The sequence below is a fragment of the Hyaena hyaena genome, unplaced genomic scaffold (genome assembly GCF_003009895.1).
Source record: "Hyaena hyaena isolate Hyena2069 unplaced genomic scaffold, ASM300989v1 scaffold_134, whole genome shotgun sequence".
Lineage (NCBI taxonomy): Eukaryota > Metazoa > Chordata > Mammalia > Carnivora > Hyaenidae > Hyaena > Hyaena hyaena.
The window spans coordinates 1,122,112-1,193,135 of record NW_024080766.1 but is presented as its reverse complement, the minus strand read 5'-3'; the positions used below and the strand labels follow the sequence as shown (position 1 = coordinate 1,193,135).

At 55.4% G+C, this 71,024-nt stretch overlaps 1 long non-coding RNA gene across 1 annotated transcript; it reads right to left on the bottom strand.

Moving 5' to 3' along the window:
• Window positions 1-44,238: 44,238 nt before the first annotated feature.
• LOC120235629 lies at window positions 44,239-66,412 on the bottom strand. The gene is made up of 3 exons (XR_005529468.1): window positions 66,298-66,412; window positions 48,884-49,000; window positions 44,239-44,780 (listed from the first exon to the last, which is right to left on the bottom strand). It is a non-coding gene; the product is annotated as an uncharacterized LOC120235629 (long non-coding RNA).
• Between the last annotated feature and the right edge of the window lie 4,612 nt (window positions 66,413-71,024).

Below are 71,024 nucleotides of genomic sequence, written 5' to 3'. Positions count from 1 at the left end.
CTGAATGTAAAACCTAATACTATAAAATCATAAGAAAACATAGGAAATACATGTGACTTTGGGTTATGCAGATTTACTAGATAATATACCAAAACCATGATCCATGAAAGAAAACCTTTATAAATTAGATTTTACCAAAGTTAGTATCTTCAGAATATTATCATCAAAGTTAATATCTTTTGCTTTTCAAAAGATACTGTTAAGTAAGTGAAGACAAACCAAAAACTAGGAGAAAGTATTTATAAAACACATTTCAGATAAAGGAATAGGTCTAGAATATATAAAGAAATCTCAGAACTCAATAACAAGGAAACAGCCAACCCAATTAAAAGTGGCCAAAAGATTTGAAGAGCTGTTTCACAAAGGAACACATACTGATGGAAAATAAACACATAAAAATGTTTAACACTGGATTTTAGCAAAAAACAAATTACTACCATGACAAAATAACACTACATACTGAACAGAATGGTTGAGAAATGGGAAAAAACAAGTTCTGGTGAGATTGTGTAGCAACGTTAACTCTCACTGAAGATAACACAGCCACACTGAATGTGTCTTGGCCATTTGTTACAAAGTTAAATGATGCAATTACTTAGCAATCCCACTCGAGTATTTGTCCAAGAACAATGAAAACTTATGTTCACAGTAAAACCTTTATGTCAGTGCTTATGGTGGCTTTATTTACAATTAAAACAAAAAACCAACCCAACTGGAAACAGCCTACATGTGCTTCAGCTGGTGAATGATTCACCAAGCATACGTTCTTACAATGGAATTCCCAGCAACAAGAAAGCAAGAACTGATCCCAATGAAAGCATGACTGAATCTCAGATCCACCACGCTGACTGATAGAAGCCTGCATTCAAAAAGCTACATACTTCCTGATTCCAATTATGTGACATTATGGAAAAGTCACAGTTGTGGGCACAGGGGATAGGTCTGTCGCCGGGAGCGGGGGTGGGAAGCCAGGGCTGCCTACAGTGGGGCCTGAAAGAATGCTTTTGGGGGATGGAATCACTCTGTGTTGATTAGGTAGCAGTTTCATGACAATATATGCTTATAAAACTCAGAGAACTCTACTTCAGTAAGCCTTGCAAAAAAAAAAAAATATATATATATATATATATATACTAACTTGCTATCTGGAAATTCAAAAGTGGAATTTCCAGATAGCAAGTTAGTCAAATAAATAAAGATCCAGGAACCCAGTGTGCTCTGGGACAGTAGCCAGCATTGTAGTGTAAATAGCATTGCCTCCCTGGGGGAGGGTAGAGAAAAGACAGCAGTGGAAGAAATAACGGCCAAAAAGTTTCCATAGTTGATGAAAGCAATAAATCCACAAACCCAAGAAGCTTAACAAACCTTAATCAGGAGGAATATTAAAAACCATATAATCCTACATCATTATTGAATTGCTCAATATCAGATAAAAAGAAAAAATGCAGAGAAACAAGACTCATCTTCATAGAGGGACAAAAACAGCAGATTTCTTCTCACCAGAGACTCTGCAGCCTGAAAGACAGTAAAACCACTGAGGTGCTGCAAACAGCAATGTAGAAATCTATGTCTAGTGAAAATATCTTTGACAACAGAGGGTGAAGATCAACCAAAGCTGGGAGAGGTCAGGTGGAAACAGATCTACACAAAGCCATGAAGAGCTAGAAATAGTAACTATTTGGGTAAATATTAACGATACTTTTTCCTCATTTAAGAATCCTTTTGAAAGACTCATTTAAGGAAAAAAATGATAGCGAAGTATCATGGTGGCCATGGCATCTGCAGACTGAAGTATGAGAGCGCCCAGCACGGGACGGGGGCAGACTTTCATGGGTTTCTTGCACCATGTGTGAAATGACAAGTATTACTTGAAGGTGAACTGTGATGTTACAGTGTACACTGTAAGCATTAGACCAGCCACCAGGAAAATTAAAAATATATATTTGTAATAAGCCAATAAATGAGAAATATATGCAATATTAAAATATTCAATTAATTTAAAATAGGAAAACCAAAAGAGAAAAAAAGGAACAATGTATTGATGTGATAAATAGAAAATAAAAGATAAGATCATAAATTTAAATCCAGCTTTATCAGTAATCGCAGCATGATACATATGGGAGCATCCAAACAGCAGAGAACGTCAGACTGTATAAAAACGAAGACTCACATAGATGCAGTTTATAAGAAACTCATTTAAAACATAAGTGACAGAGAGGGTAAATGATAGAAAAGAATATCTCCAAACGATAATCAAAGGAAAGCTGGAGTGATATGCTAATCATGGTCAAAGTGGACTTGATTGCCAAATATTACCAAGTATAATGGTAGATGTGTTCTAATCAAAACCAGATAATGGGATTAAATGTCTATGCAATTCATGACAGAGCTTCAAAATACACAAAGCAAAAATTTATAGAATACAAGGAGAAACAGACAAAAACCATGATCGTAGATATCAATACTTCTCTTCCAATAATTGCTCAGAAAAGAAGAGAGAAAACATTAAGGGTGCAGAAAATTTGAACAACACTATCAACCAATTTAATCAAATTGATATTTATAAAACATCCCCCTTCACATCAGCAGAATACACATCTTTTCTAGGTTCACATGAGATGTGCACCAAAATTGACCATATTCTGGGCCATAAGATGAGTTTCAATGTATCTGAAAGGATTGAAGTCATTAAAAAAAGATGTTCTGACCACAATGGTATTAATCTAAGATTTAATAACAAAGATATCTGGGAAATAACATAAATAATTAGAAATTAAGCTGCTCAGTTCTAAATAAACCATGGATCAAAGAACTTGAAAGGGAAAGTAGAAAATACTTGAACTAGATGGGGACTAACTGACATAACATACCAACATGCGTGGAAAGGGTAAAGCCACACTTACAGGGACATTTATAGCACTGAATGCTTATATGAGAAAAGGCAAAGACTCCAAACAATGGTCTCGTCTTGCACCTGAAGCAACTAGAAAAAGGAGAGCAAAATCGAAACTATGAAACAGTAACAGCCGAAAGAAGGAAAGAACACAAGGCCTCCATCTTTGAAAGGAACAAGACACACAAATGTCTAGCTGGTCTGATCCAGAAAAAAAGGAAAAGATGCAAATACCAATACCAGAAATCTTAATTGTGACGGTGGTTCACAACTGTATACATTTGCTGAAACGCATCAAGCCAGTAAATTTTATGTAAATTGTGTCTCAGTAAAACCCAATTGAAAAAAATACACCGATTGCCCCGCTCCATCCTAAGCCCAAAGTCCCAAATCCAAGGCCCTGTGTTGGCGTCAAGCATCCACGATTTATAAGCTCTGCCAGAAAGGAAGTGTCTGGGGCTCCTCCATGGGTGAGAACCGCGGTCTGGCCTCAGCTGGTGCTCCTACAGGGTGGTCGTTCTACAGCACGGTGCGCTGGCTCCGTGGGCGAAGCAGAGGGGCGTTACTGTCTAGAAGTACTTGGAACTCGCTGCTCCATGCACGTCCCCTGACCTTGCGCATTGTCACTGGCCATACAATCCCTTTGACCTCCTCGGGGGTTTGCCCACGGCCCAACATGCACAGAAGTGTGGGGTTGACACTCAAGCCTCGGCCCGTGGGAGAAGGGCCACAGGGGAGTGACGCCCAGCCCACCGTCCTCACGGTGCCTCCCGTGCGGTTCATGCACAGTGATGAGCCTTACTTAACCCAGTCCTTAAAGTAGAACTTCACCATAGATGATGGATAAGTGGCAGAAATTAAGCTCGTAAGATGCTCCACACCATAAATCTGAAAGGAAATGACATTAATGCAAATGAGATACTACGTCATACTCACTGGCACGTCCAGAATTTAAAGTCCGGTAACAGCAGGTGCTGACAAGCAAGGTGACCGAAGAGTGGCTGCATCTCCGGGCACGGCTCCACTGCCCCACCCCCCTCGCTCCTGCTTGTAGGACTCATCCCGGGTGTACATGCTCACCCGTCCCCATCGCAGGCTCCGCTCTTGGGGGAACACACCCCAGTGATGTCTCAGGCAAAGCCACCAAAGTCCCAGCAGGGAGGCCGATGGAGGCCACAGCCTGCAGGCTGCGTCCACCTTTGTTTGGAAGAAGAAAAGTAGACAGACAGCCAGGATGCTCTTTCATCCTGAGAAGCGGACAGAGGTTCGCCGGCAGACGTGAAACCACACTGACAAGGTGGAATGGTTGAAACGGGGTGCGTGCGTGGCGGGGGCCAAAGCGACCAGGGGGCCTTAGCCTTGGGGAGAGGCCTCTGTTGAACCTTCAGCAGGGACGGGATCGATGCGGCGCCTCAGGAGAAGGAAAGCATGAGGACTTCAGTGGGTGGCCTGGGGACCACTGCGTCCCACCTGGGAAAGGGTCAGGTTACGACCACACTCCGTGTGCTGCAGCGCACTTTCCACCTGCCGCAAATAAGCAAGGTAAGGACGGAAGTTACGGAGAAGCGCAGGGAATTATTTGCATCAGTCTGTGGAGGCGAAGACCTCCTCCTAAGATCCAGACTCCAGAAGTCGGAAGAGGAGAAACACAGCGGGCTCGCTGTAGCAGGTGAAAGGCCGCAGCCCTGGCCCGTGCGGAGCCGGCCCCAAAAGCGGCCAGTTGGCCCCAGATGCCGGATGTCAGAAACAAACCACCTTCCCTGCACTGCTTCCCAACGCCAGCAGGCCCTGTGTGCTCCAGGAGCCAGATCGATCTCCAAACCCGGCTCCGCACGTAGCCTCTGGCTTCCGGTCACGGTGGGAGGAAAATCAGATCCCCTCCCTCCTGCCGTGGAGAGGACACCTCATCTCCTTGGCCCTCGGTCCCCTGTCCCCCAGGGGCCCCCAGCCGTGAGGCCTGAGCTTCCAAGTCCCAGAGACACGGTGACACCACTGGGATGGCTCCATCTGTGCTGGGGACTCTGGGGCCTGGGCCCGAAGTTCAGGCCCATAGTTTCTCCCAGGAAGGGGTGGACAGTCCCTCTCGCTGCTCTCTGCTTGGACCGCGACAGACTCCGGAACAAGGGGAGGTGTTCACCCAGCACATTCCACAAAACAGGGCACAGACCCACCAAAACCTAACGGTGAAGAGGACGAGCCCACGAGAGGGCAAACAAGCTAACGGAAAAACGGGCAGAAGACATGAACAGGGAGAGTCCAAGAACCGGCACTGAAATATGTTCGAGGTCACTACCGGTCAAGGAAGTGAGAATGACGTAAAGATGAGGCGCACGTCTGCCCATCAGAGCCGCAGACCTTAGGGAGAGAACGCCCTCTGGTGCGGAAAGCTGGTGGGGGCCACGGATCCCACATGCTGTGGGTGCTGCGTCCTCGGCAGGGACCGCGTGAGCCGCTTTTACATGGAGGATGCGCGCCCTTCCTGACCCTGCGCTGCAGCATCCTCAGTGCGACACCGGCACACAGAGACAGGCATTCATGAGGCTGCTCCGAGAGCAGCGCCCGCCACGGCAGAGCACCGGGACACGTGTGGCACCCGGCAGGGGACGTGGTCCAGCACGGCCTGCCGCGAGGCCAGGGAAAGACAAACGACTGGGCCACGAGCCACGGACACAAGCTGAGGCGTATCTCTGAATATGAAATATGGAAGAAAGTTCTACAACGGTGGTAAGGCCTGTTTTCGTTTACATGAACGTTAAACTCCACGTGTTTCCAAGTAAACATACTTAGCGACGGTGGAAGAAAACTTCTGGAGGCACACACGCCGCAGCAGCGGTCACGGGAGAATGGACGGGGTGGGGGCAGATGGCTGGCCCACTGCTTTGGTGCAGGTTTTGTGTTTTGAGGAGTTAGGCCCGTGTCTTACTTTGTAGCCGATCCCTAAGGGAAGAATCGAAAAGCCTGTGAAGAGAGCGCTCCTAGAGGAGTGAGAGCCACACAGAGACGGTGCCGGGGACTGAGCCCCGCCCACCTGCCCTCCTGCACCTGCTCCCCGGGGGCTCCGCGGTGTCCAGCACGAGGGCAGCATGGGGGGGGCCCCCTCGGAGCTGGCTCCCAGGCGCCCAGCCCTGCCCGCCCGGCCGGGCCTGCCGTGCGCTGCTCCCAACCCCACGGGACGGCTTCCCATCTGTGTCCCCCCTGCACCGTTCTCGCTGCCTCTCTCCCCAGGGGACCGCAGGGCCCACGACACACCGTCGCTCACGTGCAAGCATGGCTGCTTCAGTGCTGCGGTGTGGCTGACGTACAGCGGATTAGTGTCGCGTGTACAACGTGAAGCTCGTTCATACATTGTGGAGGTGCTCACAGCTGGCGTGGCGCCACACGTGGCTAGAGAATCGGTGTGTGTGGCGAGAAGTCGCACGACCTACTTTCTCTGTGTGACTTCCAAAGGTGAAATACGGCGTCGCTAACTGGTCCCCGGGACTCAGCTCGTTTATCACTGGATGTCTACACTGCTGGAGCCCCCGCCCCCCAGCCCGCGCTCTGTGTCTGGGGGCCAGGGTGTGTTCCATTCACACTGCACGTGTAGGAGATGATACCGTATTTGTCTTTCTGGGGCTCCCGTCTGTCTCCATCCACGTGGCTGCAAATGGCAAGATCTCCCTCTTTTCCGTGGCTGAGTGATGTCGCGTGTGCACACCACGTCTTCGCCCACTCACGGCTCCGTCACTTGGGCCGCTTCCATGTCCTGGCTGTTGTGACTGACTGCAGTGAACATGCGGTGCAGACGCCTTTTCCAATGAGAGTTTCCATTTTCTGTGGGTAAATGCCCCGCAGTGGCGTTGCTGCATCATACGACCGTTCTGTTTCATTTTGTGAGTATCGTCCAAGTTTTCCTACCCCATGTTTCTTTTTATTATTATTATTGTTTTATTTATTTCTGAGAGAGAGAGAGAGAGAGAGCGCTGTGAGCAGGGGAGGGTCAGAGCGAGAGGGAGACACAGAATCTGAAGCAGTTCCAGGCTCCGAGCTGTCAGCACAGAGCCCGACGCGGGGCTCAAACCCACAAACCGTGAGATCATGACCTGAGCTGAAGTCGGACAATTAACCGACTGAGCCCCCCAGCCGCCCCCCCAATGTTTCTTTCCTAAAGATGATTGGAGAAGACACGTGTGTTCTACCGCTGTTTCTTTACCCTTTGGTATGTTCGAGCTTCAGGGCCATCGGTTTCCCCAGATGCGGGTCTCTTGCTTGTCTTAGCCAGAGGAGGGCCAGCCCCCCACTGCCTGCTGTTGTCAGTAAAGTCTTACCGGGACACAGCCGTGTTCCTTCCTTCATGCATCATCTCTGGGTACTTTCACGCCACACGGGCAGAGTGTCAGAGCACCTAAAACGTTTGCTCTCTGACCCTTTACAGAAAACATCTGCCAACCCTTTTCTAGAACCCTCTCCGGCAAGTGCAGCCCCTGGCCACGGGAGCCCGTGTTGTATGTGAGTGTAGGAGATGGTCAGTTCAGTAAGCAGTGTGCAGAGAGGGTCTCAGGTGCCCTGGGGCTTTCATTTCAGTCCTAAAGACCTTGCATAACGTTTCCTCATTTTCTTAAGTTTATTTATTTATTCTGAGAGGAAGAGAGGGAGCATGCGCTAGCGGGGGAGGGGCAGAAGGAGAGAGAGAGACTCCCCGGCAGGCTCCGCACTGTCAGCCCAGAGAGCCCGATGCGGAGCTAGAACTCACGAACCCGTGAAACCGTGACCTGAGCTGAAATCAAGTCGATGCTTAACCGCCCGAGGCACTCAGGTGCCCCAAACTTCCTCATCTCAAAAAGTCAGCAAATAAAGAAGCGCATTTACAGAAAACGCCCCGACCGTCCCATCCCTTCCAGGGTTTGCTCTAAACCCGACTGGACGCACGTATTTTTAATTCAGATCACGCCAGGCATGCTGTTTGGGGACAACGCCCGCGCCGCCTGGACCCGTCCCTGAAGCCCCGCCTGACCCCCTTCCTGGGCTCATGCTGCGGTGGCTTTTTGTTGCTGTGGCTGAGTTTAAATCTTGAGATGATGTGCTTTCCCTAAATTTAAAATGTAAAGCCTTTAAGAGCTCATAGACCCAGTTTTCTCACGGTGGTAAAAGACTCTTATTTGGGAAGCGTGCGAAGGACACATCGGTCGTGTGTTTACAAAAACGCCCCTCGCCTCACGGAGCCCCTGCCTGTGTCACTGCTGTCCATCTGAGTGCCCGGGGCGGCGGGTGGGGGAGGGCAGCAGGCAGGTAACGTTTTCCTACCCCGTGTCGCGTGCCCGTCGGCTTTGGGAAGGACTCCAGACAGGTGCCGATGTGACATGGACATGAATTAACGTGTTTCCTTAATTGTGTGCCCAGCGCTCCTCACTGAAGGCCCAGGGCGCCTGCGGAAACCGCGGTGGGTTAGTGCCTGCGGCCGCTGCAGCAAATGACCAGACTCGGTGGCCTAAGGCCACTAACCCTTATTCTCCCACGCTATGCAGGGGGACTTCACCTTAAGACCCTTAGCTCAGCTACGTCTGCAGAGACCCCACTTCGAATAACGTCACACCCTTGGGTTTTTTTACTCACCACTATTTTATTTACCACTGAATTTAGCAAGGACACTATTTTATCCACTGTAAGTGGTGCAGAATATTTTTGAAGATAATTTTAACTCATCGCTAACAGATAACATATCCACGTTGCTCAAAATGCAAAGGAGTCCTGAAGATGCCGTGTTAGGTCTTGCCCCTGCACTGCAGACCCAGGCCTGTCCCCGAAGGCAGCGGGATCATCACTTAGGTCCTGTGAATGCCCAAGAAGGTTCCCTGCGGTTCCTGCCCCTCCCGCTCCGCACGCCCAGCCCAGGCCTGGGGACGCGCCTGCCGGGGCGCCCGCAGGCAGCCGGGGCCACCCCGCCTCCCTGTGCCTCTGCCCTGGATAATGGAAGCCTTGTTTCTGATTTCGGGCGTTTTCCCGCACCTGTAGGAATTTTTATTTCCCCTTTGCTTTTTTAATGAGTAAAGCGTTTTGACCATTTGAGCATTTGTAATGACAGTTGTGATTCCCACCTAGAGGTCGGACATTTTTTTTCCCTCCAAACTTACCTTTCTTCTTTATAAAGCAGGGGAAAGGGAGAAATGTACAGAACAAAGGGGGGCCGCTGTGCGTTGCGTGAGACTTGACTTTGGCTGTGTCAGTGCTCAGGAACAGAGTTGTCGGGAAGCCGGCCCGGCGGGCCTCAGGGGGTCCAGCCGAGCGGCCCCCGCGTGTGGGCTTCAGACACAGTTCCGCACCGTGAAGGATTCATTGTCTTTTTCAGAACGGGCTGCATGATCTTTCTCACCTAGTGACGCTTTACACTAAGCACAGTGTGAATCACCGCAGAAACCCAGCAGCTCATCTGCTGTCTCACGACGTCCGGAGCGTGGCTTTGCCCTGAGATTTCCGCCTCACGGCACAGCCGTCCCTCCAGGGCTTAACGGCACGTGCGCGCCCGCTGGAGAACGAAGCCATAGGCTTTTTTTTACTTACTGCTTTTACCAGTTTCATTACGTAATGTGTCGTTTGAGATAGAATAACGGCTGGAGTCCTCTGGTTCGTGAATCAAATGTTGTGATTCTTCATTTATTTACCCGCTCACCCAATATTTGTTAAGCTTTTATTCTGCATCACATACTATGCTAAACACATGGTATATATGTGGATTCATGCATTAAAACAGTCCTGCCTGATCACCGGAAAATGTGCAGTCAGCTCTGTGTTCTGTCCACTGCAGGAGACGTGGGCCGAAGTAGCGGCGGCTTCACCAGACGTGCAGTGCCTCGCCGCATGTGTGGAGGAAGGCCCGGGCGAGGCAACTCGGAGCCGCCGTCCGTGTCTGTCTCACCCCCACCCACAATTCCTGGTGCTTGGTCGCCATGCTCCCAGTAACCTCAGGGCACAGTACGGTGGCGGGGGCCCCAGCTATTACACCCCACATTCCAAGCATCAGGCACGGGGAGGGGGAGGGAGGAGGGTCTGCCGCTGGGGGAGGGGGAGGGAGGAGGGTCTGCCGCTGGGGGGATGGGAGGGAGGAGGGTCTGCCGCTGGGGGAGGGGGAGGAGGAGGGTCTGCTGCTGGGCGAGGGGGAGGGAGGAGGGTCTGCTGCTGGGAGGGGAGAGGAAGGGAACTGGTGCCCACCCTGTAGTTGCTCACAGGGCTCATGTCCGTGTCCAGACCGTGGGCTGCGGCCCCCTCTCTGCAAGGGAAGGAAGGGCCCCACACCCCGAACTCTCTGTAGACCCGCGTCCCACGGCCGCACCTGCTGGGATTCCAGCAGTGGGTTTGGTTTGATGTCCTGGACGTTTTCACTAGAAGGGCCTCGTGTGGCTCTCGGTTCTCAGTGTCTCAGAGTCCGATCTCACTCTGCGCCGCTTGTGTTTTGCGATGCAGGCTTCACTGCTGGCTTTGTGCAATATTTAGTGTGGTTATTGATGGAGTTCAGGGACATTTCTCTGGATCCTCTGCAGCAGGCGTTTTCTTTTTCTCTTTCCACGTGTGAGCTCCGGCTCAGCTCTGCTGAGAAACCAAATCGGCCTGGCTGTGGCTGCCTGGTGGCGGTCGGCCCGGAGGCGCCTTACAAACCCAACAGCGGCTGGCTTCTGCAGGGTCTCCGCTACAGGAAACACCAGGCTGTGGGCTCAGGGTCACCAGGAGGCTGGATCTGCCCCCCGCAATCCCTGCCTCCTTCCCCCGTTCTTCCGGCTTCTGGGCTCTTCTCCGGACCTTCCCTGACCTCCTCATTCTGTGAAAGGCCGCTTGCTGGACGACACTGTGGCGAGTTCACCTGAAAACCAGGACGGTGCGACCCACCGTCGGGTCCCAGCCGACGTCCGCCCCTCCCCTCCCCTCCCTTGTCCCCTCTCACCGACGGGTCCCTCCAGCTGCGGGACAAGCACCTCGCTGGATTCCCTGGGAATTGACGGCAGGGTTGGGAAGATGCAAACGTAGGAGCCACGGCTCCCGCCACGGTTCACGTGTCCCGGTGCGGAGGGGGAGAAGGGCCACCTGCGGGGGGCAGGGAGCAGGGCAGGGGCCAGGCTGGAGGGGCCCGCTGGCGGGGAGCTCACACCCCCTGCCACACCTGCTCACTTCATATTTTATCAGCAGGCTCCGCACCTGGCGCGGGGCTGGAACCCACGACCCCGAGGTCCAGAGTCGTTTGTTCTCCCGACCGCGCCAGCCAGGCACTGAGGTAACGTGAGAGACTCAGGAGCGGCCCTGGCGGGAGGAGGAGGAGGCACTCCCGCCCACCGCGCCCCGAACCTGGGCAGCGGGTTCCGGGGGGCNGGAGGGGGAGGAGGAGGGTCTGCTGCTGGGGGAGGGGGAGGGGGAGGGTCTGCTGCTGGGGGGAGGGGGAGGGGGAGGGTCTGCTCCTGGGCGAGGGGGAGGGAGGAGGGTCTGCTGCTGGGAGGGGAGAGGAAGGGAACTGGTGCCCACCCTGTAGTTGCTCACAGGGCTCATGTCCGTGTCCAGACCGTGGGCTGCGGCCCCCTCTCTGCAAGGGAAGGAAGGGCCCCACACCCCGAACTCTCTGTAGACCCGCGTCCCACGGCCGCACCTGCTGGGATTCCAGCAGTGGGTTTGGTTTGATGTCCTGGACGTTTTCACTAGAAGGGCCTCGTGTGGCTCTCGGTTCTCAGTGTCTCAGAGTCCGATCTCACTCTGCGCCGCTTGTGTTTTGCGATGCAGGCTTCACTGCTGGCTTTGTGCATTATTTAGTGTGGTTATTGATGGAGTTCAGGGACATTTCTCTGGATCCTCTGCAGCAGGCGTTTTCTTTTTCTCTTTCCACGTGTGAGCTCCGGCTCAGCTCTGCTGAGAAACCAAATCGGCCTGGCTGTGGCTGCCTGGTGGCGGTCGGCCCGGAGGCGCCTTACAAACCCAACAGCGGCTGGCTTCTGCAGGGTCTCCGCTACAGGAAACACCAGGCTGTGGGCTCAGGGTCACCAGGAGGCTGGATCTGCCCCCCGCAATCCCTGCCTCCTTCCCCCGTTCTTCCGGCTTCTGGGCTCTTCTCCGGACCTTCCCTGACCTCCTCATTCTGTGAAAGGCCGCTTGCTGGACGACACTGTGGCGAGTTCACCTGAAAACCAGGACGGTGCGACCCACCGTCGGGTCCCAGCCGACGTCCGCCCCTCCCCTCCCCTCCCTTGTCCCCTCTCACCGACGGGTCCCTCCAGCTGCGGGACAAGCACCTCGCTGGATTCCCTGGGAATTGACGGCAGGGTTGGGAAGATGCAAACGTAGGAGCCACGGCTCCCGCCACGGTTCACGTGTCCCGGTGCGGAGGGGGAGAAGGGCCACCTGCGGGGGGCAGGGAGCAGGGCAGGGGCCAGGCTGGAGGGGCCCGCTGGCGGGGAGCTCACACCCCCTGCCACACCTGCTCACTTCATATTTTATCAGCAGGCTCCGCACCTGGCGCGGGGCTGGAACCCACGACCCCGAGGTCCAGAGTCGTTTGTTCTCCCGACCGCGCCAGCCAGGCACTGAGGTAACGTGAGAGACTCAGGAGCGGCCCTGGCGGGAGGAGGAGGAGGCACTCCCGCCCACCGCGCCCCGAACCTGGGCAGCGGGTTCCGGGGGGCTGGTTCCAGGGGTGTTGGGTGGGCTGCTGGCTCTTGAGGTCTTTGTCACGGGGAAGCACTCAGCGCGCTCCAGCTTCTGGCTGCCGGCCCGTCGTGGACGCTGACCCAGACCTGTTCAGGACACTGAGACGCACCTCCAGTCTGTCCCCTTGCCTGGGAATAAAGCCCGAGGCCGATGGAGAGGCGACAGTGTCAGTGGTTGGAAAGGGGCCTCAGTGAGGCCCCCCTCAGTGGGGGCGCCGGTCAGTGGGGCTGCCCTCAGCACCCGCCCCTGCGCGTGCCCGGGAGCTGCAAAGGCTGTGGGTGTGCCCAGCTCACCTCTGTGCTGCTGAATCACCCCCAGGTGTAGGTCGCTGTCAAGGTCACAGCAGAGCAGACACGGCAGCCACTAGTCCACAGCTGCGGGAGGCTCCAGACGGCAGCGCGAGACGGAGCCACCGCCTGAGCCCAGGAGCCGGGGAGATTCCGGAGGAGAGGCGCCAGGTCGCCAGAGAGGCGGGCAGCCTAGTCCTGCGGCTCAGGGACGTTTGTCCCGCCCCTTCCTGAAATGGCCCCTCGGGGGGCAGGCGCCCCTGGAAGATGCAGACAGCAGGCCGCAGCCAGCGCCGGTGCCCACAGCAGAGCCCAGGGCCCCTCCTGGGGCAGAACCACGGTGCAGGATGACATGGGTGTAGCCAGCAAGGTAGGGCCGAGGGCTCTGCAGGGGAGAGAGCTCACAGGACGCGGCAGCTCGGCCGGCGACGGCCCCGGGCGCTGGGTCAGACGGCGGTCCGGATGCCGCTCGCAGGCCCATGGCGGACGTGATGAACACTTAAACCTGAAGACTTTGAGAAAAGTGGATGACCCTCCGTGGCATGGGTGGGCCTTACCCAACCAGTTGAAGGTTGTAAGAACAAAGACAGATTTCCCTGAGAAGAAGGAATTGGCCTCAGACTGCAGCACGGTCGCCGGCCTGAGCTCCCAGCCTGTGAACCAGACTCCGGACGGAGGCATCAACTCTTACGCGCCGCGCAGCCTGCCCGCCGGCTCTGCGGAGCTCCGACCTGCCCGGCTGCGTGACGGAACGCGGGCTCCCGGCTCCTTAAACCCGTCCTCTTGGTTCTCTTAGGAGAGCGCCGTCTGAGTCGCTGGGCTGCCACGGCCACGGCCACGGCCACAGACCGAGGCTCACACTCCACAGGAAGTTGTTCTCCCTGCCCTGCAGGCCGAGCGCGGGGCGGGGTTGGGGGGAGGGGCGCCGCGGTCAGGTGCTGATGGCGGGTGCTGATGGCGGGTGCTGATGGCGGGTGCTGCCGTCGCCAGCACAGCTGCGGGTTCTCTGGGGGCTCTCGCCTCGGGGGCCCTGGCGGCCTGTGAGACGGCGGTGCCCCGGAGGCCCCCGCGTGGAGAGGCCAGTTACAGGGCAGAACCCGCCGGGGAGCCCCGGGCCAGGCTCTGAGGGGAGGTGCCCTTGGCCCGACCTCGGCCACCGCGTGGAGGACCCCAAGAGGAGCGCCCTGCGGAGCCGGGCCGGCCGGGGCGCGTGACCAGGGAGAGCACCTGTTCCGTCCCGGATCCGCTCGCTGAAGCCACCCAGGCGGACGCACGTGGTGACGGGGCGGGCCGTGGCCTGATGTGACGGGTGCTCTCACCTGCAGAGACCCCCACGACCCCGCCCGCCCCGCCCCGGGGGAGGACAGGAGCCCGTGCGTCTGCCGGCGCGCTGATCCCCACGTCCAGCCTCCGGACCCCAGAGAAGCGGGCGTGGGGCTGTCACGCAGCTGAGCTGAGAGGCGGAGACCGGCTACCCCGGGTGGTGCGAGTGCACGCAGCACATCCCTGGGGTGCTGGCCAGCCCCTGGGCTCAGCGAGCGAGTGCCCCGGGCCGCGCCCGCCCGCCCGCCCCCGCCCGGCCCCCAGCAAACCCACCCCGGCCCTGTCCTCACACCAGATTTCAGGAAAGACGCGCTTTAAGGTTTGTCACAAAATTCACACGGATTTTGAGGCAAAAATCCTCCTCCTTTTCCTTGTAACACAACAAAGCGCATGTGAAGACGCCTGTCCAGGGCGGTGGAAGCGGGCAGCGCGGGCAGCGGCGGCTGGACGTGAGGGGCTCGGCCCTCCCGCGGCCTGATGGCTGCTTCGTTCCCTCCCCATTTAAGGGCGTCCCTGCTGCGGGTCCGCTGTGTGCGTGTGCAGCCTGGACCCAGCCAGACTCCCCAATCTCACTCTCTTTTTTAATAAACCAGCATAAAGTAGAATTTATTTACATAATGCAATGATCCATGAAGGTTACCATAACACCGAGGACCACATTAACCGCTTGAGTGGAATTCATTAGAAATTAACTACCACTTAAATTAATTTTCCCACAGTCACAAGGCTGTAATGGCGGGAGAAGGGACCGTCCATCAGCGCGGATGACAGGGGGCCTGTCAGCACCGTTATTTATAGGTGAGTGCGCTACCCCGCGGAGCAGGCGCGCCGGCCAAACTGGGAGCCTCCGGACTCATACAAGGCTGCTCCATGGCCCTACGTTCCTTTATTAACACGCTCCCTGGCCTCCCTCCCCGCCCACCCGCACGGGACAAGGGGGCACTAGGGGCCCTGGTCACCTTGACCAAAGCAGAGGAGCCACTGTTTTAAAGGCCTTGTCGTAGAGCACGTGAGCTCCGTGGAGGCGCGCGGGGCCCTGGGCGCAGAGCTCACCAGCGTCCGCAGGGACTTGGGGAGACTGGTCACCGAGGGGCAGGGCCAGCCTACAGTGAGGGGACCGAGCTTGCAGGGACCCACTGGGTCTCCTTTAGCACAGGGCGTGTGTGAGTGGGTGTGTGTGCGCACACACGTGTTGTGGTGTGGCGTGCATACGTGTGCACACGCGTGTGGCACGGTGCACGTGTGTGGCTTGCACACATAGGGGCATCTGCGGCTGCCGATCTGAATTGCAAAGCAGAGGGAAACTTTGTCCACCGGTGAAGCAGGGGCTGAGCGGGAAGCCGGTGCCCAGGGCCCCCACAGGCTCACCCCCCAGGTCTGCTGCGTGGCCCCGGGGCCCTCGCTGGGCTCCCTGCGGTGTTCCCCGTGGGCCTGTCCCAACTGGGATCCAATGCCCCTTTTGGGTGGAAATGAGAGTGGTTGTCCCAGAACTGAGGAGAGAGCTGAGCGGTGGCTGGGCCACGGCCCTAGGGGCCCTTTGTTGTGCTGTCTGTGTACCTGGGAGACAGGAGTCGCCTTCCCTGTGGGGAGCAGCGTGGACCGTAGGGTCCCGCGGGGGTCTGTGGGGGCCGCCAAGTCCACGGTTACCTGCTGGGGGCAGGTGAGGGCTGCTTACAAGTCCTGGGGAAGAAGACTGGAGGGGAGGGAGCCGTCTAGAATGCTCCGTGGGGCCTTCCCTCCTGCCTGAGCGGTGAGCACAGGTCAAGGTCAAGCTCCTGGTTCACACTCACAGCCCCTGTAAACCCCAGCGAACCCGGGCAGCCACTGAGAACCCAGGGAGGCTGCCAGGGCCCGAGAGGGTGGGGTGGGGGGAGCCCTGGCCCCTCAGCCTCCAGCCCCCTTGGGCCTGGTGCTCAGCTGGGGGCTCCCCGCCACGGGCCCAGGGTTCCCGTGTGTGCACCGCCCGCCGCAAGCCGGTCCCCAGTCCCCGAGTGACCTGGGGGCGGGTCCTGGAGGCCAGCGAGGACAGGCCAGAGGGGCCTCTGCCGGGCGAGCATGGCAGGAAGGTCCTCAGCTGCAGGGGGGCTGGCAGGGGCGAGGAGGGGCCCAGGCCAGGTGAGGGTCTGCACGGCGCTCTGAACAGCCCCCCTCCAGAGCTGGGCTCCGGCGCCCTGAATGTCTATGCAGCGTGCGCCATCTGTGCTCACGGTCCGGGGGAGGCCTGAGAGCCATCACCAGATCAGCCCCGGGGTGGGGGCTGCAACCCCGAGGTTCCTGGTCTCCCCCTGAATCCACTGTTTCCAGGAAGTGGACTGTTGTGCGTCTCCCAGGAGCTTCCCTTCAAAATGTGAACATCTTTGGGAAATCCTTCGAAGTCCTGAAATGAGCTTTTGGCCAATGGAGTATTTGCACACGTGTGCTGTTATGGGTGCCCATTGTTTGTTGCCACTGGCCTCCCTCTCCCCGGCTCCCGGCCCCACGGCTCCTGCCCCCCGCAGGCTCCCCGGCCCCCTGGTCCCCTGGCCCCCTGGCTCCCAGCCCCCCCAGTTCCCAGCACCCCAGTTCCCAGCACCCCAGCTCCTGGCCCCCCGGCACCCTGGCCCCCCAGCTCCCAGCCCCCTGCCCCCCGGCTCCCAGCCCCCCAGCCCCCCGGCCCCCCAGCTCCCAGCTCCCGGCCCCCCGGCCCCCAGCCCCTCTCCTCTGCGGGCGGCCTCTGATCCCTGCGTGGTTCTGATTAGCCTGTACCGTGTGTTCCTCTTAATGCAGGGCTGTTTGCTTCTCCAGTGCTGCAAACTGGAAACAGCACATAGCCCGAGGCCACCAGAATAATGCAGGTGTCGCGCGTTAAGAAACATATTTGTTTTCTGTCCTCCGAGGACAAGTGATAGACATGTAAAAATGTTTCCCTCACTTCTCTTTCAGGGAATACTTAGTTTAGAATTAACTTCTGTCAGAGGAAACACCATTTCCTGCGCCGCCCCGTGTTATTTCGCGCCGCGTCTATTTTAGAGGGAAAATGCTGCCCGGTGTTTGACACGTGTGATTACAAGTTTACAGAACCCACTTACGTTTCTGCTGTTATTACTGTTTCTCTTTAGGAAGAGCTACTCATTAGAACCAAACAGAAGCTTTCTTGCGGGAGAAACCAGCAGATGCAGGGAGCTGGCTACACCGGTGGGGCCAGCCGAGTCCTCCGCGGGTCTGGGGGTGCGGGTGCCCCCGGGGGTGGGGCACGAGAGCTGGACCCTCACTGCCTCCTGGGACAATGCACATGGACGACAGCCACGTCATGCACATGTATACACACGCGTGTGTACACATGCAGGCACCCTCACCTACGCACCATGTGCACACACATGCACGTGCACACACCTGTGCCAATGTACATGCATACCCTGCCCCTCGGGGACGAAGGGCTCACTTGGGACGGACGCAGGGGACAGATGGCCTCGGGTGCAGCCGGGCGGCACCACCCCGTGGCCACCCGGCCGGTGATCAGCCAGCAGCTGCGGAGCTCGGCCCGGCCCTGCCCAGGCTCAGTGCCCGAGGCCTCCTGAGGCCCCCCGGACCCCTCCCTCTTCCCAAGTCCCGTCTGTCCCCACTGGCTTGGCTGTAAAAAATGCCACAGGTCGGGAGGTTTAAACCACAGACGTTCACATTCCCTCCGTCCTGTGACTGCAAGGCCGGGATCCAGATTCCTGGGGGGCGAAGGGGAGGAGGGGTTCTCCAGGGCCTGTCTCCACGGCAGGTGGACGTCCTGGGGGCTGCACGGCTGGGATCCAGATTCCTTGGTGGGAGGGGGTTCTCCAGGCCTGTCTCCACGGCACGTGGGCCGCTGCTTCTCGCTGTGCTCTCCCACGGACGTTCCTCTGTCCCTGTGTGTTTCCTGATCTCTTCTTACAAGGACACCAGTTAGATTGGACGAGGGCCACCCTAGTGACCCCGTCTGCCCTCAGGCACCTCCTATGGCCCGTCTCCACAAGTCACACCAGGTCAGGGCGCCCCTATCAATTTCGGGGGCACAAAGGTCAGCCTAACATCATCCTTTCCATTTCAACAAAAGGAGTGGCCCGTCCAGCACAGCCAGGCACAGTGTCTGGCGGCTCCGGGCATCCCGCTTGGCGAGGTCTGTGGTCACTGTGGGCACCGTGCCCTTGGCTCTGTGGGGGAGGCCTGGAGGAGGTGACCGCCTGCTCAGAGGCTCGGGGAAAGGGGTTACAGGTGCCATGGCCCCCCGTCCTGCCCCGCTGTGTCCTCAAGTGGTGCCTGAGAGAGAGGGTCCCCGCCGCAGGGGCGGGGAGTGGGGGTGTGCACCCAGGTGCGGCCTCCCCAGGGAAAGAGCAGAGGGGCCACCCGCACAGCCCCCACCGGGGGCCTGCGTCACTGGCGAGGCCCACAAGGTCCAGGCAAGCAGCTAACAATGCACATGTGCTCCCACATCCCCGTGGCCCTCCCTGCCGTGGTCCTGACGCGCCATCCCCGAGGCCCCGCCGGGGTGCAGGCCCCCTCTGCCGCTCCCGGCCCGGGCGCCGCCGAAGCCGGAGTGGCTGGTGACTGGCGCATCGCACGCTGCACGGACCCCAGCGAACGGGCCTCGTCCGGGGGCCGGCTCGGCTCTGGAGCTGTTGATCCGGCCCAGCTTCCGTCTGCACGGGGTCCGTCTCCGCCGTGGCCGCTGCCGGACGGGCCCCATCATGTCTCCTCACTGCCGACCAAAATGCCAACCTCCTTGGCAAAATGAGACACCTGTTTTCTGCTTCAGAAGAAAGAATAAATTTAACGCTGCCCTTTTAAGCCATCTGATTTTTCAGAGTTTTAATAAACATTCTGTGTGCATGACATGGCGCCTTTTATGAAAGAGGCTATATTTTCTTCTTGTTTAGAGAGCTTGGATTTTCTGTCGATCAGTGATATCACGCTAAATTAACTTTGCGTATTCTCTTTACCTGTGTTTTTTTTTTTTCATTTCATTTCATTTTATTTATGCAGGTAAATTATTATGTACCTAGAAACGTAACAGATTAATTAGGCCTTAGTCTCCAATCCAATCAAGAATTTTTTCTTAAAACTGTCCCATTGCCCTTCTAACCGGCCGCACGGAAGGAAGCCGTGAGCACGAAGACCTAAACTGTGTCGGCCTCATGTTGCTGTGATCGTGTGCAAGTGAACAGAAACGGAATTTTAGGGACAAATAAATAACGGGAAAGCTTGCTTTCTTCCTAATTTTCTGAGCACCCAGAAGTCACCTGACTGTGAAGCGGCCTGGGCAGACCTCCAGGCCTGCGCCCGGGGCTCCCACAGTCACCTGCGGTCTCTCGCTGGCGTGCAGGGCTAATCCGGGCCCGTGTCCCGGGAGGGTGGGGACGGCTCGCACTCTGGTCCCCTGTGTCACCACACCCGGGCTGCAGACAGTGGTGGAGAACACAGCAGACCTCCAGCCCTCCTCCCTCCGCATCAGCAGCAGGGCCGGTGAGACTCTGCAGAGCGGAGCGGCCTCGAGAGCCGGTTCGGGTCCCTGGGAGGGAACAGAATTGTATTTGGGACTGTATTAGTCAGACTCCTCCAGAAAACCAGAACCCATAGTGCTCACATTGGTGTTTGTAAATATGTGCATGGAGAGTCCGATTTTGAGGACCTGGCTCCTGTGATTGCGGGATTGGTCTGAGGTCTACAGATCAGGGTGGCAAGTTGGAAGTTCAAGGCGGGGTGGATGTTGCAGCCCGAAACTCAGGCAGGCCTTCCATGCTACAGTGTGAGGAGAAGCGGTCTTTGCTCTTGAGGCCTTCAACTGATTGGATGAGGCCCACCCACATTATGGTGGCTAATCCGTCTTACTCAGAGTCTACTGGTTTAAATGCTAGTTACATCGAAAAAGAAATTACCTTCATAGCAACATGCAGGCTGATGTCTGACTCACCATGACCCACCTGAGTTGGCACATAGGTTAACCATCGTGTCGTAGCGTGGCCACATCCGGAGCTCCAGAAGCCACTTTGCAAGTGTGAAGAACCAAGGGTGGAGAGGGGTGGCCTTTAAGTCACTGAACATCAGAACTGACTTACGGGTCAGGGAGAGACCAACCCCTGTGTGTCCAGCACATTCTGCTGAGTAGTCAAGGGGGCTCTTTCCTACCCCCAAGTCAGCGCAAGGTGGTTAAAGCGCTGACCCTGCTCACCCGCAAGATGGCGAAGCAAGAGCAAGAGCCCTGGGGTGAGGCCCGCTGGTCCTCGTCCAGCCGTCATCCCGATCTGACGTCCGGAAGGTATCCCCGACCCAGGAAGGTCCTGACCTGTCCCTGGCCCAGGGGCATGGCCCTGACCTGACCCTGATCAACGGCGTCCCTGACCTGTCACGGACACAGATAAAGAGAACAAGTCCACGTGGTGAGACCTGTCGGGAGGTGGGGGCCCATTCCGTGGCCTCACCGAGTTGCACCCTGTTCCTCTGTGTGGCTGCTCCCTGTAAAGAGAGGGAACCGCGCAGGCCCGTGTAGGGAACCCCGAGGGCTCATCCCTCTGTCCCGTGACTCGCCGCGCAGGCCCCAGCTTCCGGTCGGATGCACACAGGACGGGAGCCCGGGGCCCGGGGGAGGAAGGGCCAGGGCATACGCCCCTCCAGCTGGGCACAGAGAAGGACGCGCCCGCAGGGCACGGCCCGCAGGAAGCCTCTTGAGAGGAACCAAGCAGACGGTGGCTGCAGACAGCTGGGCCCAGGGCGGGACTCGGAGCGCGCAGCCGACCCTCTGACCTGCACCTGTGACTCGGGGCAAAGTCTGCGTTGATGCCGGAGGACGATGTGGCAGTGACACTGGCCACACGGAGAGCAGAGCGGGAAGGTGGCCGGGAGGGGAGCGGTCCAGGGACGATGCCGGCGACTCTGGGGCCGCAGTGGAGCGCAGAAATCCTGGCAGCCAGACGCCCACAGCCGAGGCTCCCGCAGAGGCCACGGCGCCCGAGGAGGCGGCCCCAGCTTCCCAGCTGAGAGCATTTTCCTCCCTCTACTCACTCTTCTGTCTCCTGTGAAAGACTAAGCCCCGTGGTAGGTCTAATGTGGTTGTCAGTGAAGGGACTGGCCCACGATGCCTGCAGGGCCACCGACTCCCACATGGCGGACCCCGTGGTCGGGGCCACGCTTAACCGCATGCGCCCTGCAGCCACGCTCTCCTCAGGCTGGGGAGCTCGAGTGGTGGCCGCGGTGGCATCAGTGGAAAGGACGTGCTGTCACGAGGCACCGCCACGGCCCCTGCCACTGCCCCCATGTCCACGGACACGGCTGCTCCTCCACCTCCTTGCGTCCCGAGTCTCATTCGCGGCTTTCTCCCCCGCCAGCAAGGCTCAACTTTTCAGCCACACGGTCTCATTTCAAACATGCTCTTTCCCCGGCGAGGAGGGAGTGTTGTTTGTTCTAAGGGAACAGCACACGAGACTGTGACATAAACACAAATAATTGGCTCTGTGACATTCTTAATAAAAAAGACATGTTGATTTTGTTGTAATGGCAAATTTATAGTGTATTTTTCTGCTAAGTGAGAACAAATGGACTCTGGGCCGCAGCCTCCGGTCAGTATGCCAAGACTGCCCTCTATGGACACCGGGGCGAACCGGGACCCCGCGGTGCGTGAGCCCCGAGCTGGGAACGCGCTTCCTCCTGGAGCCGCCTGCCCGGCTGCTCTCCGTGCTCCCTCCTCGCTGCGCCCCCGGGGCGTGCTCTCCATCCCCCACTAGAGCCGGGCTCCAGCTCATCTGTGGCCCCGTGTCGTGGCCCCCAGACATCAGTTCCAATCCTCGAGGTGGGGGCTACAGGCTCTCAAGAAGCAGCAAATCCTGAAGAGCCCACGCCTGCAGAGAGAGCCGTGGGGACTCAGTCCACGTGTGGAGGAGCCCTGTGCCCACGGAGAAGGTCTCCACCGTCAGGCCCGTGGTACAAGGAACCCGCAGACGGCTGGGTGACAGCGGGCAGCTTTCTGGAGAAGCCCGTGCTGCCCTCCATCGGCACCTGCTGGGGAGGCCGGGACAGACATGCAGGTGGCCGGTGATCCATCCCTACACGGACCCACGGCCAGCGCGGAGCTCGGGGGACGCGCCTGCCCGGTGACTGTCCAAGACACAAATCCAGGCCTGAAGCTCTGGCGTCCCATCCACACCCGAGGCACCAGCGCCTGTAGGAGGGGTCCTGCTGAATTCCCACCCGACGAGGTCTTCGTGCAGGAAATGAGCACACAGGAGGCCGGCTCCCTGCTCCGCTCCACACTCACCCCTTCCAGGGGACTGACCTTTAACCCACGCTCCCACGCACAGCAGGGAAGGCCTGTTCTGCACGCCTCGGCTTACATGATGGCTCCTCAGCCATGGCATCGCTCTTTCCTGCGCTCTGGGGCCACCCAGCCCCGCCATACCCGCACCCCCGGCTGCTGCTGGTCAGGGGGCCAAGGCAGAGGTCACAGCCTTGGACAGTTTTGAGGCCTGCATGACCCCCGGGGTGAGCTCGGGTGCATGTGGGGCAGTGTGTTTCCACAATGATTTCGCCACGTGAGCCACGCTCGGTGCCCGCCTCCCCGGCTGGCTCCTGACAGAGAACAGCTGGAGGGTGACCTCACATGGGCCAGAGGAGCCCTTTCCACCAATTCCCCCTGGCAGAAGAATCTAGAACCCAGGTCACCCTCATTAGAAGGTGCCAAAGACAAGCTGCTCCCGTCCCCTATGCCGTGGGACAAAGGGCACTCGGTGTAGGGGACAAGAGGGTCCCTCGGGACCGGGCCGGGGGTGACGTGAGCCCCTCCTGCCCGACGAGGGGCTTGCGTCCCCACATCCCAGCGGTGGGGACTGGTGGGCGCCACGGGGCAAGGGCAGCCTCCCTGACCTCGCGGGCCTGCACAGCCGGTGCGGGCCGGGCAGCGAGGGCAGGGCTGTGCCCTCACGCATCTCAGAGCCCGCGGCCCTCCCGTCCTTGGCCTCGGGCTTGCAGGAGGCAGGAGTTCTGAGTGTGAGGATCACCACCAGCCGACGCTCCTTTTCACAACACAACATGTAAATGACGTGGAGCCTCCTCACGTAAAGAGTGAGAGGGAGCTTGACACTTTCTGGCAAATTGCTGGATTCCTCGAAGTGAGCTACTAACAGCTTTGCGTGTGACCCTCTGGTCCTTCTTGCACACGTGTGTGTGTCCACTGCATGTATGTGTGAGTGCGTGCACGCGTGTACACTGTGTGTACATGTGTGAGCATCGTGCATCCGCTGCATGTATGTGTGTGCACTGCGTGTGCACTGTGTGGGCGTGCGCATGTGCACATGTGTGTGCTGTGTGTGCATGCGTACACACATGTGCATCAAAATATTTTTTCAGTACAAAAGGTTTTCACTGTTCTGCCGTCATGGACTTACTGCCTGGCGCTCCCCCCACCCCTGCGCGTGCTACTCTGTCCACACTGCAGGGTGCTCCGTCATACGGGTGTAGCCAAGTTTCTTTAATTCTCTCTCTTCGTGGAAATCTGTCATTCTCTCCATAAGCAACGTTGCCACGAGCACCCTCGTGACTGTCCTGTCGTCCCCGCGCCCACCTGTGAGTGCACCTCGAAGAAAGTTACCCCCTAAGTCCAAGCAGAGTGGTTTGGCCATGACCCATCTCGAACTTGCCCCGCGAATGGCGCGGCACGTGTCCGGCACCCAGTGGTGAGGAGTCTGCTGCATATCGGGCTTTCTACCTTTTGTCAGGAAGCTCTTCATTCTCTCTGGAAGACACTGGAATTTTCTCTCTGTCCTTGGCGTCCTACGCTCCGGGTAGAGCCTAGACCCAGAGTGTGCGAGCGTGTGTGACTTACCTGGGCGCCCTCGTCGTCCCTCCCGGGGCCCCGGGGAGATGCCAACACGGTGGCCTGGGCACCCTCGTCGTCCCGCTTACGTCCCCGTGTCATAAGGGATCTTTTTTTAAAGTTTTTTTTTTTTTTAATTGAAGGACAGTTAATATACAGTGTAATATTAGCTTCAGGTGTAGAATTTAGTGACTCGTACGTCACCTGGAGCTCCTCACAGCAGGCGCACCCCGAATCCCCATCACCTGCGCCCGCCACCCCCCCCACCTCCCCTCCGATGCCCATCAGTGTGCTGTCCATAGTTAACAGTCTGTTTGTGGGTTTGCCTCTCTCTCTCTCTCTCTCTCCTTCCCCTTTGCTCTTTTGTTTTGTTTCCGAAATGCCACATATGCGTGAAATCATATGGGATTTGTCTTTTTCTGACTGATTTATTTCACTCAGCATAATATTCCGTAGTTCCACCCACATCAATGCAAATGGCAAGATTTCATCCTTCTGATGGCCGAATACTACTCCATCACCCACGCAAGCCTCTTCTATATGCATTCATCAGTCAGGGGACACGTGGCTCCTTCCATGATCCGGCTTCTGTTAATCATGCTGTTATAAACATTGGGGTGCACAAGTCCCTGAGAATCCGTGTGTTCCTTTTGTAAATCCGGTAGCGCATTTGCTGGGTCATAGGGTAGTTCGAGTTTTAACTTTAAGAGGCACCTCCGTGCTGTTCTCCGATCCGTGCACCAGTCTGCGTTCCCACCAGCAGTGCAGGGTCCCTTTGGTGGCCACCCCAGTGCACAAAGGGGGCTTGGAGCCGCAGCCTGGGGACAGGTGTCCTGTCTCCCAGCGCCGTTAAGGATGTATAGTTTTCTAAGTCCACTTTCTGGCATTTGAAAGAACATGGTGGGGGTGAGGGGGGACGCGGGGGGCAGGGATGCAGGCACGCCCACAGTCCTCCAGCGAGATGTGTGCGAGGGGCAGTCAGGCTGCATGTCTGGGCCTCGGAGGGGGTGCCCCCCCCACTGAGCTCCCCCTCCTGGAGAGAATGTGCGTCAACCTGCACCCAGTCCCTACAGAAGAGACAGGGCCACCGAAAGATTAGATTGCAGATAAAACAATAAATCATGAGAAGGAAAGTTGATGGTCATTTTTTATAAGCAGAAGTTAGGAGAATTTTTCTTAAGGCCCCAACCCCTAAAGGAACATCAGATACCTTGTACTTTATCAAGCACGGCCACGCTGCAGAAACACAGGTAGTGAGGGGACCCGAGGGACACTTGCAGACCGCGTGACAGAGAAAGGGTCAGTCCCCTCATATACGAGCCCTCTCTTCTTGGGGGGGGGGGGGCGGTGAAGAGAGGGAGCCAGCCGTTCCCGGGGGAGGTGCGCGGGGCGCCGGCCGCAGGGCCACTGGGGAAGCACACGGTGGCCGTAGCAGGGGCCACGTCCAGCTTTCGGGATCGGCCCGTCCGTCTACACCCTTGCTCACCGGGCGCTGAGGGGCGTGGGGGAATCGGTGCCCTTCATGTCTCTGGCCAAGGTGAGTCCAAACCACCTTTGGAGAAAGCTGTGTCAGCTAAATTATAAGTGAATGTGGTTCACACCCCCCTCATGTTTTGGGGTGTTCACCACACAGAAATACTAACACTTATAAATGACACAAATGTCTGATCTATTGAGGGAGAGGCAAAGAGAAGGAGAGGGAGAATCCCAAGCAGGCACCCCAGTATCAGCACAGACGCGGGGCTCGATTCCACAACCCCAAGATCATGACTGAGCCAAAACCCAGAGTCGGCACTCAGCCGACCGAGCCACCCAGGCGCCCCAGACGATGATACACATTCAAGGTTTTGTACTGGTAACAACTTGACGCCCCCCCTCCCGTGGCGGGCGGTGAGTACACCACGGGGCGTGTCCCCTGCAGAGGCGGGCGGCCCCTGACACAACTGTTTCGCTCCTGCAGCGTCAGAGCAGCGTGAACACAGCCAGCTCTCTAGGGACTGCGGCGAAGCACACGCAATCGCTGGCTCTCACGTCCGTGGCCCGAAGACAGCCCCCCGGTTTGTGCTAGCTGCGCGGGGGTCTAGCCCAGAAAGGAGGTTTCCGGAGCAGTGGGTGTGATATGGGTGCCTCTGTTTTTGTTTAAAAGGAACAAGCTAAGGGCACCCACGCGGCTCAGTTGTCTGAGCATCCGACTTCGGCTCAGGTCATGATCTCACGGTTCGTGGGTTCGAGCCCCGCGTCGGGCTCTGTGCTGACAGCTCGGAGCCTGGGGCTGCTTCGGATTCCGTGTCTCCCCCTCTCTCTGCCCCTCCCCCGCTCGCTCCCTCTCTTTCGCTCTCTCTCAATAATAAATATTTTTAAAAATTAAAAAATAAAAGTAACAAGACAGCAAATGCTCACTAGTGTAATTTAAATGTGCACATTTGTGGAAGTGTAGAGAAACGTACAGACAGATAAGAACCCGACTCGTAATGTCGCACTCAGAGACGGCGCTGCAGGCTGGGAGGGAGGGCTAAGGATTCATGACGTGGCCTACTTGCCACAAGGGGCACACACCACTTTAGTAATTAGAACAGCAAATAAAAGCAAAACAAAAATTAAGTGGAGCGAGAAAACCATTGTGATGATTTCGATCGCTAGGTCAGAGGCGGACTTCTCTTTCAGGGAAACCCCAGTCCCCCCCTCTCTGGGGGCCGTTAGCCTGATGTGGGACGGAACCCTTGGGCAGGAGAGAAGAGAGCGGGGTGGTGCCTGGGGGAGGGGTCTGCCGCAGAGAGGAGCTGGGGAAACCACGCGGGCACGAGTGTGCCAGGGACCAGGTATTTGAAAAGCAAGCTAGCTAAGTGGCCGTCCACAGGATGGCACAGCATGGGGACCGATGGCCGGGAGAAACAAGGGGCGGCTGCGGTAATGCTGCCCCAACTTCCCTCCATCCGGAAGGTGCCGAGAGCTACCCAGGAAGGGGTACGTGTGCCCAGGCCTGTGGCCCCTCCTCTTGCACCCTGAGGAAGGTTCTGGGGACCTCATCCCCCGGCTGCAGGTGCATGACCGGGCACGGCCTCTGGGAGATCCCCACAGCCAAGGGCGACGGGGGCACGGCGGAATCTTCTGGCTTCTCTCAGTGACCATCCCCCCAGAAACGGGTCTCTCCAGCCGACGGGGCCGTGGTGACGGGGTCCCTGTGCTACTCCTCTGTCCCCACACTCTGGAGACCAGCCAGCGTTCCGGAGGAGACCCCTCCTGCGTCCACACCTTGCAGCACCGCTGGAATCTTCCAGACTTTGGTCACATCCCCAGCCAGTCCTCCCGCCGGCTGCGGTCACCTGGGCCGGTGCTGCCGGTGTGGCCGGTGTGGCCGTGCCCAGGGCGGGGACGCACAGTGAGACTCCGGTGAGTCTGGCTTTCCCATTTCCAAGGGCTGGACTAAGTTTCCTTAGAATTAGGCAAAATATCTTCAAGGTGTCCCAGCCCCATCCAAACAGGCAACACGCTGGGCGTTGGCTTGCCCTCATCCCCTCACCCCTCCCATCCCCGCTCCCCTCAGAGGTCACGGGCCGGTTACAGCCGCCCTCTCAACTGTAAGCCCCACGCTGCTCACGCGCAGATCCGCTGGGGCGCACACCTGCTGCGGTCCCCCCCCCTCGGGCCCGGGGTCCCGCCGGCCTTCAGAGGAATAGACCCCGACCCCCACGTCCTGCGGGGCGGACAGAGCCTTCGGCTGACCGCGGGGTGTCAGGCGCCCAAAAGAGGCCCCAGAAGGGCCCTGGGCACCCTCCTCGTGAGGCCCTTCCCTCCCTCCCTCCCTGCGCCCATTCCCCACACCCACGAGGCTCCTCGCCCAGGGGCCCTTGTGCCCTGGCAGCTTCCCCCCTCCCTGGGCCGCCGGGCTGGGGCTCCCGGGGGGGGGGGGGCCTGGAGAGGCAGAACCAGGCACCACCAGGGCCACAGCGTGGGGCCTCCTGAAGCCCAGGAGCACCCCTCTCTCTCCAGCTCCATCCCTCCCCCACCTTGTCTCCTCCTGAGCCCCTCCCTCCCCTCCCCTCCCCTCCCCTCCCCCCTGACCCTCCCCCGCATCTCTGAAGGGGGCCAGCTGCCCCCCTGCTCCTTCCCGAAGACGACCTTCCCACAGCATTTCCCGCGGAGCACGGACAGCCAAACACTGTTCTCAAGTCTGGAAATAATGCTTTTCTCTCTGGGGTTCTGTCACCAACTTGATACATAATTAGGTTCTTTTGTTTTAGCTTGTTTTCAATTTTCAGGATTACACTTTCTTCGTTTCGCTCTAATTTTATTCTTTGTTCGCTTTAATTTTATTCTTTGTTTATACGAAGCACAAGTGATTCCAGAGCAGACCGTCTAAAAGGAGGCCTTGAGCCCCCAGGAGGCTCTTCCTGATCGCCGTTTGAACCTCCCTGGGCTCCCCTCGGGCGTGCGTGCATGTGCATGCATGTGTGTGTAAGGGCGTGTGCGTGTGTGAGGGTGTGTGTGCGTGTGAGTGTGTGTGAGGGCATGTGTGTGCATGCATTTGTGAGGGTGTGTGCATGAGTGTGCATGTGAGGGTGTGTGAGGGCGTGTGCGTGAGGGTGTGTGCATGCGTGTGTGCGTTCGTGTGAGGGCTGTGTGTGAGGGTGTGTGCATGCGTGTGTGTGAGGTGTGTGCATGTGTGTGCGTGCGTGTGAGAGCATGTGTGTGAGAGGGTGTGTGCGTGAGGGTGTGTGCATGCATGCGTGCGTTCGTGTGAGGGCTGTGTGTGAGGGTGTGTGCACGCATGTGTGTGCGTGCGCGCGTGCGTGTGAGGGCATGTGAAGGCGGTTGCCGCCACCCAGGCCTCCCCTCGGAGTGTGCACTGTGGACCAAGCGGGCGGGACCGGGAGCCTGGCTGGGATGGCCTTTGTCACCCAGCTTTGGTGACAGCACCCCCGCCCAGCAGGGGCCTGAGCCTCGCTCCGGGGGGCGTGTGTGACCCTGTATTGACGCGGCGCCTCCGGGAATCATGCTACTGCCCCGCTTCACACCTGGGGGGTTGCTGCACCGTCGCCCCACACCCACCTTCTGTCACCCTCTGGCTCCGCGTCAACCCGAGAGCACACACCCCAGCTCCCCGGACCCTGATTTGCGTCCCCTCGTGGCTCGTGAGGGTGCGCTCTTTCGGGGTGTCTGCGTCCCAGCCCGGGAGCCGCCCTGCGGGTCCGTGGTGCGTTTCCTACCCGGCTGTCCGCCTCCTTCCTGCGTGCTCTCCGTGCGAGCCACGCGCCAGCTCTGTGCGTGCGGCGCGTCCCCTTGTCCCCGAGCTCCCCGTCCACCCGCAGGCCCTAGACAGCAGTGAGGCAAAGCCAGGCCCGTCCCCAGACACACGACCGGCTTGGGGTGTGAGACAAGGAGGTGCTGGCCTCGTTCTCAGCGCCGGGCGGAGCGCCCCGTGCCGACAGGACGCGGACCCTCTTTGGCTTTAGCCGCGGAGCCTGAGCGCGTCCTGAGCGCCCGCCCCGCCGAGAGCCCTGGGGCCTATAACTTATACATGCCGTGTTCGCAGCGGAGCATAAACACTGCACTGAGGCCGTCGTGCGGGGCGCCCCTGAACTTATGCAATATGAATTACGCTTTGTAATGGCTTTTCGTGCCGGGCTCTTCGGGGAAAATATTGTTTCCAGCAAGACAAAGCAAATTGCAGGATTCCTAAAGGGTCCCAACTCTTGCACGCAGAAGCACATTCAATCTGACATCGTTACCCTAATGATCGCCTTTTGTTGAACACAAAGCGAGTCCCGCCCGTCAGAGCCGTGTGTGTGGCTGAGCGTCCTCGAACGGAAACGCCAGGTCAGGGCGGCCACGTTCCACATTCGGGGGTGGGGGGGCGCACACAGGTCCCGGGTGGGCGTGGAGGTCTCCCCAGCCCACGGCCGACCCCAAGGGCCCCTGCTCTGGGCGGTGCCCAGCCCACGGCCCAGGTGTGTGCTCCTGGCTGAGGAGGGAGGCCCTGCCCAGGGAGCCTGGGGGCCGAGGGAGCAGCTCCCAGATGCTGGAGGGAGTGGAAGGCAGGCCGCCGGGGAGGGACCCTGTCCCCAAGGTCGCAGCTCCCCTGAGGCTGGTGCGAGGGTCGCTCTGACACACCCAGAGACTGCACCAGGGAAGATGCCAAACCCCACTCGGCCTGGCTGAGCCCTGGCCGGGCCGGCTGCCAGCACCCACCCCAGGGCCTCCTTTCAGCCCCGACATGCACTCCCAGAGCCGCTGCCCCGACACCCTCCAGGCTCCACCCCCGGGAAGAGCCCAGGAAGACTCTGGCTCACAAAGCAGCCAGATTTTCCTTAAAGGAGCAAACAAGACCCGTTCTGTCAGGTCTGCAGACCCCAGGGCAGCGGGGACGGGAAAGGGGGGCAGGGGGGCATCATGTGCGTGTGCGCTGCGGGTGTGAATGGTGCCCGGGACGTGCGTGGGGCCGCAGGGAGTCTGTCCGTCCGTTGGCGCTCCTGTCGTTCCCTATCCGCCAGAGGCTGTCTAAACTCTGCCGGGGACACGGACAGACCAGCAGTCCCACCTGCGGCAGGGCCTGGGGCAGAAGCTTCTGGGTCGTCCGTGCAGGGAACACGGAGGAGAGTGAGGCTCAGCTCGCCCCTGCACTGAGTCCAGGCCCAGCCAGCGGAAGTGGGCCGGGAGAGGTGGCTCGCATGCCTTCCGCGCGGGCACACAGCCCACGGGGCCGGGATCTGTATCCAGCCTGCGAGACCTGGGGTGTCCACCAAACACGTTCCCTCGGGGGCTGTGACTAGAGTGGGAAATAAAACAGCTCCGCGTGCGACCACAGTGACCACGGGAGCAGGACGGGGCCCCCAGGCCCTCACAACACGAGGTGCTGCCCACACGTCACTCCAGAACTCGGTGGCCTCCCGTGGGCTGCCCCTTCTGTGGTCAGGAAGGGGTGTGGCTTCGCCAGCCTTGCCAGCCCAGGGTCCCCGCTGACCGCAGGTGCCGGGCCACGTCCTGGGAGGCTCTGCAGACAGGAGCCACGTCCAGGCTCGTGCCGTGGCCGTTGGAGGGGCTCACATATCCGTGGTGGGTGGGCCGAGGGCTCGGCGCCTCACCATCTGTGGGCTGGGGCTGGCTTCCTGTCCTCCCTACGTGGCCTGTCCACAGGGCAGCCGGCAGCGCGGGGAGGGAGCGCCTCCCCCACGGAGCCCCTGCCCCGGCCCTCGGGTGTGGCAGGCAGGGCCACGGGCCCCAGAGCTGACCTTCCCGGGAGCCCAGGTGTCTCGGGGACGGACGGCAGCCAGTGACACGCGGCGTTACCCTGGACTCCAGGAGCCGCAAACCCAAAGGCCTGCAGGACTCGGGCTGGGCCGCGGTCCCCCGGCGGTGTGGCCGGGAGGGGCTCCCGCTGGGTGAGCTCGCACCTGAGAGGAGGCACGGAGGGCCCAGAGGCCACTCCGAGAGGACCCGGGCAGGCCGAGCGTCGGGGACGAGAAAGGGCCCCAGTCCTGCGTCGGTACTGCACGTGCTCCGCTTGGCCAGGGTGTAAACCCCGTGTCCTAATGGCAGAGGGGACGTCACAAGCGCCCAGGCCCTTGCGGCACCAGAAGCAGAGGCCACCGTGCCATAGGCAGAACCGTGTCCCCAGAACACACGTGCAGGGCCTGACACCCTGTGAACGTGGCCCTGTTAGGAAATAGGGTCTTTCCAGCCGGGGTTCAGGTAAGGGATTAGAAGTGAGATGGGCAGGCCTTGAATCCCATCATGGCGGCTTTGCAAGACCCTGGAAAGGGGAGAGGCAGCACCGGGGACGGGCAGGGCAGGGCCGGTGGGCGAGGCCGCCCGGCTCAACAGCAGAGAACATGGCACGTTCTTCCAGCCCACGGCCCCCAAGGTGCCCTCGGGCGTCAGGCTGACCGTGCTCCCTGCGGGGCCACTCAGCCACGCTCCCCCCACCGGGGCCTGTGCCCCCCGCCCCGGGGCATGAGGCTCCTTCCCCTGAGCCCCCCGGGCACTGGGGCCGGGCCGCGGGGAGGGAGCGCAGGGTCCGGGCGGCACGTCCCGCGAGCCCGGCCGTCGTAACGCACTGTCGGGGATGGATCGCGCTACACGCCGGAGCCGAACGCCACGGGCCAGGATGGATGCTCCCCGACCTCCAGAGGGAGATACGGCCGGTGATGGACACCCCACTAATGGGCCAGAAGAATCACACCCCAGCAGGGAGCCCGGCCGTGTTCATACATCTTGCAAGGAGCCGAGATGCTAATCTGGGCAGCCTGCCCCGGCGCATCCGTCATGCCGCCTCCCCCACCGGGGAAAGTGGGCGCCAGCCTCCGGCCCGGCCGCTGCCCACCGCGGGGCTGCTCCGTGCAGACGCGGGAGCACGGGGCTCCCCGAGGACACACATCGGACGCCCGCGGCGGGGCCGGCCGGGACTTGTTGTGAGGCGCCTGGACCGTGGGTCCAAGTCTGCCCTCAAGGCCCAGGGGCTTCTTCCTGGAAGAGGAGTTCTGTCTGGGGGCTTCTTCCGAGACCCGGGCCCCATGGAAGCGCCAGGGGTGCTGGTCTGGTGGAGAGGGGGGCAGTGCAGCCCTCTCCTCCCCAGGTGTGCCCCCCTCGCTCTCCCTGGGGCCGTCAGTCCAGGGACAGCCTGAGATGCAGCCCGGGACCGACCACCGGTGAGCGTCCCCGGGGCCTGCGGGCGGCCGTGAGCGAGCACCTCCCTACCTGGCCCCACTCCGGAGGAGACACCTGTTCCCACCTGCCTCAACCCGGGGGGAGGGGACAGCTCTGCCAGCTTCCTGCTGGGAGTCACTGGCTGGGGCTCCCGTGTCCACAGTGAGCCACCTCTGACGGATAGATCCACAGTCCCTGGACCTTCGCCTGGAGGACGGGGTCAGCGAGACCCCGGGGACGGGGGGGACACAGGATGGCCCAGAGCCACAGCTGCAGGTGGGGGCTTTCCAGGGACCCCCAGCTCCGCCGCCAGCCATCTCTGGAAGAATGGCCACAAGCAACCGGCTCCTTTACCAGAATCCCAACAACGAGCACGCAAACCCCAGGTGTGACTCTCCAGCAGGCCCGGAGGCCCTCCTGGTGCTAAGTGTCTCCCCCTCCCACACTCACTGCGGTCAGGCGGGCGGGCGGCTCGCACACAAGGAGCTTGTCCTCTCCCGGCATGGACGTGGGCGGTGAGGGGACCCTGGTCCCTGCGTCTCCCCAGCTGAGTGTCCCTTGGCCCCTAGACAGGCCACCCCACCTCTGGCCCCCGCCACGGGCACCCCCCCGCGAGCCCGAGGAGGCCAGCAGCCCCGCCGGGTCAGGGCCCCCCACTCCAGTGTGATCACATCTCCTCCAGCTTCTCCGGAAAACACCGTTTCCAAACAGATGGAAGACTCCACCGTGTGCGCTTTGGGGGACACAGCTGAGACCCCCACTCTCACCGCACCCGGACCCGGCTGGCCGTCTCACAGGCGGTGTGTCTCCGCCCCCCGCTGCCCTGATGGGAGGGACTGCAGCCGCCCCCACCGGGTCCGCTGTCAGGTTGGTTCCGGCACCACAGCCTCCTGCACCCTCTGCCAGGCCCCTTGCCCCTTGGACAAAATCAGGTCCTTAACCCCGTGGGGGCAGGCCCTTCATGGCCTCGGTCACCCCGTCCCCTCACTGCCATGTTTACAAGTCCCGATCGGTGCACATAGGGAACGTTTGCTGGATGAAATGAGCAGCCGGTGACGAGGTCAGCAAAGCGTTTTGCCAAATCTCTCATTGAAAATCAGAGAAAGCTTCCAGCTCAAGGACATGGTGCACGTGTACACAGAGCTAGAAGCTGTCTGAAAACAGCAGACGTCTTGACGAAGAAACCAGTTTCCCCAAGCCCAGAAGAGCCAGATCTCCGGGAAGGGACGGGCTGCAAGATGTACCTCGACGGCAGCTCGGCCCCGGGCCGGCTGAGGACAGACTCCCAGAGCTGACCACGGGGAGGGCAGTGAGCCCGCCGCCCAGCGTCAGCCCAGGAGGGACCCAGAACCGGGAGACAGGGTGCGGCACTGTGCCCGACTCCTGTCTGGAAGGGGACAGATGTGGGGGGGGTCCCATCCCTGGTCAGAGTGCAGGTGCGTGACCCTGGCGCTCACTCCGGCCGTGGGGCTGACGACTCCTCTGTGCCTCTGGGTCGCCGGGTCAGGAGGCCCAGAGCTGGACACTCACCAAACCCCGCTGGTGAGTCCGTGATGCCGGGCCCCTGGGTGGCCCTCCCCGCGCCCGGGCCGACCGCCACTCGGGACCAGCAGGAGACGAAGGGCCAGCATGTGCGTGCCTCGTCTTTCGATTTCCTCCAGAAAAGTTCACGGTGGCCTTCTCGTGGGACCATTGTCTCTCGGGGAATGGGGTCTCCCTCAGGGTGGTCTTTGGGGTGATCACCATGTACCAGGAGGGAGCTGGTGTCCCAAAAGCTCCATCTGTAAACAGCCAAACAGAGCGCTGTGCACACGCAGGCGGGAGGGCGTCTTGTCTCCTCGAGCACCCAAGGACCTGCCCAGCACAGGGACGCGCACCCACACGGTGTCCGCGGGCTGCAGCCCCACGGCCGTGTGTCCTGGGTGCCCAGCACCTCCGCTCAGCCATCGCCATCAAGGTGTCACAGGGCTGTCCCCGAGGGAGAATCTCCCCAGATTGTGGGGTCCCCGCCACCCCAGGCATTCCTGGGCGTGTGACCTCTCCTGGCTCCCGTCTCTGGGTGGGTCACATTGTATCCAGACCCTCCCTATGACCCTATTTTGACTTAATTACCTCTGTAAAGACCTCATTCCAAGTAAGGTCACAGTCAGAGGTCCCAGAGGTCGGGACTCTTTCGGGAGGACAAAATTCAGCCCTAACAGAGGGGTCCCCACCACACCTTCCTCTGAGTCACGTGGGCACCAGAAGGGTGATGGGGTCTGGGCAGCAGGACTGCCTGGGTCCTGGCCCCCATTGCTCACCAGTCCGGCCCCCAACCCCCGGCCAAACTCAAACCTGTGCAGCTTGGCCAGCATGCAGCCCTTCGCTGCCCGCAGGGCCTGGGCCACTGCTGTTTGGTCCTTAAAGGTTTCCTCCAGGGTCACAGCTCTGCCGGGGCCAGGACCTGCTGCCCTTCATGCACGGACCCCCGCTGCCCTCCCCGCACGGACCCCCACCTCCCTGCATGGACCTTGCCTTCCCCAAACAGACCCCACCTGCCCCGCATGAACCTGCCTACCCATCGCCGGGTCGCACAAGCATTTTGGCACGTGGGGCTCTCTGGTGACCGTCACCAGAGAGCCCCGCTCAGGCTGCACATCAGGGCCTCCTTTAGGTCTGAACAGAGTTTGGAGGAGGGGTGCACCCCCTCTGCCAGGGTGTATCCCTAAAGGCCACCACCCAGGACCATGACCCCAGGATGCAGGAGCACGCCGCCGCGGTCCCTTCCCGCCTTCCCGCCGGCCCCTGTCACACGGCCAGACGTCCCAGGATGAGCTGCGTCCGTCTCCGGGACGTACGGACAGGCGGAAGGGGAAACCGACCAGCCCGCCCATGAAGACCCTTGTTGGAATCAGGGAGCACGTAACTTTGGAGACAACGTGGCCGAGAGAACAAAAGCAGAAGGGAGATGACAGATCTCCAGATACCAAGTGTACAAATCTTGCTTCTGGAAAATAAAGGAAGCACAGTTCAACGTCAGTCTGTTCCAACGACCCTTGTGTTTACGTCAGAGGCGCCGACACTACACGGTCGCCTCCAGACCGAAGTCGGGAACACGGGACCACCCGGGTCCCTGACCTGAGCCCAACCCACTGGCAAGCTGTGATTTGTCCTCGCTGTGCTGGGTGTTGGAAGCCACGGACCCAGGCAGCTAACCGGAAGAAACCAGAGCCTTCACACCCACGAGAAGTGCAAACACGCTTGTCTGGGCCACGAGAACATCACCATTTCTCTAAACAGTGCCTCCGATGAACGCCTCCTCACACGGGAGATTGGAGAGCACATGGGGCGATCCCCTTTTCGGGTGAGGCCTGGGAGGGGCCGGGTCAAGGTCATGGAGCAAGGGTGGGCACCAAGGCCCGGGGACCAGCACCACAGCTGCGTCCAGCAGGGCACAGGCAGGTCGGCCACCTAGGGCTGCAGGGGCTGCCCCGCAGGCGGCCCCCCACTCACCCCTGCGCCCGCCGTTGTCAAGGAGACCCCGGGCCTTCTTAACAGCAGTTCTAAGCTGTCAGCTGGCAGCCGGGGCACATGGCCCCGCCCGGTGCTGAGTGCCCCCTGGCAGGGCCCCCAAGCTGTCCCTCTGCCAGGAGAACACACAGGTGTGCAGGCTCCACCTCCGGTTGTCACTCAGAGAGACTCAGCGGCCATAGAAAAGCCAACAAGAGCAACAGCCAGAAGAAAGGCCTTCCTGCTACACAGTCAGTAAGTTTTTAGTATAAGTATGTCCCAAATACTGCATGGGATATACTTATACTAAAAAAATTCATTAACTGAAACTCAAATTCAGCCACGTGCTCTACAGCTTCCCCAGCACCGGGAGATGAGATGGCCCTGGGAGCCCCCGGGGCCAGGAGAGGGTAACGCGTCGTGAGCAGTTCCCGAGCACCCGCGGCCGGGGAAGGCACCCCGGGCACGAGGGGCCCGTTGCTTCTCTGACTTGCTGTGCCCCGACGCGCAGCTGGTGCAACGGTTTCTCAGGAAGAGCGGCTCAGGGGGCCAGAGAGCGCCTCCCTGTGATGCAGACGGTGCGCAGTGGTGCCCGGAGGGCTGGAGGCGCCACCCGTTGTCCTTGAGACGCGACAGATCACCCAGAACTTAGTCAGCACGAGGCGCCTAACTTCCTCACATTGCTTCTGCAGGTCCGGACGTGGGGACGGCTGGGCTGACAGGCTCTGTCTCGGGCCCCCGTGAGGTGCAGACGAGATGCAGGGGCTGCGTCCTTCCAAGTTTTGATGGGGCTGGAGGACCCACGTGCAAGGGCGTGCACTCACATGCCCGGGAAGCTGATGCCGATGTGGGCTGGAGGCCTCAGGCTGCTTGCACGCCCTCATGAGCTGCCGCCGGCAGGGAGGCCCCCCGGGTTCCAGGAGAAGGGGCAGAAATCTCAAGGGCCTCCTTCTGGAAGTCTCTCATGATCAGAGGCCACAGGCCCCAGGGCCAGGCCAGCTGGGTGCACCAGTCACAACTAGAACTCCAACCCACACCCACACCAGGAGCCCCCCTGAGCCCCAAAGAACTGCCCCCCGAGTCCAGACCAACGTGGCACCCAGGGAATTGTGAGTGAAGAATGGACATGGTTTTGCAGCTTCACCGGGGTGTGACTGACAAATACGCATTGAACACACTTCATGTGTAATGTGATGATTCAGCCTACATACATACGGTGACGTGACTACCATGACACAGTCAATTAACACACCCACCACCTCGCCCAGTCACCATCACGCGTGTGTGGTGGGAACATCTACTTCTTAACAACTTCCCAGAACACAACACTGTATTATCGACTGTAATCGCCATGCTGAACATTAGGCCCTCAGAACTTACTCCTCTTACAGCCGGAAGCTTGCATCTTTTGGTCCACATGTCCACACAGCCCCACCCACGAAGAAAGCACCATCCCACTCTGGGTCTATGAGATCGACTTCTGTAGAATCCACGTGTAGGTGAGATCATGCAGTATTTGTCATTCTGGGTCTGGCTTATTTCACTTCACATCATAATAGCTTCCAGGTTCTTCTATGTTTCTATATATAAACCATACAGATATAAAAACACCACATTTTCATTATCCATCGAGTGGACACTCACGTAGTTTCCATATCTTGACTATTGTGAATGATGCTACAGTGGATATCAGGGTGCAGATATTTCTTCAAGATCCTATTTTTATTTCCTTTGCATGTCTACCCAGAAGCGGGACGGCTGGATTTTATAGTCCTATTTTAATTTTTCGAGGAATCTCCATCCTGATTTCCAGCATGGCTGCACAAATCTATATTCCCACAAACAGTGCACGAGAGTTCCCTTTTCTCCACACCCTCGCCAACACTTTCTGCTTTTATTATTTTTTTTTGTAACAGCCCATCCCAACAGGTGCAAGATGATTCTTTATTGTGGCTTTGAAGTGCATTTCCCTCATGATTCGTGATGTTGAGCACCTGTCCACGTATCTCATGGCCTTTGGTAACATCTTCTTTGGAGAAATGTCTATTCACAGCCTTTACCGAATCAGGTCATTTGCTCTGCTATCAAGTTGTATGAGTTCCTTATATATTTTGCATATTAACCCCTTATCAGATACATGATTTATAAATTTTTCTCTCATTCTGTCGGCTGCCTTTTCTTTTTGTTGATCATTTCCTTCCCTGTGCAGAAGCTTTTTAGTTAGACGGAGTCCCACTTGTTTATCTTCACTTCTGTTGCCTGGGCTTTTATAGTCAGACCCAAAACAATACTGCTAAGACCAAGGTCAAGACGTTTTTCCCCTAAGTATTCTTTTAGGTTTCAGTCTTAAATTTCCATCTTTAATCCATTTTGAATTAATTTTGTGAGTGGGATGAGGACACAGTTCCGTTCTTTTGCAGCATCACTTACTGGAAAGACTGTCCTTCTTCCATGGAGAGCTCCTGGGTCTCTCGTCAAAGATGAGTTGCCTGTGGGGGGGGGAGGTTATTTCTGAGCTCTCTCCTCCGTTCTGTTGGTCGAAGTATTTGTATCTATGCCAGCATCACACTGTTTTGATTACTATAGATTTGAAATATGGTTTGAAATCAAGGGCTGTGGCGCCCCCAGCTCTGTTCTGTCTCAGTATGCTTTTGGCAACGTGGGTTCCTTTGAGGTTACCTACAAATTTTAGGATTTTTTTTCTATTCCTATGAAAAGATTGCCTTGAGTAGGATGGACAGTCTAACGATATTAATTCTTCCGATCCATGAGCTTAGGATATCCCTCTGTTCATTCATTCTTCCATCCATGTCTTAGTTTTCAGTGTTCGGATCTTTTACCTCCTTGGCTAAATGTTTTCCGAAGTATTTTTGTTCATTTTGATGCTATTGTAAATGGGGTCATTTTCTTAATTTCTTTTTCATATGGTTTTTTCTTAGTGTATAGAAACACAACTGATTTTGTATGTTCATTTTGTGTCCTGCAACTTTATATGATTGGTTTATTAGAGGATTTTTTATACGTAAGACTATGTCATCTACAAATAGTGACATTTTTCCTTTATTCCTTTCTAATTTTTTTTCTTTTTCTTGCCTAATTGCTGTGGCTAGGACTTCCTGTACTGTGTTGAATGAAAGGGGTGAGAGCGGGCATCCTTGCCTTGCCTTGTTGGTGATGCTAGAGCAAAAGCTTCCAACGTGTCATCACTGAGGATGATGCAAGTTGTGGGCTGTCATCTGAGGTGTTTATTATATTGAGGTACATTCTTTCTATACCTAATTTGTGGAGTTTTTACATGAAAGGATGTTTAATTTTATCAAGTGCTTTTTATAAACATTTCATTCTGCCAATGTCGTGGCTTGCATTGACTGATTTCTGCATGTTGAACCCATCTTCGCATCCCAGGGACGAATCCCACTCGATTATGGTGTATGATCCCTTGCATGTCCTATTAGACTTGATTTGTGAGTATTCACTTGAGGATTTTTGCATCTATTACAGAGATATTGCCCTATAATTCTCTTTTCTTGTAGTATCCTTGTCAGGCTAGGAGTGACCATAATGCCGGTCTCATAAAGTAAGTTTGGAAGTGTTCTCTCCTCTTCAATTATTTGGAAGAGCTTGAAAATGATTGGTATTAATTCTTTAAATGTTTGGTGGAATTCACCCATGAAGCCATCCAGCCCTGGGTTTTCCCGGCTGAAAGGTGTTTGGTTATTGTTCCAATCTCCTTGCCTTCTAATTGTTCAGATTTTCTAGTCCCTTCTGACCCAGTCTTGGTAGGTTGTGTGTTTCTAGGAATTTATACATTTCTTTTAGGTTGTTTGATTTTTTGGCATATAATTGCTCATAGTTGTCTCTTATGACCCTTTGTATTTCTTTGCTTTCTGTTGTCATAATTCCTCTTCCGTGTTTGTCACCAGAGATTGGGAGGGAAGGGGTCCTGTCCGGTCCCAGAGTGAACAGAACTGCCTGCAGGCTCGTGGTCAGCAGGGCCGTTGCTGGGACACGTGTCCACTTCAACCTCAAGTTTGGTCCACCACCAACAGGCCTGTTGCCATGCTTACGGGTGAAGTGGCCCCTACCCGGTCCCCGGAAGGGCTCCTGTCACGTCCCTGGGCAGGTCTGAGGATTGCCCTTATTCATGACTGAGAAGGGGCCACTTCAGAACCGGCAGCTGAGCTGCCTCCAGGGCCGTGGATGGGAGCCCTTCCCAGCAGGCCCCTGGAGGAGAGGACTTCTCCTGGGCTGTCACTACGAGGAGCAGGCGCCAGGCTCAGGACTCAGGGCGGGTACAGCTGCCCCCAGCGGTGGTGTCAGGGCCACGGTCAAATGCAGCTGATCTCCAGAGGAGGTGGGGCTGCTCCCAGGTTAGCAGTTCGGACTTATGTCCAAGGGTAGACACTGCTTCTCAAAGCAGCTTTCCTCGGTCTGGGGTCTCAGGCTCGACCCTGACCCTGAAGTGTCTTCAAAGGCACATGTGGCCACAGCTGGCTGCCAAAGCACTGCTGGGGGGATGTGAGAGTGGGGACCCCTATCTGCCACCCGCTGACATCCAGATCTTTGTTTGGGACCACTGGGCTCCGTGGTCTGTTCAGGGCCATGGCCATCAGGCACCCTGCCCTGTTGTGCGTTGTCCTTCCCCTGAGCAGGGGCGCCCTGCTCTGCTCCCCTCCGAGCACCCCTGCCTGGGATCTCATCTGACACACAGCAGGTGGCCCACATCGGCCCGCCCGGCCATCTCCTGGCACCTCCTCCCCCGAACAGCCCCGGGCGTGTGTGTGAGTGGTGTGCGTGCTTGCACACACAGGCCACGTGTCGGCACGAGCGCAGAGACTCCAGGAGGCTGAGCTGTCATTCTCGCCACACACAGAACAAGACTCTCGGGCTTGAGGAGCCGACCACAAAGACCTCACATAGTCAGTTGGAGGGGCATCCTCTCATCTCTACATGCCCTGTGCGCTTTCCGGTAGCGGTCCCTTGGCCACCTGTGTGTGGCATGTGACACTTCCACTGTCCACCAGACCAGCCACTCCCGAGGCTGGCACAGGATGCTAATACCCCGCTGGGGTCTAGACGGCTGGAGGACTCCGGCCTGCACCTTGTTCCGGCACCCACGGCCAATGTCACAGTAACGAGCCTTCCTGGGCTCCAGATCTCAGCCTCTCCCTCTCCTGGGTTTCACCCACTCTCTTCCCCAGCCTGGCTATGGGCACCCGCCGCCTTTCTCCCGATGCCCAGCCAGCATGGTCCCCCCCAGCAACACCAGGCGTGGCCGCACAGCCTTCGTGACCCGGGCTATCACTGCAGAGAACGTTGACATCCGGGCCCGGCCGCTTCCCCAGGTCCCACCAGAACCCTCAGGCCCCACGCCCACTCTCCGGCTCCTGGTTTACAGACTGGGGGTTTCCACTGTGGACTATGGTCCTTCACGTGAGGAGCTGGAGGGCCTTCTGCAGGCAAGCTCGGCTCCCCCAGGACTTGGGGTTCCGCCATCTGCCGACTCCAGAGGCTCGTGCCCCCACCCCCACCCCCACCAGTGGATTCGATCTAAGCCTGCAGCAGCACGAGGGGACCTATCAGCCTTCCACCCAGCCAACCCCCGTCCCAGGGTCCCCCGCCCCAGGGTCCCTGCCCCAGGGCCCCCACCCCAGGCTCCCGCCCCTCATCTCTAGCACCAGGGCCCCAGATGGTGGTGGGGCCTCTAAGCTCAAACTGGAAACATGATGGACCATGAGGTTCAGGGAGGCTCACTCCGTGTGGCAGGGACTTCACCCGGGTCAGGAAACGCAAAGCCGGCCAAGGCATCCCCCACCTGTGCCCTCTCCACCGCCGCCCTGTGTAGGGGACCCCCAGGCTCCGGGGAACCCCCGTGAGGGCACATCTGTGGGATCCCCCATGCAGGTCTGGGGGAGCAGGCGCAGGGCTGTGGTGTGGAAGGGCCCTGGAGATAACCCAGGCCGGCTTGAACGGCGGGGGCAAATTCCGCCCGTGGCCGTGCAGTAAGGCGGGCCCAGGAGAAGGCGTTCATTCCCAGCGTGTGCAGCTCGCGTGCTAGCTCTGGGAACCCCGCGGCAGGGGGCTCCTGCTCGCCCCTGGGGTGTAGACATGAGCAAAGAAGTCATGAGACTTGGGAAGGAAATGGTGGGGGGCGGTGAGGGTGCTCTGGCCTCCACACAGAGTCGGGGAGACCGAGCGGGAGGAAGGCGGGATGCACTGGTCTGAGCAAGTGAGCACACCAGGCAATGGCCAAGCAAAGGCCCCGGGGCTGCCCAGAGGGCCACGGACAAAGCAGGGAGAGGTGGGGAAGGGGGTGGCAGGGACTGAGGGTCAGCGGGGCCTGGGAGACCCCTTGGGCCAGGACGAGGAGCATGGATTTGGTTTTAGGTGCTGTGAGGGCCCCGCAGAGCTCAGCTCTGGGGGGGACTGGCCAGCATCCCTCCCGCTGCTGTGGGACCTGCAGGAGGCTCCCAGGCAAGAGCAGAGGCCGAGGCCAGTGGGCAGGGGACTCTGCCCGGAGGGCAGGACACAGAGGGGACCCTCCATCGGTGGGGCGGGGTCTGGGCGGGAACGAGCGAGTCGGTGGTGCCGCGCCCGGAGGGAAGGGCGACCAGCAGCGATGCTGAGCAGAGGCCCCGGGAAGCCAGCACCGTCACCCCATGAGCTGGCAGCCCAGGCTGGGGCACAGGGCAGGGGACCTCAGGCCGGACGTGACCAGGTCAGCTCACGGGGGAGCCTCCATCTGGCTGGGGCCACGGGGGCAGAGTCCAGACGGTTCCGGGGGGTGCTGATGGCCCCCTCTTCCCTTCCAGCCTCCCCTCCTCCCCTCCCCCTCCCGTTTGCCTCCCCCTCCTCCCAAGCCTTCCCCCTCCTCCCCCTCCCCCCCTCCTCTGCCCTCCCTGGCCTCAGGCACCTCCCTTCTCTCGGGGTGTCTTCCAACATGCCTTTTACATCTGTTGCTTTTACAGCTGGCATGTTCACTGGAAGCAGATATTATCAACCCCATTTTCCATCCGAGAAAATGGGAAATCAGAGAAATTAACTGACTTGCTCAGGGCCATGACCAGATGAAGATACGACTAGGCCTCTACAGGTTCAGGTGCTGGGGTGGGTGACGGGCTCAGGGCTTCCCGGGGTCCCCCCGCGCCCCCAGCCCCCGGCCGGCAGCCTGCAGACTCCGAAGTCCGCTGCGGGGGCAGGAGAGCCGGGCGTCAGCCGGGGTCCAGCTGCGGGCCGCACCAGCGCCCTCCTCACGCGCCCCTGTACCGCCGCCGCCTGCACACCAAATCCGTCTTCCCTCGCTCTGGTTTTTTTTTTTAAAGAGAGAATGGAAAAGAATTTTGAAAAAGAAAAAAAGGGGGCGAAAGACGAAGGAGATGCAGGAGATAGGAGGCACACGTGGGCGACAGAGACTATGACATAGTCAAATTTTATTAATGGCTGGCCCATATGCATTCGGAGGGTAATTAACTATGCACAGGTGAAATTAGCTGATAGGAGTGGCTGTCTTGAGCAAATCGAATGAGCTCCGATTATATCAATAGTTTTCAACCAGTGTCCCTGGTTATCAAACCATCAAATAAATTTGTCCACTCTCTTCCTTTGGGGGGAAAAACTTTAATTATCCAGCGCCGGCATATGGCAGGCCATTAATAAAACCCGTTATCAGGCTGCAGCCTCCCGAGTTTTACTGTTACCCATCTTTTATCTAAATAAACATTTGGGAAATGTCCTTAAAATTATTATAGATACTTTGCCCCTGCCCCACAATAGGAATTTCTAAATGGAAGCCGGCTGCATTTGACTGCACAAGGCTCGGGTGCCATCTGCCCGCGGCCCCCGGGACCGGGACCCCGGAGCTGGGCTGCACCTGTATTGATGGATCTGGCCGACCTGCAAATGCAGATAAGGGGACCGGCTTCTCCTTAATGTATATTTACGCAGCCTTTATGTTATGCATGCGTTCTGTACTTTCATGCCACATATATCAATGACAAATGGAAGAATTGAGCGGCCAGTATAACACGGAGGGGTCTCCTGGTCCTCCCTCAAAGGTGCAGTATCTACACAGTGTTCTTTTATTTAAAAAAAAAAAAAAAAAGAATCCTTTAAAAAGTCTTTTTTTCTTTCATCTCCAATAAAGTACCGGTCCCTCTATAGCAGCCGTCACGACCAGCTATTGCCATTACCACGCGCAGAGGTGTGTCACAGCTGAGACGGGCTTTACCCTTGGGTAGGTAGGTAGTCCGCGTGCCAGGCGGGACTGACGGCCCGGACCAGGCCAGGAAGCGGGCAAACTGCGCCCGAGCCCTGGCGCTCAGCTCCCAGACCTTCCCTCCGCGGCGCCCACGGGGGTTCCGCCTCTAGCGAGTGTGGGCACCCGGCTCCCCGTGCCACGCGCAGACTGTGCCGAACCTGTGGCCTGCCCGCACATTGGCCGGGGACCGTGGCTCAGGAAGCACAGGCCACGTGAGTCAAATGGTAAGAGAAGCGTGGCCCCCAGCGGGGCGGAGGTTTGGGGTGACAGCTGCCTGACAGGTCCGAGCAGGGGCTCCGTGCAGGCCGGGAAGGACCGGCTCCCGGGTGGCCTTGGTGCATCCAGCCCGGGGGCTGCTGGGAACTCAGGCGTCCGTCTGTCCGTCCGGCTGGGGCTCAGGCTGTAAGGGTCCAAATCAGTTTCCTAGAACCAAAAAGGCTCAATCAGGACGCAGGGGACACACACAGAGCTTACAGTGCACGCCTCAGGGTGACTCTCACTTTTCACCCCAGAGGTGTTCTTGCTGCCGTAAAGGCCACCCACACCGAGTGGTCCCCGGCCTCGGAGGGCGGGGCAGAGGCCGCTCAGGGTCTGCAGCGCCCGCACCTCCACGCGCCCCGCTCCCCGCGCCCCGCCGCCCGGTCGTGGTCCCCTGGGCCTGGGCCTTGGGGCGTGCGCCCTGCCCGGAGAGAGGCCCGCAGAGCAGGGAGGGGGCGTCCAGCCCCCCGAGATGGAGCCTGGGGCGGCCCCCCGTTGCCCTCAGGCCCACAAGGCTGGAGGAGAACTGAGGCAGGGCCCCTCAGCCTGATGTAAGCCGCTCGTCCGTGGGAGGTGCTGGTTTTGAAGAAAACCTCAGCTGTGGGTCCAGAGAAGTTCATTTTCCTCCCCTTGATGCTGAACCTCAAACCTGCCCAGCTCAACCCTAAATCACCTAATTCCGCACGGCACCTCCTGACCGCGCTGTCTCTCGGCCGCTTCAGCCACAGAGTCCCCTGCTCCTGCCCCCCAGCCCCTCTTAGGGCCCCTGGGGCATGCTCCCCTCCCCCTAGCTTCCTGGACAGCTTTAGGCCCCGGGGCAGGGAGGGGGAGCCCAGGCCAGCCTGCGAGTGAGGCCCTGGGGCCTGGGGGTGGAGCCAAGCAGAGGGTCCTAGAGCCTGGGGAGGTGCCAGGCTCCACGGGGGGTGAGGGTCCGCAGGCCCCTGCCACCCACCCAGAGTCCCCTGCTCCTGCCCCCCAGCCCCTCCCCCTCACGGGGTCAGTCTTGTGCAAAGTGAGGGGAAGTCTCCTGCCAGATGGAATCCAGCTAGGCCTGGGCACCCCCAGGGACACCCTCACCCACACCCACACTCGCGGGGCGGCTGAGCTCCACACCCAAACCGGGAGGGCGCCTGCCTGCCTGCCTCACCGGAAGCAGTCTGATTTAAGTCCCCTTTACTCAACCAGCGCAGGGTCGCTTTAGTCTGAAGCACGTGCGGCTCCGGGTCTAGACCTGAGCCATCACTGTGGCGGCGGCAGCCCAGGCCCCTTGGCCTGTGACACGCACCTGGTCTGAACCCAGAGGGGCCTGCTCTGAAGACCTCGTGCAGGAAATCCTACGAATGTAAGTAAAATCGCTCCCTAATACTTGTCCCTTAGGTACATGCTGAGGATACTTTGGATGCACGGGGTGAAATACGGTGTCTTATAAATATGACTCCGCCCGTTTCTTCTGGCTCAGTTGCACATGTGGCTCCTGCCATGTTGCCACTGGACCTCAGGGGCCAGTACATACGCCGTGGGACGGAGGGCGCGTCCCCTCAGTCAGGAGAGGTACTGGAGCCCAGTGGCCACGGGGAAACCTCCCTGGGGAACCTAGCCCAGTACTCGGTGGGCCAACCAGGCAAACTGCGTGTCTCCCAAAATGATGCCCAAAGGAGGGGAAGGGAAAAGTGGGGGCGACAGAAACAGACAGACTGAGAAGTTGCGGTGGGCAGGGCTTTCTCAGGCTTCTATTCCCTCCCCTTAGCGTGTGGCCCGCGGGGAGGCTGCCAGTGGGAGGCTGCCAGTGGGAGGCGGAACACACAACGTTATGCAAATTTATCTTCCCAGAATTCCCTAGGAGGCCTGGGGACAGGGGGACACAGGTGAGCTCCCAGCACGGCACTCAGGTCCGGCATGAGATACATCCCGAAGCCCATGCAAGGCTGGCACAGGGTGCGTGAGCACTTCCCTCACGTGGGGACGGAAACGCGCCCGCCCGGCCCTGTGGTGAGAGGCCGCCCCTTCCATCATCCCATCCCCCTAATAACACTTCCTTTTTAATCAATTTGACAACATTACAGCAGCTTGTGAATTCGGAGGATACATGTTTTGCTCCGGGCTTTACCAGCTATATCCTGGGCATTTACATGTTTACATTTAAAATCTTGGCTGTGTTCTCAGGCCAATCGTTTCGTATTTTGCAATTACATCTGCTCTGCTCTCTGCACGCTGTCTTTGGTGGTTATATAATTAAAGAGCAGAGGTTTTTTCCTTTTCCCTTGGCTGCACAAGGTGAAAAATGTTAGCTATTTCCACACTTCAGAGCGCCAGCTGCTACAAGCATTAAAAATTACTTAAAACATAAAATTTATGGCATTGTGATCACAATGGATTGTGTTGTTGTAAATGAATTTCACCGCAAATTGCCATTTTAAATTAAAATATAGCTTATTAGGAATGGCAGGAGAGTAATACAGCAGGAAGTAAGGTTTTGTATAATTGTCCCCAAAAGCCTGTCCCTCCAAGAAGTGATGGCAAAGGATACTTTGGAGCAGCTACTGCCTGCCGGCCGAACCGGGTTGTTCTTGGGCCCTGGGGCTCACGTTTCCTCCCCCCCCCCACTCTCCCAGGATTTATTGAGGGTCCACGATGTGCCTCGCCCTGAGGCAGGCACTGGACCTACAGAGATGGTGAGGGCACAGCCCCGGGTCTAAGGAGGCCCAGACACCACGTGGGCAGACTGTGGGGGATGGGTGGTGACGGAGACCCAGCCGGGGCGTTCTCTGAGCAGCCGAGAAGGAGCTTGAACACTCGCGGGCTCGTACAGGAGACAGCAACCTGACTGGCCAGCCCAGAGCAGCAGGCACGTCTGAACCCACCGGACTTGAGAATCTCGGCTTTAGGAGGGTTTCCAGCAGGCGGAACACACGCTTGTCTCAAACAATTATGGAAGGTGGTTGTCTGTCCCCTACTGGGACACTTCCAGGCCCGGGGAACTTGCCACTTTGTAAAATATCCCCTTGCATTTGGGGACAGATTCCTGTCTCCTCCCAGCTAAACAGCCCCAAAATCACGGCTCCAATCTGAACACTGCCTCCTGGAAATCTCTGGATGGATTCCAGGCAAGGCTTCCTAATAGGTGAGGCACACCCCCAGGGTCAGAGCAGCCCGCACACGTGGGCACAAGCAAAGGGGACCAGGCGGGACTTGCTTATGCATAAGTGACAGGAGCGAGGTTGACCCGACAGAGGGCAGTCATCAAAGGGGCTTCGTTAGAAAGGCACCGCGGCCTTCCCAGAGGCTTGCGAGCAGAGTGAACGAGGGCTGGAAGCATCTTAGTAACGTTACCTCACTCTTGTCCAGGGAGGAGACCTCGGAGGCCTCTAATCCACCGTCGCAGGCCCACAGCTCTGGGGGGACTCTCCCCCAGAGCCTGCATGAATGCTCGCACCCCCAGTGACGGCACACCGAACCTGAGCGTGGCTTGCCGGCCACCTGCAGCTCTCTTCATCCTAAACAGCCCGGCATCGTGTCCTTCCTTGATAGAGTCTCCTGTGCCCTCCATGTCCTCCCACACCGTTCCGGGTGCCTCGTCACACCGCAGTACGGAAACTTAGATGTGATCAAGGGGGAAACTCTGGCCAACCTGTCCCCACATCCCCCAGACACCTACTTAGTAACCAGTCAGTGCTCAATGCTGTGCGAGGCATCAAGGGCGCAGAGGGAAGCACGTGGCTCTTGTCGAAAGGAAGCCTCGATTGGCTGAATAGAGACAGATGAGCAAAGATACGCACATAGATAGGAGCACGGAAGCGACGACCCAGGTCTGCACAGGGGCAGTGGGTCTGCAGTGTAGACACCGTTCCAGCATAAGGGGAGATGCTCCAAAAGCCGTGTTGGGAAAACGGACCCTGAGAAGTAGTGTTGAAAGATGTGTAGAACTTGACCAAGAAAATCTCCAGAAGGAGAGGGAGAGTTAGGACTTCTGTCCTGAGAAAGAGGTTAGACGTACAGCGGACAAGGAGGAATGTGTGCGGAGGAAGGAGTGTGCTCACAGTGTGCAATTCTTCTCTGAACCCAGAAGGAAGGATGCAGAGGAAGCAGATGGGAAACAATTTGGGTGCATTTAGCACATTTGGGGGGATTCAGGGAGTCCCATTTTGATACCCTTAATTTTCTCTGCAAAAAAAACCAAAAACAAAATGTTTCTCTAAGATGTAGAAGTACTGAGGTAGAGGGTTCAGGAAGAACCTTCACAATATCTAGCACATTCTTGAAATACTTACCTCTCTTTATTCTCTACCCACAAATGATGCAAGTGAGACACATCAAGGAGTTCACAGTGATGAGTCCTCTGGGATACACGGTGTTAGGAACAAAGGAAAAGGAGATACGGAACAGCCCTGGAAGATGGAAAGATAGTGCAGAAATGTCACTTCCAAGAAGGCACCTCTGGCTTTGATCTCATTACTCACATTTGTCTGAAAAATGTTTTTACCCTTAAGATGGAACTTGAAAACTTCCTGAGAGGCACCCGGGGGCTCAGTCGATGAAGCATCTGACTGCCTCGGGTCATGATCTCATGGTTCATGGGTTCGAGCCCCGTGTAGGGCTCTCTGCTGTCAGCACAGAGCCCACCTCGGATCCTCTGTCTCCCTCTCTCTCGGCTCCTCCCCTGCTCTTGCTCTTTCTCTCTCTCTCAAAAGCAAATAAACATTTTAAAAAAGAGAAAACTGATTGAAAATTGTTGATCTGGGGATAGAAGAAAAGTCGACAACTATTTCATCTCAACACTTTGAAAATGTAGTTCCATTGTCTCCTGGCTTCCATATTTACCACGGAGAAGTCTGGTGTCAGCCTCGTGCTTTGGTTTATAACAGGTCAATTATAATAGGTCACAGATCTTAAAAGTATTTGTCTTTTAAGATCTAATTGTCTTTAAATGTCAGCAGATCACATTTACATGCAGGTTTCTTTTTATATGCTTTGCTTTGAATCTGTGCTTCCTGTGCTAAGGATTCATGTTCTTCATCGATTTTAGATCATTCTCCACTCTTACCTCCCTGCATACGGACTCGCCCTCATCCTGTCAATAATCCACTTTGGGAACTCCAACTGGTAACATATTAGCCCCTCTGACTCCAGACTCAACATCTGCCAAAGTCTATTTCACATCTTTTTGTTTTTTTGACTCTGCTGAATTCCAGGTAATTTTTTCAGATTTGTCTACTCCACTATTTCTTTATCTGTGTCTTCTCGGCTACTTAGTTCACTTATCAAGGTCTTCTATCTACCAGTACATTTCTCCATCAATCGAAGTATATATGACTATTTTGTTTCTAGTATATTTGTTGCTTTCAGTTTTTGTCCATAAAAATAAGCTTCATGCTATGTTTTATCTTATAACAGCTTTATTGAAATATAACTGACCTATGATAAACTATACATGTTTAAGTGCACAACTTGCACAGTCTGATGGAAGTATGAGACCATGAAATCGATCACAATCAAGACGATGAACATATCTGCGACTTGTGTGTGCCTTCACTTATGGATGGGCGTTTGGTTTGTTTCTGGTCCAGGCTATACAAATAAAGTTGTTCAGAATATTTACACACAAGTTTTTGTATGGATTTTTGCTCTCTTTTCTCTTGGATAAATACCCAAAAGTGAAATGATTGGACCAGTTGGGGGTTATGTTTTAACTTTTTAATAAACTTCCACACTGTCTTCCAGAGTGGTTTCATTGGCGAATTCTAACAAACCTTTAAAGAAGAAACTACATTATTTCTACACAAATTCTTTCAGAAAATTGAATAGGAGAAAATTTTCTCCCAGCTCATCTCATAGGCTTGTCATTACCTTGATCCCAAAACCACACAGAGTCTTACAAGGAAACTACAGAAAAGGGTCTCTCATTAACCCGGATGTAAAAATTCTAAACAAAATTTAGCAAATTAACCCCAACAACATATAAAAGACATAAAATGTCATGACCAAGTTCACGTCAGTATCACAAGATTGGTTTCACTTTAGAAATGCAGCAAAGTCACCATATTGACAACAAAGTGAAACCACAGGAGTTCAACGTATTAATTTTTAGAGACACAATTCAATCCATAATAGGATACCAATAATTGAGAATTTCAGTTTGTTGAGTGCCAAATATTTTTGTATTCCTATAAATATTTTTGAGCTGTGATCAAGGACAAAGTTAAGTTTCTTTGAAGCAGACCGATCCTTTGGGTTTTGTGTTTAGGAAGAGTCAGGCAGGACACGTGCCGTGCTCTGAGAGTCTGTTATTCCCGGCTGCCAACGAAACACCCCTCCACGTGCCCAGCCTGATGCCACGTAGCCAGGAGTTCCCTCTCTGCCTGGCGGGAACAGGCAGTGCCCTTGGCCCTGCAGTGTGCCCCACACTTGACGTCTGATCCCCCGGAAGGTCTTCCTCTGGCCTCACACAGGGTCCTCACGCCCACGAGCTGATCAGCACCCTGCTGGGCACCAGTGCAACCGGAGACCTCCTGCGGACCCTATGCCTCGACCTGCGTGGACGGCCGGCTCCGCCTCCTGGCAGAGCTTCCCTCCCCGCATCTTGGCTTGGGAGCCGTCCCCGGGCGGTGAGCTGGCGGAGTGCGAGGCTCTGCTGATTTGCTCCTTGTCCCCTGCGGACCACTGTCTTCCCTCCCCAATACCCAGTGTCCCACGGCACCATCCCATGTACGCTCTCAGGCTTTATTGTTTCCGTCTCAACCTCCTTCTTGTTACTCTGTTTTGGCCAGAATTCGTAGCCTCTGTTTAGTTATGTTAAACATCATTGTTGTAGTGACTTGTCTTTCACATCTGCAAATCGTCTTTTATTTACTTAAACACGTCAAACCTGCATGTTCCGTCCGATAATTCAATATCTACTCTGCTTCTCTACTTCTGCTGCTCCGTGCGGACGATGCCTCATTTATGACGCGCTTCCTTTCTATCATGAGCTCGTGATGGATGGAGTTTTCCTGTGAAGCACGAGCTGAAGTGCATTCCTTAAGAGTATTTTCCTTTGTTTCTACCAGGTTCCTGGAGGTGCTAACAACCCATGGCCGCTTTCAGTTCCAAGCTTGCAATTTTTAAAACACACTTGTATAAGAATTCAAGCCACAAACTTGCATGAGTATTAGCCTCTGGTTTAAAATTCCAAGGGTGTCTTGCTTCCCTAACATCAAGGTCAAGTCTGCAAATTGCCTTGTGGGACAGCTTTTTCATCTGGTTCTCCCTCTTCCTGGGATGTAACCTTTCCCGGCTCTCACTCCTGGCCCCTCACTTTACATGGCCATCAAAGTGGAAGTTCAAAACCATTCAAGACACACGGATGTCTCAGGGCGGCGGCTAAATCGGACTAGTTTGCCTTTCAGAGGACTGATTCATCCCACATTTGGCTCCTGAGGGCTTTCCTTATTTTCTTGCCAGTCTTATAAGTTGACTGTTTGCAAATTAGTCGGTTGAAAGTAGGAAAGTATATACACTTATGTCATCGTTCAATCTACTGCAAGTAGGATACTACTTGTCTTCACAGGTGACCAGGAGCAGCCTGCCTGCCCTTGCAATCGGCTTCTCTCCATCTTTTGCTCCTTCTTTAGAAAAAGCATGAGAGTAAAAGCACCAAAAGCTTCAATCAGTGGTTTTATCAGAAAATTAGCTTCTGTGGCCAAACGCCTCCACATTTGAAGCACAGAGTTTCTCAGAAGCATTTCAAAATCTACTTTTTTAGTAGGGCGGCTCAGGGCAAGAAGTGCATGTTATAACGTTCATGCACTCCCCGTTCAGAGAAAGAAAGAAGTTAATTTTCAGTTGTATGGGACATTCATTTACGCAGAACCATTCATTCTTCGGGGGTTTTGTTACTAAGTCATTACTGTATTTATTCTACTGTTAAAATTCTTTTGGGAATTCTGCCTGGTACATCTGGTAGTAAAGATGTGGCTAGTAAACAGTGGCTAGGGCCACGCTAACACACACCCCTTTGGACTCTGGGTGTGAGATTCGGCGCCAGTGTCCACGGTCATCTCTGGAAGTCTTCCACTTACCTGCAGAGCAATGACAGGAAAGTCTGTTCCTGGTTTCTCTGGCAATGACCCGGACGCAGCAGGCACGGCCGCCATGTGCCTGAGAAGAGGAACCAGGTTGTGTTGGGGCCTTGAGGATGCCGCCGCCTGCAGCAGGGGTGTCTCCCCGTGGTGTCACCCCCCGGGCGCTGGCTTAGGGAGTGGCCCCCGCTTCTCCCGCAGCAGCCCACGGCCTTCCCTCCCCCACCGGCCCCATCGGCAGCGGCCCAACCGTGCTCCCCACGTCCCAGGGCTCCGCGAGGCCCTGCAGCGAAACCCCGAGTCTCCAGCACCTGCGACCCGAAGCTCCCAGAGTGCCTTCCCCACAGCGTCTTCAGCTGCGCGCAGGGCGGTGCAGCGGCACTTGGCTTTGCAGATGCATGGCCTGGAGTGTGAGACAGCAGTTCCCTGGACGGCTCAGGATCAGGAAGTTGGCGTCTGTGATTACAAAGGGGGTCAGCTCTGTGCTGCACACCATGGGGTGTGAACGGGGGCAACTTGCATCGTTTTAAATCGACAGTGAGGACCACGCAGAGAAAACCCGCCAAGACTGTCCACAAAGATGTGGACAGAGTGTGCACCCCCGATGGCTGAGTAATTAAGCCTACTGACCATCGATGGGTGTGCGCCCCTTCCCTGGGCGCTCTGAAGAGATCCAAAGAAAGGAAATCTTTCTTACCAGCCTACTTATCTGCACAATGCAGTCAAGCTGCACAATGCGGAACATGCTGGAAGCCACTTGCATGTGCCCAGGAAAGAGGCCTGTGTGAGAAACTGGCCGCCATGCGCTGGGTGTCTTATTTTTCTAGAAACGGCTGGCCTCACTTAGCGACTGGTCTTCGCTCCTGGCTAGCAACGGAGGGGCTCCAACTGCCTCACTTCATTTCTGCAGATCTTGGGGGGATATGTGGGGTTTCTCGCTCAAGTGTCTTCAACACATGGTCCTTATGGAATTTATACGTCAAACTCCCATGTCCCCACCAGCTAAGCTACAACACCGGAAAACTGCCATGACCCTGGACACACTTTTCGACCATCCTCCAACCACATGTGTGGGCGGCATCTTCAAAACTAAATCGTTTCGTTCTGAATCAGCGCGCGGCAAGCAGGCCTCGTGCTGTCCGTGGCCGGAAGGAAGCTCCCTTGCTAGACCAGGTGCAGAGAAGGGCAGCGGACGGCCCGGGTCCACAGGCCCCAGCGCGGCTTCCCTGGGCGCTGGTCAGAGCAGGTCCCGAGAGCACGAGGCCGAGTCAGGACCTATGGGCGCTGAACTCTTACAGGTTGGGTGCTTTCTCTCAGAAAGCAGCCAAAAATCTCCCTTGTGGAATCGTTACAGAAACACACACCACGTGCACCTGCTCCTAGGCTCTTAGAGCGACCCACGATGGCGTGAGCATCCTGTCTCCACAGCAGTGCACCGGGGCCTCACCACGCTCAGGGTATTTGGCTGGGCTCTCGTGCGGCCCAGGGGGCAGGCACCCGGCCCCGTTGCCACGGGGGCCCTCCTGAGCTCTCTGCCAGCAGCCGCCCCGCGGCAGGCCCAGAGCACGAGTGAGACCGACATGGCGGTATTCAGGCTCACCTGGGCTTTCTCCCCGCGGGGAAGAGTGAGTGTAGGAGCAGTGCGCTCTCCGAAGCCCTGGTCTTCCGCCTGGACTGATCGTCACACACGCCTGCTTTCTCTGGGGTGGGGCCTCCGCCCGTGTCCTGTACATTTGCTCTCGCTTGACATGCCGACTTTCTTCAGCCGCCCACACCCCGCAGCACCCGGTCGAGAAGGGGGCTTGGCTATGAACGTTCTGTGACTGTGCGTATGGGCCACATCGGGGCCGTTCGCTTACGCCCGAGGGGTGGCTGGGGCAGAGCCTCCCACGGACGTCCGAAGGCATCTCGCCACATTCTTTTGGTTCCTGGTGTTGCGAGGAAAGGTTCTGAAATCAGTCCTTCGCAGGAGCTTCTCCCTGCTCCCAGGGTCTGAACGTCAGTGACGTTGGGCCTTGACCTGAATCTTTTGGACCTTTTGTTGTGGGGCCTCAAACATTCTAGAAATTTTTCTTGAATTATTATTATGAATATTTTGTTCTACCTGATTTCTTTCTCTAGTTTTTATTGTCCTGTTAGGCACTCCTATTATTTAGATGTCTGTCCTATTTCCTGTCATGGCGGGGGGGGGGGTCTCTATTTCTGTAAGAGTCCTCAGTTTCCTCTTCTAATCATTTTCTTACATTTTTTTACTTCTACTGTTTGAGTTTCTTCCAATTTCTCTTTTTCTCTTGTTGAACATTGCTTTTCACGACGTTCAGTTTTCGTTCCATGAGTGTCTTCCCTGAACTCACGGAAAAGGTCAGTGACACTTGCTCATTTTTTAAAGGCTCCTTCTCCCCGATGCGGCCTCTTCCTCCAAGCTGCTCTTTGATGTTTCTTTGGTTTGGTTTTTGTCAGATTTGGTAACATCTGCTCATGATTCAGAGTGAGGACCAAACGGAACCTCTTAGAGAATGGGGACTGTCCCTCTGCCAGACGCTGGGGCTGCCGAGGCCCCCCAGAGAACGATGTCCAGCCACAGCGCTGAGCAGGCCTCCAAAGGAATCCCTGAGAGCGTCGCCTTATTTGGAAAAAGGGGTTTTTCAGATGCAATTAAGTTAAGCATCTTGAAATGGAGCCATTACCCTGGCTTATCAGGGCGGGTTCTAAATGCCATAACAAGTGTCCTTATAACAGAGGGAAGGTCATGTGGGGACGGGGCAGGGAGATGAGGCCATGTGCCAGGGAGCACCAGGGAGCACCCGGGAGCATCACGGAATATCAGGGAGCATCAGGGAGCACCAGAGAGTATCAGGGAGCATCAGGGAGCATCAGAGAGCTCCAGGGAGCATCAGGGAGTATCAGGGAGCACCAGGGAGCATCAGGAAGCACCAAGGAGCATCACAGAGTATCAGGGAGCATCACGGAGTATCAGGGAGGATCAGAGAATATCAGAGAGCTCCAGGGAGCACCACAGAGTATCAGGGAGCATAAGAGAGCATCAGAGAGCTCCAGGGGGCACCAAGGAGTATCAGGGAGCACCACGGAGCACCAGAGAGCTCCAGGGAGCACCAGGGAGCATCAGAGAGCACCAAGGAGTATCAGGGAGCATCAGGGAGCTCCAGTGAGCACCAGAGAACATCAGGGAGCACAAGGGAGCATCAGAGAGCACCAAGGAGCATCAGGGAGCGCTAGGGAGCATCAGAGAGTACCAAGGAGTATCAGGGAGCATCAGGGAGCACCAGAGAGCATCAGAGAGTACCAAGGAGTATCAGGGAGCATCGGGGAGCACCAGGGAGTATCAGGGAGCATCAGAGAGCTCCACGGAGCACCAGGGGACAACAGAAGCTGGAGGAAGCAAAGGGCAGATTCGCCCAGAGCCTCCAGAGGGAGCTCAGCCCCACCTTAAGACTGGACTTCTGGCCCCAGAACATGGAGAGAATAAATTTCTGTTCTTTTAAACTACTTCGTCATAGCCGCCTGGGGCGCTGGTCGGAGGCGCCCGTGCGGCCCCCTGAGGCCTGCGACTCCCCCAGACCCGGGCTGGGCCGCGGGGCGGGGGACGCGGAAGCGCGGCGGCGGAGGGGGCCCGCCGCCCGTCACCCCCCGCCGCCGCCCGGCCGCCCCACCCGCAGGGAGCCCCGGACGCGCCTGCCGCCCCGAGGGCCGCTTTGGATCCAAACAGTCGCTCTTCTCGGCTCGTCCTTTGTGACCGCACCTAGGCCGGGCGACAAGCAGGAGCCACCGCGGGCCGAGGCGGCTCCGGCGCCCGGGGCGGGTCCCCCAGGGGTGTCCGGGGCCGGCCGGGGTCGTGGCCGGGGTCGTGGCCGGGGTCACGGGCGGCGCGTCTCTCCGGCCCGGGCGGGCTGCCGCGGGGGCGGGGGGGAAGCAGGCACGGGGTGCTCTGGGCGAGGCGCCCGCGCGCAGCCCCCCTGCCGGCTCGGGACCGCGGGGCTGCCCGGCGGGGGCTCCAAGAAAGGCTGAGGTGCCCGGAGCCCAGGGCAGGGGGGCCTCTACCCCGCACTTCCTGTCCGTGGGCAGGCGTGTGGCAGGCGTGTGGCCGGGCAGCGGGAGGAGCCCGGGCCGCGTGGCCGCGTGAGTGTGAGCGGCGGGGCTCGGGCCGCGTTTCCTCAGCGGAGACGCCGCCGAAGGGCCCCGGGGGCCGGTTTTCCGTGCGGGGGCGCGGCGCCCTCACCTCGCCTCGCAGCCGCGTGGGCGCCGGGGCCCCAGTCCGCTCGCTGGGGACGGCGGTAAGGTCCGCGCCGCCGCCCCTCCAAGTGCCCACGTGGGTCGGGCAGCTGGAGCCCGCACGGCGGGGGTCAGGGCACAGCCACAGGGCGCACGGCCCCTGCGGTCAGCCGCCCCCAAAGGTCAGGTTCACTGCCCCTCGCCGGTCCACTTCCGGGCAGACTGAACACCCAGGCTCCTGGCCCCGGGCCGCCTGTCCGAGGGGACAGCTTGCAGGCAGCGACCCCGGCCCCGCTCGGCCCACGGTCGTCTCTGCACCGAGATGTGAGCCTCCCGTCCCGAGTGGGCTCCAGCCGCACGCAGGGCCACTGTGTCCCTTCCTCTGTGGCAGCCCGTGTCTCCGCTGGGCTGGCCGCCCGGGGGTGGGGACAGCACCCTCGGGGCGCAGAGCCCGGGGCGGGGAGGGGCGGGTCTGACCCGCGACCGGAGGGCGGCCGCGCGCAGCTGGCCGTGGCCCTGCAGGGCCCCGCGGCTCCGAGGGGGGCGGCCCCGCGCTCTCGGGGCCACGAAAGGCGGCTTTCTGGTTGGGATAGTAGCGCCCGTGAAGGTCCTGTTAGCCGTGATTTGGGGGTGGGGGGGGCAGTTAGGAACTTGGATATTTTCATGACATTTTCTTAGTTAACCTGCCACGTAGCCTGTAAATGTCGTTAGACTCCGAGCCCACAGGCTGAGGTCACTTGCCCCCCGATATTCTCCTTCCAGCGCTCAGACTCCGTGTCCGGTAGCAGCGCCCACGCCTTTGCCCCGGACCCTTCCAGAGAGGCCCCTCCGTGGGAGGAGAGGAAGGCACACGCCCGGGTTTGCCGCACGGCCTGCGGCGGCAGAAGCTGCCAGGTACGCCCGCGGGCTGTTTCGCGGTGGAAGCGGGCGCGCGGGCACCGCGGTGGCACCACCGTGGCGTGGCTGGGGGGGCACCGCCCCGCAGACGCCGGTTCCTCGCAGTTGCACAGATCCGTGCGGTGCGCTTTGTACAAGCACCGGGTTCGAGCGCGTTCTGTTCACTGCTGTGGGTCAGGACCCAGTCCACACTGGCGCGGTGATTCGACGACGCTCATTAGGGCCTGGAGGCGCCGTGGCTCCCGTGGCAAAACCACGCTCGGCCGGGAGAGCCGGTCGCGCGTCAGGGAGCAGGCCCTGCAAGGGATCAAGGTTTCCCGGCCAGAAACACCCGCCCCCCGGGAGCCAGCTGCCCCCGCCGGTGGGAAGCATCAGGGGTCCGCGTGCATCGAGTAAAAGCCACAGAAAGGGGGTCGCCGCCCCTGCGGAGGGCGAGTCAGGGAACCAAAACCGAAATGGCCCCACCGGGCTCCCCAGAGGGGGGTTGCTTTGTCTGTGACCTTCTGGAGAAGGAGCCAGTCCCTAAACACCCCGGGTACCAGTCTGTGGGCACAGCCCCTCTTCTGGTCTCCCTCTCCCCCGGGCAGCGGAGGGAACCTGGGGGCTCTCTGCCTCTCCCCGGCTGCTGTGTAGACGCTGGAGGCTCTCTGCCTCACCCAAGCCTCCAACACACCTTTGGGATGAAGAAATCTGAAGTCAATTAGCCCTGTCATCCAGTCCCCAAGATTTGACGTGACTTTAGATCCCGTAACGGCCTCTGGATTCAAGCTTCTCATTTGGTTCCCGCTGCGGAGCTCAGAGCCACAATGCTGGCTTGCCCCGCCGGGGAGAGCCCGGAGCGCGCCGGGGATTCGCACACCCGTGCACTCCCCCTGGGGTATGAGCCTGCCCTGCTGCACACACATCTCTGAATGGCCACGGACTGGTCGTCACTGCCGCAGAGTCGCCCAGCCTCGTGGAGGGCTGGTCCTGGGACCCCGTGGCAGATACTAATAGCAACAGACTGCTTCCATTTCTCAAGCCCATTTCAAATTAATAAGAATGTCCCTCTTCTGTTTTTCATCCACAAAGAGACTCCCTTTGCATATTCATTTAATGTTAAATTGATGGATTAAATTATACCAAGCTCAAAATCAATCCTGCACATATCCATTAGAATGGACTGAACCCCCAGTGGGGACAGAGCACAGAAAATGCATTCAGAGACACTGATAAGTCCAGGCCCATTATATGTCATTTTAAACAAAGAGCAAAAAAAAAAAAAAAAAAGCCCTTTGGAGACGCTCTATCAGCTATTAAACAGAGACACTGCGTGCACGGGGAGATTGATGGTTAGCATTTCCATCCTCCAAACGGTTCTCCCTGGGCTGATGATTACCGGGAGCTGCTTCTCTGTGTCTCTGTCACAGTTCACAGGCACACAGACGCCTGAGTGCTGAGCTCTCCCTTTGTCTTCCCACGGCGCAGTCAGCTAACAAGTGTCGGGCGGGGACCTCCCACTCTGCAGCAGCTCAGCAAGGAGACACACACGGGGCTTGGGAGCATCTCGTCTTTCCATCTTGGGAGGCACCACGCACAGAAGGTGCAGACCAGTGGCCGCCTGCACCAACGGCCCGGGAGGGGCATGCCCGGGCTGCGGGCAGAGCGCAGTGACGACGGTCAGTGTCACGGGGGGTGGATCTCGGGACCTCAGGCACAGAGGCTGGAGGGACATTCCAGACCCTGTTTGGAAGCTCTGATTCTGAGTCTAGTTCTAGTGGTGGAAATACTCCAGAGGGGCACTTCGTCTCTTCCTCTTTCTCTGGAAGCTGCCACGACTGTCTTCCCAGACTTTCTCCCACCCGCAGCTGAATGCAACGCAAGAGAGCCGGTCAGGATGGGGGTGCATCAGGGCAGAATGGGGGAGGGGAGGTGGAACCCTGCCAGGATGTTTCCTAGCTCCCCCGCGCTCTCTCTGCGCAGCCTCCACTGAGTTCCTGGGCCTCTCCATGGACACAGGGTTCGCTTCTCAGGAGGTCCCACTGATGGGCTTCAAGTAATTTTCTTCATCAGGAGAAGTCAATATATACATATAATAGGATATATATTTTAAAACGCCATTTTACTCCCAAGTAAGATGTAGTAAATATCAGCAGAGAGGGTGCCTGGGGGTTCATTTGGCTATGCATCTGACTTCAGCTCAGATCATGATCTGATGGTTCGTGAGTTCAAGCCCCACGTCGGGCTCTGTGCTGACAGCTCAGAGCCTGGAACCTGCTTTGGATTCTGTGTCTCCCCCTCTCTCTGCCCCTTACCTGCTCTCTCTCTCTCTCAAAAATAAATAAAAACATTAAAAAAAATTTTAATATCAGGGTACATATCGCTATAAATCTAGAAAGAAGAAAACCTGGTCTAAATGACAAAAATCAGATTTAAAGACTTTAGAGGGCAGTAGAAGCACTTGGAAGCAGATGAACTAGAACTTCAGTGCTGGGCCAGACAGAGCAAGTGAAACCCGCGGTATCTGCACAGTACTTAGGAGAAAAACACCCAATAAAGTGAGGGGGCTGGAGCTGACATGGCAGCTCTCCTTCTCATAACACCTGCCAGATTTCAAGATCCAAGGAATCCAGCTTGGATCCAAGGAGAACTGAGTCTAGCTGTCCGACAGCCCAAGTCCACTTCCAGTTAATTCCCAGCCCGGTGCATGCAATCAACCTTTACCCTATTTGCCTAATATGAAAGTGGCTGAATACCCTCTGGGGGAAATAACATCAAATTTACTTGGTAGTTCAGTTCATCATGCGGTCCAGCACACAATCAAATTTTGTGATAAGTATAAAGAGGCAGAAAAAAATTGATAAACAACTAGTAGGTAAAAAAAAAATAGAAACATATTTGCAGATTATTCAGATTTGGAAGTTATCGAACAAAAACTTTAACTCTAAAAATAACTCTAATAAATATAATAAAGAAAATAGCCAAAAAGATAATATGAGTTAGCTATAGGATATTTCAACAGAAAATAAGAATTGATACAAAAGTATCTAGTGGCTTTCTACAAATGAAAACTGCAATATTTTAATTTAAAAATTAAGTAGGAGGGCCTGATAATAGATTGAATATAGTTAAATACACAACTAATTTAATTAAAAAACAGGTCAATAAGAAATACCCTAACTTAGGGCACCTCAGGGGCTCAGTCAGTTGAGCCTCCGACTTCAGCTCAGGTCATGACCTCACGATTCGTGGGTTCAAGCCCCACATTGGGCTCTGTGCTGACACCTCAGAGCCTGGAGCCTGTTTCAGAGTCTGTGTCTTCCTCTCTCTCTGCTCCTCACCCCTCTCATGCTCTGTCTCTCTCTCAAAAATAATTAAAAAAGAATTTTTTTAAAGAAATACCCCAACTTAAACTCAAGAGACAAGAAAGAATGAGAAGAACAGAGCAGAGTATAAAGGACAGTAAAGTGTGTTCAAATGGCTAATTATCAAGTAATCCCAATTCACAGGGAGAAAGAAACAGAATGGAATTCTATTTAAGGTATAGTGGCTGAGATTTTTTTTGCAAAATGAATGATACCAACATCCAGGTACAAGAAATTCCATGAACATAAATATAATAAATAAAAAGAACCCCTGGGTGAACTGGTGAAACGTGGAATGCTTGATCCCAGGGTTGTAAGTTCAAGCCCCACATTTGGGTGTGGAGATCACTTAAAGATAAAAATCTTAAAAAAAAAAAAAAAAGAAAGAAAGAAAGAAAAAGAAAGAGAAAATCAAATCTGGACACATTACAGTCAAATAGTTGAAAACCAAACACAAAGAAAAAAAATCTAAAAATTAGCCAAACAAAACTGACATGGTACTTTCAAAGAAGACTAAGACTTATGAATGACTTTTCACCCAATACTATGGAAGTCACAAAACAATGGAATGCCATCTTTAGTACTGAAAGGAAGCAAGAAAAACAACCTAGAATTCCATACCCACCAAAATATTCTTTAACTCGTGGAGGCAAAATAAATATGTGGTCATACAAAAAATTTTGAGAAAATTCATCTTCTACAGACTTGCATCACAAAGCATACTAAAGCAAAACTCAGGGCTGAGGAAAGGAAAGGAATTATGAAAACACACGAAGAAATGATGGCACCAAAAAGGATAAATTTCAGGGTAGGAATTAATCATCTAAGGCAACAAGAGTAAAGACATTTTTCAGTGTTTCTGACAAAGGAAGAAGTAAAATGCAACACCAATGGCACAAAAAGGTAGAGTAGGAACATGACGAAAATCTTGTGTAAGATTCATCGATTGCTCGGGAAATTGTAAAAGTACTAATTTATGGTAATTTTTTTTAAATCAACTATATGTATTTTAAACTATAGGGAAATGAAAAACATATAACTATAATGTCAGTAGAAGACGGGGGGAAAGGAAATAAAAATACTTGATTAATCCAAAGGAAGGAAAGAATGAATAAGAGAGTAACAGACGACAGCATGAACAGAAAGCATCACAAAATATGAGAGAAACCAGCCAACTCTGAATGTAGTTAAATATTAATGGACTAAATATTTCAATTACAAAAAAAATTTGTCAGACTGGTTCTTAAATTTTTTAGTGCTTTTATTTATTTTTGAGAGAGAGAGAGAGGGAATGTGAGCAGAAGATGGACAAAGAGAGACAGAGACACAGAATCTGAAGCAGCCTCCAGGCTCTGAGCTGCCAGAAGAGTCTGATGCAGGGCTCGAACTCATGAACTTCAATATCATGACCTGAGCCAAAGTTCAATACTTAATTGACTGAACCACCCAGGCATCCCTACAAGACTGTTTTTTTTTTTTAAAGAAAACAATCCCATATATGCTTCTTATAAGGGACATATTGTAAAAACAATAACATAGATGGGTTGAAGTAAAAATCTAGGGAATAAGAAACACTAAAATAAAGAAAGGCATGGAGGATATTAATATGTGATAAAATATAATCTAAGGTAAAAATTATTATGAGAAGTAAAGGGAGAGGGGCTCCTGAGTGGCTCAGTGGATTAAGCGTCTGACTTCGGCTCAGGTCATGATCTCATAGCTCGTGAGTTGGAGCCTATGTCAGGCTCTGTGTTGACAGCTCAGAGCCTGGAGCCTGCTTTAGATTCATGTCTCCCTCCCACACCTCAAAAATAAATAAACATTTTTAAAAGCTTAAAAAAAAAGAAGTAAAGGAAGAGATTTCATAATAATAAATGAGGATATAACAGAAAATATTTTTAAAAACTTTAACTTGTACGGATAGCTTGAAAATATAAAAAGAAAATATACAAATAAAGAAGTAGACCAATCTACAATGATGAGTGGAAATTTTAATCTCAGTAACTTACTGGAGAAAAAGACCAAAAATCAGTAAAAGTACAGATTATAAATACACAACTAACCAAGAACAGAATAGACATATATTGAACATTTTACCCAATAACTACAGAATATATATTTTTTAAGCAGTGTAAATGGACAGTTGCCCAGACTGACTACATCTAGCCATCAAGTAAGTTTCAAGCCATATTTAAAACCTGAATTCACACGCCGTGTGTTCTCTGCTTGGCATAAGTAAACCAGGAATTGTAACAAAAACATATGGGTCAAAAAATTTCATCAAAATGAAAATTAGAATCTTTTTTCAATTGAAAGATAATTTAAATAAGACATATTGGCATTTGAGATACAGAGAAAACCTAAAAAATATATTTAAGTTTTAAATGCATGTACCAAAAAATAGGAAAGAATAAGAATCAATTATCTAAGATTCTTCCTAATAAAACTAGAAAAAAGCCCTGAAAATTAACCCTAAGAAAATAACAGAAGAAAGCAAATAATAAAATTAGTAGTGCAAATCAATGATTTGCAACAAAGAAAAAATAAAAAGTCAAAAGTTGATTCTATAAAAAGATTTATAAAATTAATTTATAAAATTTAATTTATAAAATTAATAAAACTCATGAAGAATGGACAAGAAAAAAGAAATCACAAATTTAAAAGCTTGAAAAGGAAAAATAGCGTATCACTATGGACTCTATGGACTTTAAGAAGTTCGTAAAAAGATATTATGAATAGCTTTATATCACTGATTTTGCAGCTTAGAAGCAAATAGGTTGCTTCATATCACTAACCAAAAGAGACAGACAAAATAGAAAATACCAAAAGACTGTTAACGGTATTTTTTTTAAATGTTTATTTATTTCTAGGAGACAGAGAGAGAGACAGCGTGAGCAGGGGAGGGTCAGAGAGAGAGGGAGTTACAGACTGAAACAGTCTCCAGGCTCTGAGCTGGCAGTCAGCACAGAGCCCGACGCTGGGCTCGAACCCACGAACCGTGAGATCATGACCTAAGCAAAAGTCGGACGCTTAACCAACTAAGCCACCCAGGCACCCCAAGACTGTTAATGGTATTAAACAGTCAGTTATTTTTCTTTAACAAAATTACTCCAGACCCAGATAACTTCACTGGTAAATTCTTCCAAACAATCTAGATAGAAATAATAACCATGATACACAAACTTCTTCAGAGGATATAGACAGAAAGAAACATTTCTAACCCACTTTATGAAGCCAAGACAATCCTAATACCATAACTGACAAAGAATAATATAAGAAAGGAAACTACAGACCAGTGTGTCTTGTAAACCAGTTAGTAGCAAACCAAATCCAGGGAAGTACAGAGAATATACCAAGAATGATGAATTTAACAGCAACATTTAATGTTAACACACCATGATCAAGAAGTTACTAGAAAAGTAAGATGTTTAACATTTAAGATTCAACTAGCTTGATTCACCATATTAGCACACTAGAAAAGAAAAAACATATTTTCATTATGGTAGTCAAAGGTGTTTGACCAAATTCTCCCTAAGTTAGAAACAAGGTAAAGATGTCTAACCTCACCACTTCTATTCAACACTGTACAATTCTCCAAACAACCACTAGAAATTATAGGTGAACTTAGGATACAAGGTCAAAATACAGATTCGACTATGTTTTTATATGCTAGCAGCAAACAATTGGAAAATAAAATTTTTTAGTTTCCACTTATAATAGCATCAAAAAATCCCAAAAATACTAACAATGTGTCTTTTTTTAATGTGCAGAACTTCCACATTGTAAACTATAAAACACTTCTGAGACAAATTCAAGGAGACTCAAATAAATGGAGAGATAAAGAAAATTTTAGATTAGAAAATCAGCATAACTGAGATGTGACCCTCCCCAAATATATCTATATTTTAAATATAATTCTTTCGGGGATGCCTCGGTGGCTCAATCAGTTAAGCGTCTGACTCTTGATCTCAGCTCAGGTCTTGATCTCAGGGTTGTGAGTAGAAGCCACACATTGGGCTCCCTGCTGGGCATGGAACCTACTTAAAAAAAAAAGATACACATACCCACATACATACATACATACCCCTTTTTAAATTCCAGCAGTATTCTTTGTAGAAACTGACTGGCTAATTACAAAATTTATATTTAAAAGGGCAAAGGACCTGAATAGCCAAAGCACTGGAAAAGACCGAAGTCCAAGAACCGCACCGCCCGCCTTCAAGACCCCCCGAAGCCCACGGTCGTCAAGAGTGTGGTGCTGGCACAGAACAAGTAGTTCAGTGAAGCAGAGGAAAGGACCCAGAAATAGACCTACATTTCCTTGTACAGTGAGGGGTTTTTAAGTTTTTTTAATGTTTTATTTATTTCTGAGAGAGAGCGTGAGCAGGAGAGGTTTCAGAGAGAGAGGGAGATACAGAATCTGAAGCAGCTCCAGGCTCTGAGCTGTCAGCACAGAGCCCGATGCGGGGCTCTAACCCACGAACTGTGAAATCGTGACCTGAGCCGAAGTAACACCTGGTTCAGGAACAACTTGATATCCATAAACAAACAGACCCAGCCTGACCTCACGGGTACACAGAAATTAACTCAAGGTGCATCACAGACCTAAGTGTAAAAGTGAAAGCCATAAAGCTTCTAGAAGCCAGCATAGAATGCCTTCACATCCTGGGGACAGGCAAAGTACAAGAATCAATACCATTAAAAATGGATAGTTAGATATAATCAAAACTTCAACTTTCAAATGAATAGTCAAACCGTATTTTGGAGGAAATGTTCACTATGTACATTTGGCTATGAGGTGATATTCAGAATATAAAGAACAAACAGCATCTGCAGCTTATAAACCAAGGCCACAATGAACATGGCGGCCAGTTGAACAGCTACGTCACTAAAGCACATAGGAATGGATAACAAGCACAGGACATAATTCTCAGTGCCATTACTCATTAAGGAGGTGCGAATTCAAACCACAAGCGGTTCCCCTTCAGAATGGCTAAGACAAAAAAGACTGAGAATACCAAACATTCGTGAGGATGGAGAGCAAGGACTCGGCGGGAGGGCACACTGGTACAATCACTTTGGAAACGGCAGACCACATCTTATGAAAACAAACGGACAGCGACCCTGTGACCCTGGAATGCACTCCGAGGTACTCACCGAATGGTGACAGCATATGTTCACAAAAGAATGTGTCCGCGAGTGTTCAGGGTAGCTTCACTCATAAGGGCGGCAAGTTAGATACCCCTCGGCGTCCGGCAACGAGAGAACGTATCGACAAATTAATACATTAGGACAAGAAATACTGCTGAGCAACAAAGGTGATGAATCACCAACAAACACAGCCACACAGATAGATATCAGACACATGACCTCAAACAAGAGCCGCCAGACACAAAAAGCACATGCCGTATGATGCTATTTAAGTAATGCTGTAGCACATCCTGAACCGTCCTATAGAGAAAACAAACCCAAACACTATTACTTGGGAGCAGTGGCCGGTGGTATTGATTGGAGAGAAAATTAAAGAATTCTCTGCAGTGGAGATAGGATTTTGACTCCTGATATAGGCTTGTATTACTCAGATATGTATGCATTTGTCAAAAATTACTAAATGGTACACTCAAAAATTGTACATTTAATTCCAAACAAAACTAGACACACGTAAATATTCTACTGTACTTAGTTATTCACAAACTGAGATATTTAAGAATCCAGTGTGCACATGTCAACTTCCTTTGAAACACATGAAAATGTACAATAAACATACATGGATATGTGGGATAGACAGATGACTGTATGAGTGATGGACCAAATATAGAAAAATACTCTCTAGGCAGCGAGTGTACATTATACAACTCTTTCTATTTTTTATGCTTGAAAATTTTCACAATAAAACATTAGGAATATAAACAAAAGTTGTTCATATTAATAAAATAAAGGAAGAAAATCATGTAATCATGCCAACAGATGCAGAAAGATAAAACTCAATACTAGTTCATGTTTCAAATGCCTAGCAAACTAGGAATACAAAGAAAGCACTTCATTAATTAAAGAGCACCTTACACACACAAACACACGCACACACACACACACACACCACAGCCACTAACATCAGCCTTAATGGTGAAATATTGAACACTTTCCCCCTGAGGTCAGGAACAGACAAGAATGTGCTCTCACTGCTTCCATTAAAGAATTGCTCTATCCAGAACAGTGAGGGAAAGCACAAATTTAAATTTAAAAATACATATATAAAGGTAAAGTTGGAAAGTAGCAAAATTCACATTGTTCACGTGTGTTCACATACATAAAAAATTGAAAACAGTCTACAATATTAGAATTAAATTTGCAAGACTACTAGATACAAGGCCAACATAGAAAATTCAATAAGAACATTTCTATATGCTACCAACAAAGTCACTGGAAAATGAAATTAAACAATACCAATAGCATCAAAATATATGGCATATGTGCAAAACCTATTCATTTAAAACAAAACACTGCTGAGGGGGATTAAAGAAGACCTATATAAATGGAATAATATAACACAGTTATGGATTGGAAAATGAAAAAAGATATTAATTTTTCTCTATATTTCTCTATAGATTGAATGGAACTCCCATCCAAATTCAACGAATTTTTTTGTAGAAACTTACAAACCGGTTCTATAATTTATGCAGAAAATGCAAACATCTTGAAAACCATGACCATCTTAAAGAAAATGAATAAAGTTGGAGGTTGAGCTACTTAATTTAGAGCCTCTTCCTACAAAGCTACAGTTGTTAATCGGGGTGGTACTGGCAGGAAGATGGGTAAATAGTCCAACGGAACACCAGGGAGAAGGTAGGAAGAAGAGCCTTCATCAAATCCCCTTATGTTCCTGTTAACGTTTGTAGGCTCTGTAGTGATGCCACCTGTCTCCTTCTGGTGGTCATCTGTGTCTTCCCCCATGTCTCCCAGTCAGTCCTGGCCCTTGCTCTTTTCATGGATTATCTCAGTGGGTGGACAGTCTACTGACCTATGAATTGGGTAATAAATTGATAAAAGTTAGTAATGTCTTTGCTGGGCACCCAAAGGTTCCAAAAGAGAAACTCAGGGTCCTGTCTTGACTGGTAAGCACTCTTCCCGGCGGGCTGGCGACACGCTAATTTTCAGGCATCATGAAATAGGCAGTCAGATACATGTCCACGGACTCTACAAAGGTACGAGGCTGGGGAGATGGTGGGCGGGGAAGGGAAGGTGACAGAGGACGTCCAGCCTCCCAGCGGGCTGAGAAGAAGCCGTCAGGACAGTTCCAGGACCCATCTGCCTCATTTGTGAAGCACACTCTCGAAAGCTGTGACAGCCCAGCTCAGGTGGAGGCAGTGGATGAGGCTGGCCTCCCTGCCTCCGCGGCAGAGCCATGGTCATACTCCAGCATCTGGGCACATCCACACCCTTCTCGAAGCCCGAAGTGAACACACGGGCCAGGTTCTAACACCTTCCGGATGCCCAGCCCACTGAGACCAGCAGCTCCACGGCCCCGCCCAGCCCACACCGGGGGCTTGCAAGCTGGGTTAGGGCCTCTCTATGGTTTCGCAGAAAGTGGATCGGACGAGGGAAATGAGAGTGGTGGGAAGGGCTGGCTAGTTTTCCTCAAGTCCTTCCACACTTCACCCCGGGGCAGAGGGCTGGCCTCGTGTGCACCCCCGGGAGACGGGCCGGACACCCAGTCCCCGAGGCTGCCAGGCTTTGCATTGTTGATGTGGCAAATGTCTAGATCCCCAAACTGGTTGCATCCCCGAGTTAGGAGGCCATATCCTACATCCTTCAGAGAAAATGTCCTCCCGGCTTTGCTCTGAGAGAAGTTTCCGTGGCAGGTTGGACAGAGAGGACACAGGGTTCACGGACAAGCCAGGGGCCCCCGGAGGCTGATACGATTTCCTCACTGAGCCCACGGGTCCCTGGATTCACTGCTCAGTTCCGAATGCAGAGGCACAGCCTAAGCCCATGGGGGTGCGGGCTTGGTCCCCAGGTTCTCGGGGTCCCCAGACCAGCAAGTGACCGGTGGCCCCAGCAGACTGAGGTGAAGGCCCAAACCTTGCAGAGCCGTGTTTTGCTCTCTCGGACAGAGTCTCTTCCTGAGGCCTCAGACACACTCTCTAAGGGGCAGGCTCCTCGCGGTGGGCTGCGGGCATGTGGCCACAGGGGGCGAGGGGCCCTCAGGGAAAACCGGTGTCACGTTCAAGGGCGACCCTGGGACCCCTCAACAGTGATTTAATGCAGGTACGGTAACCACACTGGTGGTGTGTGGGGAAAATCACTGCCCCCCTGACAAAATGTCGCGATTCCGGGGCTACAAACGTGGCCGCCGTCACCTGCAGAACCCGAGGGGAGACAGGTCTCCGGGCTCTCAGGGCGACCCCCGGAAGCCGTGCCACTAAAAGCCGCCTGCGCGGACCTGGTAGCCTGTCCGTGGTCTGACTCGCCCGGGCTCCTGGGGGGAACGTCACCTCTCTGCGTGCGGCCGGGGCGATGGAGCAGAAGAGCAGCTGCTGGGTTATTCATGAGGCGCGAGCCGCACCGCCAGGCCGTGTGACAGGATGCGGTCACCGGGCGGGCTCCCCGGGGAGCAGGCCGCGCCTGGAGTTGGGGCTCACCGCCGCGGCTGCCAGGCTCTCCCCTCGCACGTATTGACCCGGGACGGTGCCGCGGTCCAGGGAGAAAGGAGAGCGCTTGGCACTGAGCGCGCAGTGTGCGGTCGGGCAGCACGCCTGCTGAGCCACACCCCGGGGGTCCCCCCAGGGCCCCCAGCCCGGCCCCGGGGCCACTACCCTGCGGCACCCCCGCCCTGACCCCAGACAGCAGCTCTGGGCCCTGGTGCGCAGCCGGGGCGCATTGAGTCCAGATGTGGGCGGCCACGTGCCACCCGCGCCCTCTTCCGCAGAGGCGGATCGCCCGTCCCCTGAGCGCCGTGGAGCGCTCCCGCACCCTTGCTGATCACACGCCCCACCGCCACCCTCCGCCACCTGCTGCCAGCTTGGGGACACACACAAACTCTTCCTATAGACCCTGCTTCCTTCCGGAGCCTGAGCCCCTCTCCTCTTCCCACCGGGCACCTGGCTGACGCACGGACACCACAGGGAGCCGCTGCCCAAGGCTGGCCCCGTCCACGGGCCACTCAGCCCCGGGGCCTCGCTGCCCACCGCCTGCCCGCCCGTCCGTCCCCAGCCTCCCCTCCACCCCCCCCCCCCCGGCTAGCAGCTGGGCTGTGCCCATGGGCAGACACAGGTGGGGCTCAGGGATGCCCTGGAACCGCGCTGGGGGCCACCATGCCCCCGGGGCAGCCTGCCCGCCGCGTGGACGTGCGATGACACAGTGTGCCGGCCATGGCGTCGTGGTGTCCTGCGTGTCCCCAACATTCCCGATGGGGAAAGCAGTTTACTTACCTGAATCACTTATTTCTAGTTCTGCAGTTAGACTTGCACATAACAGCACACGCTGGCACACGCGCACACACACACGCGGGTACACACGCAGGTACTCCGAGGCGAGAGGGCCTGCATGTTTGCCAGAGAGTCTATTTCTGGAAGCCCACATCGCTTCCTATTTGACGTTCTCTTAATCTTAGTCACTTGTAATTAGTGCTTAAGGAAAACAGGATGTTTGGGCTGGGAAACGTCACAGCCAAGAGCCTGCTGCACCAGAGCTTGTCATAAGAGGCCCCGGAAGCATCCAGAATTTAAAAGAGGCATTGCTAATTATGTCTGACGGCGTCACCTTCCCGGGGAGCTCCCAGGGTAACCCCCCAAGAGAAGCTGTGGCAAAACCACGTCCTCCAGGGGGCTGTCGCGTGTGGCTTCCTCCCGCTCTGCAGAGATGCACAAAATCAAGGGAAACACCTT